The sequence below is a fragment of the Ischnura elegans genome, chromosome X (assembly GCF_921293095.1).
Source record: "Ischnura elegans chromosome X, ioIscEleg1.1, whole genome shotgun sequence".
NCBI classification, from domain to species: Eukaryota; Metazoa; Arthropoda; class Insecta; order Odonata; family Coenagrionidae; genus Ischnura; species Ischnura elegans.
In genome coordinates this window covers 48455783-48527871 of record NC_060259.1, presented here as the reverse complement: position 1 = coordinate 48527871, position 72089 = coordinate 48455783, and the positions used below count along the sequence as shown (strand labels likewise).

At 36.2% G+C, this 72089-nt stretch overlaps 2 protein-coding genes across 2 annotated transcripts; both read right to left on the bottom strand.

Annotated features, from left to right (window-relative positions):
- Positions 1-15369: 15369 nt before the first annotated feature.
- LOC124171153 (piggyBac transposable element-derived protein 3-like) lies at positions 15370-16917 on the bottom strand. Its single transcript, XM_046550291.1, has one exon. The coding sequence runs from the start codon at positions 16915-16917 to the stop codon at positions 15370-15372; it is 1548 nt and encodes a 515-aa protein (XP_046406247.1).
- A 30469-nt stretch (positions 16918-47386) lies between these two features.
- Positions 47387-54234, bottom strand: LOC124171677 (aquaporin AQPAe.a-like). The gene is made up of 6 exons (XM_046550911.1): positions 54080-54234; positions 52499-52748; positions 51275-51418; positions 49724-49957; positions 49296-49376; positions 47387-48044 (listed from the first exon to the last, which is right to left on the bottom strand). Exons 2-6 carry the CDS (start codon positions 52718-52720, stop codon positions 47922-47924), a joined length of 804 nt encoding a protein of 267 aa, XP_046406867.1. The 5' UTR covers positions 52721-52748; positions 54080-54234; the 3' UTR covers positions 47387-47921.
- Positions 54235-72089: the final 17855 nt, after the last annotated feature.

Genomic DNA, 72089 nt, shown 5'->3' with positions numbered 1-72089 from the left:
GAATCAATAAAAATTAAGTCATATGCAAAGAATGATGGATAATATAAGTACTTTCAGTTGGAGTTTGGTTTTCCAATAATATCCTGAGATGGAAGTTTATCTTACCGAAAATCAGCAGTACTCAGCCAAAATGCCCTGGTTACTACTCCCTGAATATCATCTCTTTGATTTTGTTTTGATGCAACTGTTGCCCATTTTCATCTGAAACTAACCCTCAATTTTGACCCCCTCGCTGCACCAGTCAATTTTTAAAGTTCAATGTATTTTATTTATTTGTATTAATAATACTCATACAATAGTGCAGAGACTAATAAAATATCCCTCAGAAGGCCGTAAAATTCACCATTTTTAACCATTTATCTTAATTTTTTTCTGGCGAAGGGCCCTCGCACCTCCCGCTCACCCTGGCAGGTGTGCCACACCCCCACACGGCCCAGAAATATTTGTGCCTGAAACCACCCATATCCGTAATTACTGGCTGCGCCTCTGAATCTAGTTACTTTTGATGGTTCATTTTAAAATGTGAGACCTCATTACACTAACTGGAGTACAGTATCGGAAAATTAGGAAAGCCAGAAATTAATATTATTAAAAAAATAACAATTCCAACGATACAAATTGCCATTTGAATATACTGCTTAGTCTTTCTAATTCTTTTCCAATGAAATCTTGATCTTCCCTTTGTGTAGCTTTCTTGCCTTGCCCACAAAAAACCTGTTTCTTATTTTTTGGAAAGTAACCCTTTTCTATGTCACTCTCGTCATAGGAAACAGCGCCCTCTCCCAACTTAATGTTTTCCGTTTTGTTTTGCATTCCTCTCCCTTTTAGTCCCTGTTGAGCCCCACTTACCGCGTGGATTGCCTTTTTTTAATACCAAAATCTTTCTCGATCACCGATGCTCTGCAATCCCTCAATGGGACAGCCAAACCCTCCAAGCCATTCATTCTCTCTCTGCCATTTTTTTCACACCAAGTTTGTTATATATTTGTCAGCCCTTTCTTAACCTCGCCCTCGTCTTTAAACTCTCCGCCCCCCTTTTCTTGGAATTAAACCTCTTATTTTTTGGTACATCCTAGCCACTGGATTGTCTAGTTCATAGGCCGAGGTCTCTTGCCTGTGCTGTTGGATCTAAACATTTCAACATTTTTCTAGTGCTCTGTAAACGTTGGAAACGTATTTTTTTAACGCCTACGAGACGCCAAATCAGGGACAAGTCTGAGTTGGCATAACTTTTTATTTTCTACCATCTGCCAATTAATGTTATCAATGATTTGCGCCGTCCTAACATCACACGAAGAATGAATTTTGCTGTTTTCGGGGGGTTAGAAGGGAAGAAGCGTGGCGAGAGGGGACGGTAGCCGCCGGCCGCTTTTCTATCCGCAACCCTGCATGGGTTTGCAATATTTTTTTTGCGGACGCGCACTCAAGTGTTGCATTTTGTGGCTTAACGTTCGCCAGATACGCCAAATGGACGAAAGTCTTGTCCTATTGAATGCTAACTCGGCAAACTCGATAAGGAATGACCATGAAATATTTTAAATTTTCGCCATCATTTGCCCTAAATCTCATTTGAGAGAGGGTCAGGGGTTAATGTGGAGTATTCATATTTTTAAGGCCTTATTTTTTAACAGTTTCACAATACAACTTTCATTGAGCGAAAGGGATTTTTAAAAATCGATTTAACCGATCCGCTGTCTTATGCGATATTGTTAATGAAAACTGCAAAAAAAAAATTGCAGCGTAAAAATCATGGCAATGATAATCATTAGGCCTAAATATGCCATCGCGTTACAATTTTGAGTTATTCATTCATTTGTTGTTACAAAAAGTTTTGAACTAATGTTTATTAGGTATTTATTGCATTTGGCGCAGGATGTAAAAGTCCAAAACCAAATTTAGTCGAAGATAGCATGTTGCTCATTACGGTATTGAGTTTCAGCATTAATAAAAGATTTTTTAAAGTATGCAACATAAATTTTTAAGTCTAAACTTTAAACTACAACCGACCCGTTGAAGAGCATTTCCGCAGATACTTCCTCTGAGTGGCTGTAATGTCATCTATCAATTATTCCCTTGAGGTAAAGCACTCATATTCCCCCGCTGATGGGGAATTAATTCCCGGAGAGTAAAATAAAGTGATAAGTTTTTAGAATGTTAAAAGAAACTTCCAACAAATGCAAAACATTTTCATGCTTAGGAGTTTCCCCGCGCTCATTTAATTTAGGAGTGGCCAGAAAAAACCACATTCTCGACGTTAATAAAAAGCACGAGTAAGAAGGAGAAAGTTTGATTTTATCATATGCAAAAAATAGGATATTATTTTGAATGATTACTTTCCTATTGTCGTTCGCAAAGTTTTGCATTTAATACGCACTCTATTCCTGAAAAAAAAAACTCAAGAACGAAATCTCCTGCTATCATTAATTTCTCCACTTTCACACGAAATATTAAGTGTGGAAGTAACTAACGGATTACATTTCATTACCTTATTTAATAGATTTTAGTTTCACAAAGTGACTCATCATCATGTCTTCCGACAAGATATAACCGGCGATATTTTCGTTGAATTTTGCTAATATTCCAAAGCCATATTGCGGAAGGCTGCAGTACTTCGTCAAAGAATACTTTGTTTTTATTTCTGATTATTGTTTATGCTTTGCGAAAGAATGTGATGCGAGTAATGCCATTGATATTTTATATTTACTCTTGGAACAATGTACCTCCATAAAATGTGCTGAAGATATACTTTAATTTATAAATATAGATATCTCCTTTATTTGACGTATTCGTAAGAAATGAGATTGAATTTATTCATGTCCTTAACCCTTTTGTCTCCCCAGTAAGAGCGATGAATTAATTTCATCGCTCTTACTTAAATATTAAGTTTGCAGAAAATTCAATTCTATTCAAATATGAGTGAACAAATTAAAGCAAGTCCCATATCTTCTTCTTAAAATTAGAACCAGAGTTTCCTGCGTACCAATCGAAATGGCAAGACATTTCAATTAATTTTATATTTCCCTTTTCCAATTCTCCTCTCAAATACAAGTCAGCCGTACCCAGGCATCACACTTTGTACAATACACATGTATTACAGCTGTATTACGTGGTATACAGCCCCCTTAATTCGGCTATAATGTATGTGTCTTACACCAAGTGCTCTATCTGGGTAAGAACGCTGGTAAAAAATCGCGTGGATTTTTTACCAGCGTTCTGCTTTTTACGCTACAGAGACAACGCAGAGAAGTAAGAAAATCTATGAAGTACATTATTTTAGGTGATGCATTCAATATTTAAAATAATGTGTTAATATTTTTTGAATATGAGTTAAATCATTTATTTCTGTTTGAATTTAGAAAACCCGTTTTCGCAAGAAAAATTCCTTATGTAATTCATCTTATTTAATGCTTTACGTGGCACTTAAATTGTTGGTATCATATTAATCTATATAATATTTAATATCAATTTTATTCCACAGCAGCAGCAGACCCGCGAAGCTAAGAATTTTTAAACTCTTTCATGAGTATATCATGTAAATGTTCACATTAAAATGCAGGAATTTTTTATTGTCATTTTCAGTCGGTGTCTGGAGGAATAGGGGTATCTTATCACATGCGGAGATGTTAATTTTCTCCACCCCGCAACAGGAGGAGGATCACAGGAGGATCCTGAGAAATTGTAGTATAAATGATATGCATTGTAGATGATAGTAATTTCATGAATTTCTTTTGCAATGATTTAAGACTTATTGTGTTGCAGATTTGATCAACATAGCAGTGATGGCAATTAAGAATAATTTGTGTTATTTATTTTTTTATATTGATGTGAGGAAAAGGTTTTAGATGATAAATTAAGGAATTAATTTCGATTTTGGTTTTTTATTTTTATATTTAGAAGTAATATATTAAGGTAAAAATGGTTAACTACGTCTTTTCATTTGATACATGTTTTTGTTTCCTGTTCACCCACTACGTAGAAATCTAAAATGCGGGTGCCATTACAATAAATATCGATGCATATGGGTCTAAAAATCCACATAAGCATAAAAGATGAAAACTGTAACAATTATTGGTTTTCTTATTTAGTGTGCTAAAAATAATTGTTTCTTTGGCGTGGTTCCGTAACAATTTATGCAAATCAATTTGATGTCTTACTTTCTTAAACTTTGTTAAATATCCTCGGAAGAGTGTTTTGATAATGAAATCACTTTTGTCCTACCAAAATACTTAATTATATCAACTGTCGACTGAGAAATTCTTTTGCTTTGAATTCGCATTGTTGCCGGAAACTGGGTCGGTAGATATCTTACCGAAATTTGTTCAATAAATTTTGCGATGAATTAATTATTTAGGAAATTTAAGTCTGGGATGATTTCAGGTGTGGCCGTGATTACGTGACCTCAAGTACGACTCATTGGCAGTAAGTGCTACCAGAGGGTGGGTTTCAGTTCCAAAATTCGGATAACCAAGCATCTAATTTAATCCGTAAAACTGACAATCCTTCCTATATTTAGAACTGAGTGTTAGAAATTTACTCTGTCTGACGGAAAAATTAAATATAAAATGAACCATTAAATAAACATCCGCAATATCAAATCCGCAAATGAATTACGTTACTTCTTTATGAATCATTAAATAATTCTACGTTTTATATTTAGAATAAATTTTGGAGAGCTCAACGCTTGGTCAAATATTTTGAAGCTCGTTATTTTTTTCGGGAGCATAACATATTTCATTAATTTAGTTTTGCACGTTCCATATGATTGTCATGTCAAGCTGAACTTTAAATTTAATTTACTGAATAAAAGTGAAGTTTTTACACGATATAATATCTAATATGTCGCGTAAATGAATTAAAATTATTATAATTAAGTATTATTGATTTTTCTTATGCTACGAATATCTGTTGGTATATTCCAAGTATTGGGATACGCTTCAGGGGCGCCGACTTATAAAAAATATTGGGGGGGCCATATCGCGGGACTTGCCCCGGGAAATTTTCTGAATTTAGATGAAAAATAGTGAGTTTGAAAGTTTTTTTAAAGCCATTAAGAGGGGTCATATGATCAACAATAGAACCCTGAAAACTCGACTCTCTATAACTCGAGACTTCGGAAACTCTACAAGCCTGACACATTTTTTGGGTTTGAAAAAAGAAATGAAATATTAACAGCACAGCATTTTCTTAAAAAGCAATTTTCATTTACAGTTATAATTACGCTCAGAGAGTATTAAAGAGCAGTGAATATATATAGCTCTGAACAAACTAAAATTATATTTATATAAATCCTAAGCTTTCATAAAAAAAATAAAGCATAAAATATTGCTATTGCTCAGCAATAGCACTTTGATTAATAAGTGTTGTAGTTATTTAAATTTACCTTGAAGAAGACACCGAGTTCATTTAATTAAAACAATATCTCAACGTCAATCCTTGAATACAGATAGGAAAGTTTATTAAGTATGCCTAATACTTTCAGTCAACAAGGATGTAAAAAGCGGGTTTTAATTGGGTCTTACACGGTAAAAATACTGAAGTACTTGAAAATAAATAATACAGTGCTATAGCACGAAATATAGATATAATCATAATATATAAATAGATAACTGACATATCACTAACATTTTGAAATTGAAAATGTAACATTCTATATGTATTTATCTGTTTTATAAAGATTTTTAATATTTCTATAAATACCATTGTTAGTGCAAGAGTGTCTTTGGAGTGGTGCAAATGTCCACCGTCTGACCGGATTACTGTATATAAAGTCGTTGATGACTGGACGGATATCCAATTCATCCAAAATATCACGGTGGGCATGGAGAACAGCCAAGTTATTCAATCGTTTCTGTCCCATTGTTGATTGAAGATATGATTTTATACGTCTAAGAGCGCTAAATGACCGTTCTGCTGTCGCTGTTGTTATTAGAAATACTTGGAGAAACTTAATGCACTTCACTACTTCGCATAACATTTCTCCAACTGCAGGCTCTTGTGTAATGTATTTTCTTACATCACGCATGTTTTTTAAGACCAGCTATTTTTTATTAGCGATATCGGCTAACACATTCTCGCAATGTCGAGGCCATTTTAAAAAATCTCAGTTGAGTTTACAAAATTTGTTTCCCCTCTGTAGATGTGATTAAAATGTAAAATTGGAAGTTGTAGACAGTCTCCGCGTTCTTACGTGTATGAGGGATATTATGGCTTTTTGCTTAATATTTCATGTGAAAGTGGAGAAATTAAAGATATCAGGAGATTTCGTTTTTTTAGTTTATTTTTTCAGGAAAAGAGTGCATATTAAATGCAAAACTTTGCGAACGACAACATGCAAAGAAATCATACAAAATAATACCCTATTTTTTGTATATGATAAAATCAAACTTTCTCCTTCTCACCGGTGCTTTTTATTAACGTCAAAAATTTGCTGTTTTCTGGCCACTCCTAAATTTAACGAGCACGGAGACACTCCTACAAATGCCAATTTTTTACATTTGGTGGAAGTTTTTTTTAACATTCTGAAAACTTATCATTTGATTTTTCTCTCAGGGAATTATTCCCTAACAGCGGGGGAATATGAGGGCTTTGCCTTGTGGAAATCATTGATAGTTGACATTACAGCCACTCAGTGGAACTCTGCGAAAAGGCTCTTCAACAGGTCGGTTGTAGTCTGCAGTTTTGACTTATAAATTTATGTTGCACATTTAAAAAATCTTTTATTAATGCTGAAACTCAATACGGTAATGAATAACATGTTATCCTTGACTAAAAATTGGTTTTGGACTGGTACATTCTGCGCGAAAAGCCATAAATGAACCAATAACCATAATATCCATAAATAAATGATTAACTCAAAATTATTACGCAATGCATATAGAAGCCTGCAGATTATTACTACCATGATGCTTACGCTGCAATTTTTTTTGCAGTTTCCATTAACAATGCCGCATAAGACAGGGAATCGGAAAAATCAATTTTTTAAAAATCATTTGGATGAATGAAAGTTTTGTTGTTGTGTAACTGATCAAAAATAAGGCCTTAAAAATGTGAAACCTCTACGTGAACCTCTGACCGTTTCTTTCAAATGCGATATGGGGCAAAGGATGGCGAAAATATAAAATATTTTATAGTCATTCCTCATAGAGTGTGCCGAGTTACTACTCATAACGAAAAACTTTCGTGCATTTTGACGTATCTGCGAACATTAAGCTACAAAATGCCACACTTGAGTGCGCGTCCGCGAAAAAAATATTGCAAACCCCACGCAGGGTCGCGGATAGAAGAGCGGCCAGCTGCTCCCGTCCCCTCTCACCACACTCCTCCCCTTCTAACCCCACAAAAAAAGCAAAATTCATTCTTCTTGTGATCCTAGGACGGCGCTTATCATCGATAACATTGATTGGCAGTTGGTAGAAAATAAAAAGGAATGCGCATTCAGACTTGTCCCTGTTTTGGAGTCTCGTATGCGTTAAAAATAGACGTTTCCAACATTTACAGAGTACTAGAAAAAATGTTGTACTGTTCGCAATATTTTTAGATCCAAGAACGCAGGCAAAGGACCTCGGCCTATGAACTGGCCACTCCAGTGGCTGGAATCTACTGCGTAATGGTAGGTTTAATTCCAAAAAAAGGGGGGCGGAGAGTTTAAAGACGAGGGCGAGGTTCAGAAAGGGCAGGCAAATATATAACGAACTAGGGATGAAAAAAATGGCAGAGAGAGCATGAATGGTTTAGGGGGTTTTGCTGACCCGTTGAGGGATTGCAGAGTGTCGGTGGTCAAGGAAGATTTTGATTAAAAAGGGAATACACGCGGTAAGTGGGGCTCAACAGGGACTAAAAGGGAGAGGAATGCAAAACAAAACGGAAAACATTAAGTTGGGAGAGGGCGCTGTTTCCTATGACGAGAGTGACATAGAAAAGGGTTACTTTCCAAAAAATAAGAAACAGGTTTTTTGTGGGCAAGGCAAGAAAGCTACACTAAGGGAAGATCAAGATTTCATTGGAAAAGAATTAGAAAGACTAAGCAGAATATTCAAATGGCAATTTGTATCGTTGGAATTGTTATTTTTTTAATAATATTAATTTCTGGCTTTCCTAATTTTCCGATACTGTACTCCAGTTAGTGTAATGAGGTCTCACATTTTAAAATGAACCATCAAAAGTAACTAGATTCAGAGGCGCAGCCAGTAATTACGGATATGGGTGGTTTCAGGCACAAATATTTCTGGGCCGTGTGGGGGTGTGGTACACCTGCCAGGGTGAGCGGGAGGTGCGAGGGCCCTTCACCAGAAAAAAATTAAGATAAATGGTTAAAAATGGTGAGTTTTACGGCCTTCTAATGGATATTTTATTAGTCTTTACACTATTCTATAAGTATTATAAATCCAAATAAATAAAATACATTAAAGTTAAAAAATTGTCTGAAGCAGAAGGGGGGGGGGATCTGACTAGATTTACAATACAAACCGTTCTCAGAGTAAAGATGTTCGAAATAAAAATAAAAGTACTGAATTAATCGCAAAAGTTTTATATTTACGGAATTGATGATAAAATAATAAAAAATTGATTTCAAAGGAGCATAATATTTTTTGTGGTCCAAAGTCATTAAATCCGGCTCAATTCCAACTACAAAACGATGCCGATATTCTGTAATCATCTTTCAATCCACATCCAATGAAGACTTTCATGGAAAAGGGTGATATTTTAATTCTAGATAGGGAATTTCGGTATGCCGTGTCATCATTAGAAAATTATCTAAAATTCATTGTGGTGATGCCAGCGTTGAGAGGCAAGAGAGCTCAATTGATAACTGCGGAATCGAATCAGTCGAGTTTCGTGACTAAATAAAGATGGGTTGTGGATGGGTGGTACACTTCTTAGATTACAGGCTGGGTAATAAAATGTTGCCAAAAACAGGAACATCATGCAGGATAGCATCTTTTCTTAATAACAGTTTAGGAAAACGGCTCGATTGTGATATTGATATCAGTGAGCAGCTTATAAATGCAAAAAAAGCAAGAGAATGCTGCGAAAATTCCTTTGAGAGCAGAATTTGAAAACAAGCGCTGGAAACGGAGTAAGAGAGAGTTTAAGGAGATGTCAGCTTCTGGCATTTTAGACTTTCAAGAATATTTTCGACGTGATTTGGAAAATTTTTACTTGGAGTTATCAGGTAAGGTAGAGCTTATCATATTTAGCTGAGATTCTAGATAAAAACATTGAGCTGAAAGTAAGTTATTTTTTAGAGAATGAGAGGATATAGAGTGTCAGTGGCATCCAGACATAAAAAGGGGAAATATAATTGCTATATAAAATATTAATCAGAAGGGACCGGACCAGACAGTATATTACGATATTGGTTGTGATTGTACGATCGGTAATCGAACAGTGGGGTGTTGCGCTCATATAGTAGCAATAATTTAGTGGCGGTATAATGACAAAATTGCGAGACTGGCCGAGATTTTATCTAGAACATTTTTTAAGGAAAATATTATAACATTCATCAATGTCGGTTGAAACGGTTAAATCATATGCTGAAGACTATCTGCGACACACTAAATAGTAAACAGCAAATAGAATGTCATCAATAATTGTATAAGAAGACAAAGGCCGAAGACTTTTCTGCACGCAGAAAATATACCTTTAATACATACACAAAATATATTTTGCATCATTATTGCATTAAAAAATAAGGGTTGAGGCCATCTAAAGTAACCAGCGTTGGTATCTGTGGAAGGTAGTTCAGCGTGGCTTCCGCTAGCCCAAGAGGAGTTATCCAATTAGGAAAGCCAGAAATTAATATTATTAAAAAAATAACAATTCCAACGATACAAATTGCTATTTGAATATTCTGCTTAGTCTTTCTAATTCTTTTCCAATGAAATCTTGATCTTCCCTTTGTGTAGCTTTGTGTAGATCCAAGAACGCAGGCAAAGGACCTCGGCCTATGAACTGGCCACTCCATTGGCTGGAATCTTTTGCATAATGGTAGGTTTCATTCCAAAAAAGGGGGGCGGAGAGTTTAAAGACGAGGGCGAGGTTCAGAAAGGGCAGGCAAATATTCAAGTCAAAATGCAAGGAAGTATAAAGTTAATCACGTTTGGAAAAGTAGGCGAAGGAATGGTTTTCCGGGAATGGTTACAACTAACTCACCCAGTGCTGGTCAAAATAACCGGCGAGAGCGGAGAGAATAAACATTACTGCAATATGAAACCATTTTCTGTGATTAATAGTTGTTTTTCGAAATATTTTAACGGAAAAATCCAAAGAAAAAACTCAACTAAAATAGGATTGTACCTACTCTTATTATAACATAACAAAATACACGGCGATGCACGGAAATACAGATATTTAATACGGGGAAAGTTAATCTTTTCTCCAAGAAATTAGGTTTTTACCGAGGTCAAAAGACTGGGTCCGAGGTCAAAGACCTAACGTGGTAAAAAATTTAGATTTTCAATTAAGCATAAAAATTGCTTGCAGCAAAAAACGGTGGTTCAATGCCTGTTATTCGACTATTAATGACCATTTAAAAAACCATTTAAAAATATACCCCACCGATTTATAAGCGTAATGTCTTATTAGTTAACCGAAGATGCAATTAATTGAACATCACCATACATTTAACGTGCGGCTAGCAAATCATCGTTGTAAATAATGAATGAGATCCACTGAGAAAAAACTTTTTGAAAATTCATAAAGAGCTACAGTAATCAGCTGATTCTTGATCGGAAAGAAAGATATAGGCAGCGGCAGCAAATAAAAAGAAAGATTAATGTCTTTTTTTTATTCAAAATGGTATTACACGCATTTATAGATGATTATTTTTCAGGTCTCCATATCAAGTAATTTAGTTGAGATTGAACTCCCTTGGTTTCTTATCTAACCTCTTCCCGAAGTCGACGTGATTGCATATATAAAGCTGGCTGGCATTTTACCTTGTAGTCTGTATTGATTCAAAGCTCAACCCCAGATGAATCATCGAGCTGTAGCATCCTAAAATCTCTTCGCTGCACCTTAAGCCTGTCGGCCATTGTTTTTATCATTTCTCTAAGATCATAGTTATTCCGGAATGATAAACTAAATTTGTAGCATTTAGAAACACGTAATCCTGCAATACCTTCCTTGAATGCGAAGATAATCCGCGTGGCTTAATAACGCATTCGTCAACCTGAGTTTTGTACCTGTTATGATAATAATAAATTTTTTACTCTAAATGTCTCAAGAAAACAATTTTTTGGCAAAAATGAAAGGTCTTTTAGCAGCTGTAGGGATTGACACCAGAGCACAGACACTACCAACCTTAAATTTAAAAGCACTGACTTTTAGCAGAATTTGCCAATTTTTATGCCTTATAAGTATGTCATTAAATGCAACACATGGAAATAGCATAATAATAGAAGAGTTTAAAGATAATTTAAGTGAAAGAATATAGCTTTTAGGAAAAAAAACAAAATATAAATTTTTTTACGCAAAAATATGAACTTTAATTCATTCATGGCTGAATTCGTATTTACATGGTTCCAAAAGATATTCGTGGCATGAATACAATTGAAAGATCTGCATCTGAAATATTTAACATTAAACGCATATTTCAATGAGGTGCTTAATATATCGCACGCCATTGACATTATTCCATTTACCCAGAGATTACCTTTGACATAGATCGAACCAATTAAATTGACCTACTTTCTTCTGAATTATGAATGAAGTCATTATACAGCTTGGATTATATGAATGACATTAAAAAAAACAAATATCTGCCATTAAAAAATTCACAATATTTATGCAACATACCGGAGATTATTTCGTGTAAAAACTTAATCTTTATTTAAGAAATGAAATTATAAGTTCGGCTTCACATGGCAATAATGTGAATCGTGCAAAATGAAATTAAAGAATCCTTAATACTCCCGATAGCGATAACTTACTTTTAAAAGTCTGAGCCAAGCGTTAAGATCTCCAAAACCTAATCCTAAGATGAAAAATTCAATCATTTAAGTAAATTGATGCTTGGATATCTGAGATTTGGAACTCCAACCCATTTAGTCCACCTACTGCCATTAAGTCCTACTGCAGGTCACGTTGTGACGGCAATATCTGAAATCATCCCAGATTTAAATTTCTTAAATATTTTTTTATTCATAAAAACATTGATTACATTTCGGTAAGGTTTCTACCGACCCAGGGGTCGGCAACAATGCGAATTCAAAGCAAAAGAGACCTTCAGTCGATAGTCGATATAATTAAGAAGTTTGGTGGGAGAAAGTTGGTTTAATTATTGTAACACTCTTCCGAAAAAATTTAATAAAATAACTGTCCAAAAATTTTCCATATTGACGTAAACAAAGCCTTTAAATTGATTTACATAAATTTTTACTGAATCGCGTCAAAGAAACAATTATTTTTAGTATATCAATTATGACAACCATTAATTATGGCATTTTTTAACTTTTCTGCTGATTTTTGGATCTGTAAACCGATATGAATCGATATTTACTGTTCAAGACTATCCACACTTCAAGATTTCCATGTAGTGCGTGAATAGGAAAAAAAGGATGTATACATTGAAAAGTCGTAGTTAGCTCTTTTTCACCTTCAGTTATTACTTCTAAATATAAAAATGAAAGACCAAGTCAAAATTCGTTTCTTATTTTAGCACCAAAAACCTATTCCTCACACCAATATAATAAACATATAACACAAATTATTCTAAATTAATATTACCGCTAAGTGGTACGAATCTACAACCCGGTAATTTTTAAATAGTTGTAAAGAAATTTATGACCCTAACATCATCTACAATGCGTCTTTCTTCTAATATTATAGATCCATCGCTATCACTATTACTAGGACGAATACCATTTCCTCTTCAGTTGAACCAAAGATTAAATTCCATCCCCGTCCACTTGTAAGAGATAAACCCTCTCCGATCGGATACAAGATGATCATTATATCCATCTCCTCGCACTTGATGCAGTTATGTTTCCGTTTACTCTCCTAGGCCATCACAACTGCTTGCATCATAGGTTCATAAATCGGGAAATGGAAAGTAAAAGTGAAAACAGGGGCAAGTACACAGTAAATGCACACTAATTAATAATAGCCAAATCTAACATAAATCGAAACAGAATTATCAATTTGTAAGTAAAATCTCCCTCTGAGTGCCCACATCTTCACCCGCAAACGCAATATTTTCAGTGAGCAACAAAATTTGCCCAAAAACTTTTGAAAGTGACTGTTGCTATATGCGGTGTAACATCCTAGATATATCTCACTTTTAGCGAAACGTAACGGCCTCTAGGGCCAGCCTATGCACCGCTAAGTGATCAAATCGAGACCCTCAAAATGACAGTAGTGACAATTGAAAGGTCATTTTTTCCCTCCCCTGGCCAATTTCAAATCGGCTACTTTCAAATCTCACGACAATTTAAAGAACATTAAAATTTTGAACGAAGCCTCTTCTAGCCTTCGCGTACTTTGCGTTATTAAAAAAAAACCTGCGCCTCCACCTCTAGAATTCGGTGGGAACGGAAAAGTACTAGAAGAGGGAATGGATGTGTGTGTTGTATATTGTTTATCCTCCTTTGTAGAGGCCTTAAAGTGCTGTTTACGGGGAAGTTGGAAATAAAATATTTAAAAATTTCGCCATCCTTTGCCCTTAATCCCATTTGAGGGAGGGTCAGGGGTTCATGTACAGTTTTAACACTTTTCAGGCTTTTTTTGACCAGTTACACCACAACACAACTTTCGTTGAGCCAAGAGGATTTAAAAAAAACATATTTTTACCGATCCGCTGTCTTATGCGGTATTGTTAATGGAAACTGCAAAAACATTTGCAGCGTAAGCCTCATGGGAATGATTATCTGTAGGCTTAAATATGCCATCGCGTTACAATTAAGAGTTATTCATTCATTTATGGTTACAAATATTTTGAGCTAATTAATGTTAGATATTCATTTCATTTCGCGCAGGATGTAAAACCAAAAATGATTTCTACACTTATAAACCATGCACTGTTTGCCTTTTGCTAACGGTCATAGCTTCTTCACCACAGTTGGTAACTAAAGCTGCACGAAAATTAATTATTGAATTCTTTAAGCGTGCCTCTTCAAAGAATACAAAATGTATGCATTACCGTAAGCATTATACTTTTGGAATAGGGGTAGTTTGTTACCCTGATTTGTATGCATGATAGCGGGACGAGTAATGGCCCATTCTGTTATAACGTAGAAAATGAAAAAGTTTCTTCCGTCATATCAAATTCATTATTTAATATTAAATTCTCTGGCGTATGGAGGTTGGTATCATCTAATGCATGATTTTGTCTTCTCTTGAGAACTTGAATCCGACAGCGAAATTCGAATTCACCATGCATTGTAAAAACAACTTCCCAACAACCCAAGCAACAAATATCCTTCATAAAATTTTACAATATATTTTAATTAAATGCGTAATGAAATAACGTTCCTCACTCGGGGAATACAATTGTTGTCACTCTTTTATTCAGACTATCACTTCTTGAAGGCTTTTGTTTTTAAGATTTTGAATGATAAAAACCCTCAGAAATTGGATAGAGACAACTCAAATATCATGTTTTTGCCCTGAGGTAACCTCAATAACATATGTTTACATTTTCGGAAAGATATAAATGGTAGTTTGATATGATCATGAACTATTCCGGCTATTATCGTGTATAAATAGCCGTATGTTTAGTATAAATAGAAATAAAGTATAAAAATTGAAAGAAAGATGGGATTTGTCAATTTGCAGTAAAATGTGTCATGGAATAAAGAAATAATTTGCAATCAATGCCTTTGTAATCAGTTAAACTCAGCCAAAAGATATTGCAAAATAAATAAAAAGAAGAAAATGGATTTCATTAACCCATATTATCCCGGAACACATTTTTACCTATTTGGTAACTGATTTTTTGGTATGCTGCTCTATTTGTACTACTTGCTATGGGAAAAATAGTTAAAAAAATCAGAACGTCGTACTTTTGCTGGGAGAGCCCGTGTCTTTAAACACACGGTGGGATAAAGCCCAGATCAGACTTGCCTGCGATCAATGTGAGGGCAGAGTGCAAAATAAAAAAAAACGTGAGTTTTCTACACAATTTTATTACACAAACAACTAATAAGACATTGTGTTTCACCCTTATTATATGAGCCTATTTCTTTTTAAGCATCATAATTTGAAGTCATACATTTTCATGCTCAATAAAAACTTACACATTGCACATTAGAATGCATTTCTATATTTTACAGTAGTACAAATTACAAAATTTTCCATTTATATTTCGAAAATTTTTTTGTGGCATACCACTAATTGGACTGATATTTTACATGGTACTCCTTGAAGCAACAATCAGGGTGTACGCCCACATTGAACTTTTTCACAAATGAACTTTGAGCTTTTACCGCAGTGACCACACCGCCGATGGGTCTTAATTTTACTAATCCAGCGATTATAACCATCAAACCTTCCATCTGTTATAGCTTGTCTCATTGTTCTTGGTGCTACTAATTTAGGCTGAGTATCACTTGACAGTAGCCCGATAACGACCTCTCTCAAAAAATCAATTTGATTGCTTTTCCGATTGTTTATTCGGAAAATATGCCACAAATTAATAATGCTGCTGTTCAGACAAAATCTAAATAAAGGCCAGTACCACTTGTTTGACCTTATTTTCACACGATACACTGCGCGCTGCTGATCAAATAAATCTACACCTCCAATGCCATGGTTATACATTTTCACAATTTGTGGCTGGCATAATTTCATATGTTTTTTATACTTTGAATTCCAACGGGTGCAGGAGCTAAGGCCGAATACAGTTTTTGAATCCATGTCTGTGGCAGTAGTAACTTGTGCATTATCATGCCAGCGAATGAGTGAAATGGGACTGTTCTTATCAGTGATTGCGGAGAATGCACCATGTTCCTCCTTGCTCACATCTACTACAGGGGCTCCTTCAATGCGGTCTTTTCTTATTGTTCCAATGCAGTTTATATTACTTTCTTTCAGTTTTTCTAGCAATGAAAGTGAGGTAAAAAAGTTGTCTACAAATAGCTTTGAACCAGGAGGAAGGAAATCTACACACATGGATTCTGTCACTTGGGCACCGAGAGAGATGCCTTTGGGTCTGTCTGTTTTTCCTGTGTCAACACTAAATTTAAGAAGGTATCCTTTTGAAGTCGTAACACACCATATTTTGCAACCAAAACGGATGGGCTTTCCTCTAATTAATTGCTTCATTGAATGACGCCCAAAGTATGGCTCCATACCCTCATCCAGAGAAAACTCACTACCGAAGCATTCTATGATCTCGGTAAATTTTTTATTCATGTGATCTGCTACAGGTCTAGCTTTGTAAATCCTATCAGTGCTATCTATCTGGGTGTTATCATTAAAATGAAGGCATTTGTGAATCAAATCAAATTTATTGCGGCTCATTGATCCAGCAACTAGAGAATGGAAAGTATCTCGTTTGGTTTCCCAATACATACGTCTGAATGGAACACAACAGTAGCCAGAAAGTAATAACACACCAAGGTATTTGTACAAATCGTCCACAGAAAATTCAGCATTTGATAAACCTTTCTGAACAGCATACTTGTTTGTTTCTATACATATCATATTCACAAAATTTTCGTCCCAAACCCTCTTGAACATTTCCAAAGGACTTTTATCTAATAACTCTGGTTTTGGCTGCATTCGAACAGGCTCTGAAGGTGGCATGTTATTTGTTTTCAGAGTTAATTTATTCCATGATCTATCTTTCTTACGGTAACTACCTACCTCTAAATAGCTAAATTCTTTATGAGTGTTGGTGGCCGAGCAAACATTGATTGAACTCTTAGCTACTTTCCTTCTCTTGCTATGACAATTTTGCCCATTCTTTTCATTAGACATATCAAAATCAGATCCAACCTCATTATTGTTTGAGCCTATTGAGGAACAGTCATCAGAAAAAAGTGGTAAATCAATTTTACCGTGATTAGTGTCAAGACGTACCTCACCTCATTGGGCTAGGACACCTTTGCCTAAATCCTTATGCACTCTGGAGTCTCAAATTCCTCAGGTGCATCATATTCATCAGAGCAGTCACCATCTCTTGCTGGAAGAATAACCACATCTACAGTGTTTGCTCCATCAATTTCTCGCCCTCGTTCATCATTGTCATCCAAGTTGTAGAGTTCAAATAAGATGTCTTCTGTGTTGAGTTCTGACGTAAAAGAGATCGAACATTTTGATTCTAAGTTCTAAACACAGCTTGAGATGGCATCATGACACCTAAAAACTATTTCAATGAGGAAGTGAATAAATATTTGCAATTCTTACCGTTTTTTGATGTTTGTCGACACTGCGAAGGTGTACTCAGGATCCACTGTGTTGCACAGCCAACAAATGGATGAGCTAAAATAATTTAAACTTAGGAAATTTTTTGGGCAACTACGAAGCACAGAACTTACGAACACTTGGTCTACAGCTGCCAAGCTTGCAAAATGCAATGGCAGGTACCCTTGGGTCGGTCATTTATATATATAGTGTCCAGCCATGAGGAGCAAGAGTTACATTTTAGCGAGAATCTCAAACTAAGTACGTGGATTATATTTTAGCTCTTCAACCTCATAATTATCTCAGGCATCGAGTTACAATGATTTTGAAATACATTGTGAGCAAAGAATAACTCATCTGAGACGTTTACAGACAGCTAAACAATGTAAGGCAATACCATAATTGGTTTAGGGAAGAGTAGCGGTTTATCCCACCGTGTGTTTAAACACACGCAAAGTTTGCGCTTTCATTGAAGTGTTTCAATTATCTTCACGGGAAATACTTTACTAACATCATATTTCCTCAACATTCGAATGTATAAAGGCAGGAAAAGTTTTATGCTCGCATCTGGTGTTCTCAAGAAGATGAAGGTTAAACAGTTTGCCTTTCAATTTACACATGCAGGGGTAATATTTTTTTTCAATGGTGGCCAACCTGGGGATAGTAGGCTGTACTACAAGATGTAATGAGCCTTCAGAAGTTTCAAAGAATGAGTCAAAGTAATTAGAAAATGGTTGCCTCTCATGAGTGGCTAGAAATTATTTTTTTAATTTCCGCATACTCAGCGTGTGTTTAAACACACGCTGGTAAAATATGGGTTAATGCTAAACTCTGCCAGAAAAGTGTGTGTATCGAGCATAAATCCATGATTAACGTGAAAATATCAAAGAGCCTGTTATAACTAACTATACTATATAACTAACCTGCATTCAACTATTTTTCTTAGCGAAGGCATTGCAATCCATTACTTATAATATTTCTCTGTTTCAAATTTTAAATCAACGAATTTTATGCTGATGTAGATTACATGCTTTTATTTTTCAATGCACTGGTGGTGATCCTGGTGATTGGTCACCCCTTGACAAACACGCTAGAGGTGGCTCTCATGCAGTTATGGAAATGTAGAAGAATAAATGAATTGGTGCAGGTCGGTGAAAACTCACACTCTGCCAAACACCTTTGCGAAACCTCGTCACCAGAATTCCGGATACACTCGTACGCGTGGACAAGCTAAGAAATGGGGCTGGAGGAGAAAAAGGGAATTTCGCGTTCCCCCCTTCCCTCACCAAATTCTGGCGTAGCCAATTCAGTGGAGGCAATCAGCGTAAATTTTATCACTTTTCGTAAAATCCTTATTTCTCATCGTAGAACCTCGATCAAAAGAGGTATTTTATCGCTCAACGGCAATGAGTATGATAGGAGTATTTATTTACCTCCCACTATTAGAATTAGTAAAGTAAAAAATGTACTAAGACAGATCATATCGGCAGTGGTCACCTCACGCTGTGGCGACCGTCTCCCTACCCAGATTATCTCTGAGAGCCCGAGGAAGGGTTCGAAAAAGGGTCGCCCTTCGGTATCTGGGTGGTTCTTGGCCCCACGAAACTACCACTAATCGAATATTTTACTTTGTATAAGTATTGAATAAAGAATAATTTGCCAGACGAACGTACTTTTTAAGTTTATTGAGCAAAATATAAATTAACAAAAAGGTTATATTTAAGTTTTTACGATACTTGGAAAAAACAATGTGAATGTTGTAAGTGTTTATCAAATAACAATATAGGTGGATATGACGCTTCTTTTTGATGCGTAGATTTCCGCGGCGTTGTCTAGATTGTGTCTCCATGTTTCTGGGTTTCACCGCTTGGATTTTCTTTGTGACGACAGTTTCTCCGGTATTCCAACCGGCGTATTCAGATCGATCTCGGGATTCAATTTTGGTGACCTATATAGTTCATTTTTGGAGCCAATTTTTCATGCTGGATGCTGATTGGTCCATCTTCTTTTCTCTCGTATGACCCTCTTCCACTAGCTGTGGAGAGGGTAGCCGTCTTCTCTATTCATGTTTTCCGGTGTCTTGAATATTTCGATAGCCTCCTTTATTAGCCTGGGAAAATATCTATTTTCTTTTGTAACAACTGTTGCTTCGTCAAACAATATCTGGTGTCCGGGTTCGCTCTATGCATGCCCCGCAATGGCGGAGAGCTGAATATGCTTATTTTTTGTGGCTCTTCTGTGTTCCTGGATGCGCACTTTCATTGATCTACATGTCTCTCCTATGTAGTCTTTGCCGCATGACATGGCACCTTATAGACACCTTCTTGAATGTCGTGCGGCAAAACGTCTTTTGGACCCGGTAGCACATCGCCAGCCTTGGTGACACAAGTGAATCTTGTCACGACGTAGTGCTGTCGTAGAATCCTAGCAATCTTCTCTGAGGTGCCAGACACAAACGGAATTACTGCGTGTGCCCTTGTTTCCGTCTGATCCTCCTTCTCATTGGTGATTTGATTAGATGTTAAAACGTTTTCGTTTAAATCCTTCTTTCTTCGATGCTGAAGAGGAACATCCGCCTATCCTGACATCATCCATGACGCAGTTATGATAGTCTCCCCAAACCAACGACTTCCGCGCCTTTTGGCAATAAATAGGTGCAGACGGACTAAAGAGTCATTCCATTGCCCGTCTTCTTGGTGATTCGTCACAGGAACACTTTCTTGAGTACTCCTAAAATTTATATAGGTTTTTGACCGCGGTCGGTTTGCGGTGAATATGTTTATGGTCACAGCAATCTTGACCCACAAGCAGAACGGCAACTTGTGGGAGGAGAAGGAGCTAATGACCATGTTGGAACCGATCGGAGAATGGGTGTATCTCTTGAAAGACGGCCACGAGTGGGAGGTGATGCCTGGTCCAATTAACGAGGCAGCAGCTCCCTTCCTGGTGATGGCCCTGATGGATCTCTTACCCGATGCGGAATTCTCCATTTTCACCACACCGACACAGGATGAGCCTGAAAAATTGGAGTAGAAGAAAGACGTATTGTAGAAGAAAATATGTTCAAGATTTTTTTTGTAATTCTGAATAAATTTATGTTTTTTTATTGGTATAGTAATTGATGCGAGGAATATGTTTGGTGTAATTTTAAAGAACAAGGCTTCATTTTTTTAAATTTTCTTATTCAGAAGTTAGATTTAGAGGTTAAAAAATGGCAAACCACGATGTTTCAAAAGATATGTTATTTTTGGTTTCTGTTAATTTGTTGCATGGAAATCTGGAAGTGCGGATGCTTTTACAAAAAATGGCGATGCATATGGGTCGACAGATACAAATGAGCGAAAATTATGAAAACTGCTAAGTCCAATTATTGGTTTTCTTAATTGCATAAAATTATAATTTCATACTCGAGGAATAGTGAAAATTTATTTAAATCGATGTAACAGGTTACTTTTTAGTCAATGGGGAAAAAATTTGGCCATCCGTTTCTCATATTTACTTAAACGAGTTTTAACACACTGAAAGCACTTGCTATTTCTAAACCTCCTTATTTATACCGAATGTTGACTTCAGTTCTTTTTTTGCTTTAAATTTACCACTATGAGCCGAAACATGCGTAGGTAGAAACATGCTAACTCACGAAAATTGATTCAGTGTTTTTACGATGAATTTATAAACGAGACACTACATTTTGGGATTTTTTCAGGTATCACCGTGGACTCCAGCACGACTCAACGGCAGTAGATTGAAGCAGAAGGTGGGTGTCTGTTCCATCATTTCCAACTCATCATCTTAACAACTGGTTTTGGAGAGTTCAACGCTCAGTGTTTTCAAAGTAACCTATTTCAAATTTCTCTGTCTTATGCCTTGTTTACCCATATTATTGTGAACAAATTTTTCCAGAATTTAATGTATTACCTTCAAACTACTTAAGCTTCTCAAGCTATTTGGAGTCAAATGGAAATATCTATCACAGTTATCCCACGTTGTGTGACTCATGATGTATATCATAAAAAAACTTTATCAATAAATATTTCAGATTAAGCTCGTTTAGTTCTTATAAATTCACCAATCTACGTTGGTATTTTTACATTGCAATTGACATTCATTTTCTTATTTCAAAATACGTAATTTGTGTTACGTAACATGTTTCGCTTTCTTCTTCGAATAGGGTACATTTTATTTCTGGAACTAATAAGCACTCAGCTATGGAATGTTCATTCCTACTTCATATTAACTATTTAGATGAGGAGTGTAATAAAATTCAGTTGTCCTCAAACGCCACAGCACATTTGCTACAAAAAGAAGGCCACAATTTTTCAGTTGACAGGTAACCTGATGCGAGGAACTCATTGAGATTTATTGCAATATAGCCATAGATATAATAAATCAAATGAGTAATAAGTGATAATATAGTTATTAAATTGGAAGGGTATAAGTATCGTAAAAAATTAAAAAGAACGACAGTGAAGTTTTGGTCCTAAATATCAAGTTATGCATATGAATACAAAGTTCACTTTTATATTTGGCTTACAATTTTCGCTAAGAAAACTTACTAGCGTCAAAGGTCGTAAACTACAATCATTTGTGATAATAGAGCTCTTAGTGCCAATGTTTGCTAATAAAATTGTGATAAATTTTGTAAAATTAATTTCATCAACTAAAACAATCACTAAAATGAGAATGAGTTCTGTAATGCAAGTTATGGGTCTGTTGTGTTGAAAATGACGCACATGTTCTCCCTCCAAAAAGTTTCACAAAATTAAATTTTGCTTATTTTAGGTAGTTACCTAATCTCTGGATCATAATGTCCATAGAAAATCTATACATTATGGACGTAGAGTAGTAAAGTGTTCACTAGAGCAATAAATTTTCGCATTTTCAGTCAAAGCACAAATAATAACTTTTATGTCTTTTCATATGGAATAAAATGGATGATTGTATTTTTTGAAATTGGGGCACAAATCAGTTTCGGTACTTCTTCCTAACCCAGCGAATACCTTTGTCGTAATTAAATTCCTTAGGTTTTTTTCTTGACTAGGTTTAATTTAGAATCAAGTGTTAGGAAGCTTGCAAAAACGTAATAGGTAGCATTATCATTGCGTTGCAGTTGACATTAAAATATTGTGTGCACCGAATGGATAAAAATGAAGAAAATAATTAACACTTGCGGTATTATACCACTTCTTCCGTAGGCGGATCCAGGGGGGGGGGGTCACGGGGGCACGTGCCAATATGCAAGATTTTTAATACAGTCCCATTATCATTTCGTTCGTTTTGTATAACGAGGTATCCTTGTGCCCCCCCCCCTGAACAAAATCCCGGATACAGCCTTGCTTGTGCCCCTCCCAGAAAGAAATCCTGGATCCACCCCTGACTTCTTCCAATGAATCTGAGAACCAAGTGGAATTATTACTGTTGATTAAAAATAAATGAAAATCAGTTGACGCACGCATCAAGATTATCTGACACGTGTGGCTGTGCAAACAGCTTGAAAAAATCCATAACCGCCTCTAAATAAGCTTTTCTACGAACTTCTACGCCGTAAACCATATTTGTCATGTTATCTCTGCTGTTTCCTATAGCAATAACATTTTAAATTACCAAACACAACGATAATACACCAGTTCTTAAAAATCCACGTGCATCACCCTTGTCTTAATGCCCTGTTTATTTTGAATTGAGAGTGACCTTGGACGATTGGCTTTCCTTCATTTCAACTCGTGCAGGTTTGTTGTAGATAAGCAAAAATAGAGCTTTTTAAATCATAAAATTTTTCATTGGCTCAAAGAAAAATTTTCAAGCAACATTGAGGAAAGGAACAATCATTTCTATTCTTATTTATATTCCGATAGAGTATCGTGTACTACTGACCAGATAAAAGTTTTCCTCTTAAAACAAAGGAGAGAGTTTTATCATCCTCAGGGACACAAAGAATCTCGCAAGACATGTGTACATATATATGTACGTTTGCGTGTGTATATAACGGCCGTTGAAGTCCAATTAATGTAAAATTTTAACGAAAAACCATCATCTTGTCATCTGGAAACTGTCATTTATAAACATGTTTTAGCAAAAATAATGAGAAAAAAAGGTTACGCTATTCTCGTAAGGAAATTTCCGCCAAGCATAAAATGTAATTCAATACCTAATATCTACGATAAATAAATTTCTATTTGTATTACCAATAATTATATACAAAATAATGAAGGGAACGATTTAATCTTAATTTTTTCGTGATGTAGTTTTTCTATTACGTTTCATGACTTCCAAACTGCCTTAATTTTTAAATTCACAGCGTCTTTTTCCCCAATGAGCTCATTAACTAGACAAGTATCGAAAATGAATGAGAGCATGACCATTTTAGGAAATGCAAATGCAGGTATATTCAATACACTCGCATGATCTCTATGAAATTGCTTCACATTAATGTATTTCGATTAGGGATTGATGGATCCAGGATTTTTTTCGGATCCGATTCGGATCGGATCCTTGATTTTCGGAGCCGGATCTTTGGGATGGGATATTTTCGGATCCAAATGCATTTTCAAATACCTGCTATTAAACGAAGTAATTATTGAAGTTTAATCTGGCTACGTACAATCGAAGGAATGCTTTTTAGATATTCATACAAATTTTAATAATGTTATAAATTAAGAATCATTTTTATAGGTTTTCTGGTTGTTTTTTAAACATCTTTACATGCTCAGGACCTAAACAGTTACGCTTGGGTTTGGAAAAGAAAATAAGAAAAATCTTCGGATGAAATAATATAGAATAACCAGTGGTGTAGGACAAGAATCGCATGCGACGGCACATTCGAAGAGAGACTCGGAACTCTTTCCACCCTTGTGGGACGTTGCATTCACTGAAGCTATTATTTAAAATTTCGGATCCAGATCCAATATCTTCCGCGACTTTGGATCAATGTATCCAATGAAGGGTAATATCCGCGGTATCCGATCTGACCTTCCCTAATTTCGATTGCTTTGTAATCTTTAGGATTAATACTATTCCACGATGCTCTAGTAGAGGGAAACGATTTCTTTCACACAAAGTAATGAAATGCTTAAAGATGCGAAAATACAATCGTTGATAATCTTTATTAATTGCCACGACTTGTGGAAACGAGTGATAGTATTAATACGGCGATTTTCCCATTTGAAACCAACGTAAACCTAGTGGAAAGTATTATTTGCTCCCTATAATGCTTATCATAAATTACGTTCATACCCATTATTTGTAGAAGTATGATTTTTAGATTATAATATATTACCTGTAACAACTTGCTATCATAACTATTATTTTTCAAAGTTTAATTTTTTCCTAACAAAATATTGCCTGTATCAAGAGATTGTAGCAAGAAGAGAGATTAAAATTCCCTTGATGCATAGATAATAACCTTTAACATATGCCTCTAGTTAAAACTATCCGTCACCACTCTCACAGATTTGAATTTCTTACTTAAAATGATTCGGTAGTACTCATAACTCTATCTTTTTTCAATGGTATAGAATAATTTTTGTGAGCAACAATAAAAAACTGTATCTGTGATGGCTTCACGTCGAATTATCCATTACCAAAAAAATTTCGATGGACTTTTATGAATCAATTTCTCTTTTTTGAAGTTTTAAGAATACTCCGCGCCGCTGAGGAGTCGGATTCAGTGTTGCCATGCGTAGCCCTACGGGTTGAACACAAATCGCTATCAAGTATAAGCTACCTAGCTGGCTCATAGCATACTAAATTAGTAGGTCACTTAATAGAATCCATTAATACCATTTCCTTAGTAAGCGACTTAAAAGTCTGAGTATCCAACTAAGTCAGTCGCCCTACTAGCGTGTTTTACCAGAATTCTATGAATTCGGCCGTGACTACTTAACTTATTTTGTACGTTCTACGCCAATTACAGGAATTGGCCGATATAGTACGATAAATAGGAAAATATTCCATGAAAACCCTACGCGAAACAGGCCTACCTATTTCAAACAGATGCTATCCGCAGTTAGGATGCTCATGCTTGTAGCTGGCTGGCAACGGCCGGAAAAAAACATATAAAATCGAAAAAATTAAACATACTTAAAACCAGGAAAACATTGTTTCTCTCACATTCAAAAGATTCAAGCACGCATTATTCATATACTTAATTTATTACCTGAAAAGAAATAATTCAAATATTCTTTCATTCTTGTACTTGACGAATGCAGCGTCAAAATCTGTATTCATGCGATTTTTTCTACTAGCCTGCATTATGAACGACTTGCAACTGAGTACAGATAAATGTAAAAAATTCGTACATCACTAAGATTAGGAGTGAGAATACTCTAGACCCACGCTAAGAAGAATTTCAGGAAATTCCTTCAAATTGTTCACTAAAGTTTGAATAATATGACAAGTTTCGCAAACTTAAGATCTGTTAGAGAAAAACATTACTTCCTTCAAACGGTATGGAGAAAATAATCTAAGCAGAAAAAATGCGCTGATGGGCACGTTGCATGTGAGCAGAAAATTTACGGGCGTTCGGGACTTACAGATACATATTCCGCTATTTCCCTTGTTAAAATACATGCATAACGTGAATGTTTTCTCATGTTGTAAGCTTGAGAAAACAGATTTTGATGCAAATTTTCTTTATACGTTGATTATGTAGTGATCCTCTCACTTCATAACCGTAAGTGATGCTATAATCGGCTGCATAATTGGACATAATCAGCGGGATGCGATGGGAATCATATTTTAATGAAAGGCATCTATAATGTAATCGTAAATATTGTCATTTTGTATAGTAAACCAGATATTGCGGCAACGATTTTTCTCTGGTGCAACTTTTACTTTACGGTATGCATGCAAAAAGATGTCCAGACCTCGGCTTCATTGATAACTCCAGCACATTTACCCATTACCTTCACACTCACCCTTCAGGGGCAGCGTGATTTGAACCACCGCCACCCAAGACTCACTGTTAAAAATATGATATAATGTATGCAATGAAGATTACATCCCTTAATTACCTCTTCTTGGCCCAGAGGAGGAGAGGGTTGGAGCGTGGCCTCACCTGGGATAGGTAAAATAAAGCAATAGTCAAGCGTTATTTGGTGGAAGTTTACGCTTCGTAACAAGCTGTCTATTGAGCTATTTGTGAATTGTGGCCTTTATGTTTATACCTAGAGCAATTATGCTGCTATGAGGTGACTTTAGATTGAAAGGACCTCAATAGGTTATTCTATCTGAATTCCTACTTCTGAAGGGTAAGTGTGGAACTAATTTGGGAGTTTTTTGTTTAACACCATATTATCGACGTGAATTTTCAGTATTTTATTGACTGAAAAAGCTAACTGCTACAGAATAAAAAACAACCCATTTGTACGAACCCTTCATGCAAGAAGCTAAAGACCTATAAAGGTCTGTAGAAAATTACTTTGTGCATTGATATTTCACCTTCCTTCTTCATTTTACGTGATTTCATTGATTAATATTTGATCTTCTAATATATATGCATTTTTAATATTCCATTAATCAATGGCTTTCTTAATTATCCCATCGTATTTATACCTCAGTTAGTATTTTATAAATATTTTCGCTGCTTTCAAAATTTTATGGATGCTCAAAGGTTTGGAAAAACTGAAATACATGAATACAGATATTCTATAAATACTTAACATAAAGTGGCAAACATATAATGAATTCTATTTTGTATTACTATTTTGATTATCATTGTGTCATTACTAGTTATAAAGAATAAATCAGCAATGACAGTGTGTGAAACTGAAAACCATGCTAGCGTATCAGTTCGAATGGTGAAAATGATACCAATGAAGGAAGTGGGTGTAGTAAAAATATCGGATACATTAGAGAAACAGGAAGACAATACGTAGGTGATCCTTCTTTGTGAAACTAGTCGAACCATATTCAAAATATATTGCGGGAAGAGTAAGGCTTACAACCGGCTGGTAGGGTAAAGGATGTATGCGAGTATTTTATAAAATTTTTCTATTTTTGCATGACATGATTTTTCACCATACAAATGAAGGAGCTGAACCAGCTTGGGAATTCTAAAGCGGATTTGGTATAAGAATAATGTTTTATTGGGGTGTTAATATTGTGCCAACCTTAAGCAAGGCTAAAGTAAGTTTGATTTGCATAATTTTAGGTCATGTAAATTTGGAAGGCGATGACACATTTCTGCGATGAGTCGCAACCAATTGCGGGAACTATTGACTATAATTAAGTTTGATGACAAGTCTATTAGGGAAAGATGGAGGGAAAAAGATGAATTTGCGCTTATTCATTCGGAATTTGAAACGGTCAATGCACTATTGGCTAAATATTACAATTATAGACATAAGATAGTGGTTGATTAAATATCGTTGCTTAGGATCAAATATTCATTCAAAGAAGTCATGAAAGAAAAGCTAGGGAAGTATTGCAGTCTTATAAAAATGCTTACCGAATGTGACGAGCGGTATGTTTTCAACATGGAATATTATGCAGGAAAAATTAATGAATCATCTACAAGCAGAGGTTCAAAAGAAATATGAAACGTCTGGTGGTCCCAATAAAGAATTCCGGGCGAATGTGTCAATTGGCAGATACTATACATCTATGGAACTTGCAGAAGAACTTTATGATGATTAACTGTGGTGGGAACTATGTAGAGTAGTACAAAACATAGTCCTGAAGAGCTGAAAGTAGCAGGTGGTGATGAAAGTTTTTAAAGTTTATTTGCATTTGCAGACCTCAGCTCTGGAAGTCCAATTGTCACTTTTATTTCATGGAGTAGCCTAAGAAAAATCTCCTTTTTTATTCCGCACAAACGTTCGGACAGAAATGGCACCAATTGTTTAAAAATGTAAGCTGACGTATACTTGTCAATGAACAACACGAGGGGAGGAGTTCATATTATTTATCAGAAGGTACGAAAATATTAAGCATAAATATCTACGAAAGGGAGGCCGATGCCTGTTTTCTTTACACTAATCGATATTACTGCACTGAAATGATTTTCTCTTAGCACCCAAAATTTTCCTCAGTGGAATTTAAAAAGAAGCAATAAGCGGCATCTATATTTACATGTACTAGGCCTTGAACTCCTGCGCCACAAATCAAACTTTGCTCCTAAACAATGAGGATAGGAAATAATCTAATCAGGTAAAATGCGCTGATGGGCACGTTGCATGTGAGCAGAAAATTTACGGGCGTTCGGGCGTTACAGATACATATTCCGCTATTTTCCTTGTTACAATACATGTATAACGTGAATGTTGTCTCATGTTGTAAGCTTGAGAAAACAGATTTTGATGTAAATTTTCTTTATACGTTGATTATGTAGTGATCCTCTCACTTCATAACCGTAAGTGATGCTATAATCAGCAGCATAATTGGACATAATCAGCGGGATGCGATGGGAATCATATTTTAATGAAAGGCATCTATAATGTGATCGTAAATATTGTCATTTTGTATAGTAAACCAGATATTGCATCCCTATCTATCACGCTGGTGCTGTCAATGCCTCGCGCGCATCAATAAAAATAAAATCATATGCAAAGAAACTGAAAAAAACTGATATTTCATCAACCACTATCTTAGGTCTATAATTGTAATTTTTAGCCAATAATGCATTGACCGTTTGAAATGCCGAACAAATAAGCGTATTTTCATCTTTTCCCTACAACATTCCATTGTAGACTTGTCATCAAACGTAATTATAGTCTATAGTTCCCGCATTTGGTTGCGACTCATAGATTTGAAACCACAATAACAAACATTACTTGATATGTGGGGCTCTACTGATACCTTAAATAAGATCCGCAAGTGCCTTTTAAAAAGCCTTTTACGAATTACTAAGCCTTTAACCTTATTGCGCATGTTATTACTGTTCTTTCCTGTTAGCGATAGCATTTAAAATTACCGGACGCACCTTTTCTCGCCGTACAACCGTAAACCGTATCACCGCAAACGCATCTTTTCCCAGAAAGTAATGCGAATAACTCTCGTCTCTATTCCCTGTTTATTTTGAGTTGAGAGTGACCTTATAATGGGTGACATCCGAGTTTTCTTCTTTTCAACTTTCTTTCTTCTTATTTATTTTATTTATTTATTTCCAACATCCCGGTAAACAGCACTTTAAGGACTGTACAACGGAGGATAAACCATATACAACACAAACATCCATTCCCTCTTCTAGTACTTTTCCGTTCTCACCAAATTCTAGAGATGGTGACGCATGGCGAATTTTTAACAACGCAAAGTACGATAAGGCTAAAAGAGGCTTCGTTCTTAAGATAAATTTCTTTAAATGGTCGTGAGATTTGCATGTGGCCGATTTGAAAGTGGCCAAGGGAGGGAAAAATGACCTTTCAATTGTCACTACTGTCATTTTGAGGGTGTCCATGTGATCCCTTAGCGGCGCATAGGCTGGATCTAGAGGTCATTACGTTTCTCTAAGAGTGAGATATATCAAGGATGTTACACCGCATATAGCTAGAGTCACTTTTAAGAGTTTAAGGGCAAATTTTGTTGCTCCGCTTCTGCTTCTCGAGACATTTTAGTTTCCCTTACTCTCTTTATTTTCCTTGGTTACTCACCGAAAATATTGCGTTTGCGGGTGAAGATATGGGCACCCAGAGGGAGATTTTACTTACAAATTGATCATTCTGTTTCGATTTATGTTAGATTTAACGATTATTTTCTGTGCATTTTATGTGTTCCTGCCCCTGTTTTCACCTTTGCTTTTTATTGGTCGATTTATGAAACCTACGATGCAAGCAGTTGTGATGGCCTACTGGAGTAAACGTGCGACAGACATGGTGGTGATTGTGAGATCGAAGCACAGGCGTGGTAAACATGGTAAATATTTTTTTCGAGTCATTCACTCGTTTGTATTTTTCATAGATTTCAAATCATTTAAAATTCGCTGCAACAGATTGGCATACTTTTTTAACGATATTGAGTCATATAAAAGTTAGGAATTGGGAATAGGTAGACGTATAATTTCGATGAATGGCTAGTACATTTTGAAGTATACGGATTTGCAAAAGAGGGTGACCGTAACCCGACGGTGACGACGCACCTTTTCTCGCCGTAAACTGTATCACCGCAAACGCATCTTTTCCCAAGAGTAATGCGAATCACTCTCGTCTCTATGCCCTGTTTATTTTGAGTTGAGAGAGACCTTGGATGGGTAACATTCGAGTTTTCTTCTTTTCAACTCTTTCTATTTATATGTTTTATTTATTTATTCCGAACATCCCCGTAAACAGCACTTTAAGGCCTTTACAACGGAGGATAAAGAATAAACAACACACACATACATTCCCTCTTCTAGTACTTTTCCGTTCCCACTAAATTCTAGAGTTGGAGACACATGGGGATTTTTTATTAACGCAAATTACGCGAAGGCTAGAAGAGGCTATGTTCTAAAGATAAATTCCTGTAAATTGTCTTGAGATTTACAAGTGGCCGATTTGAAAGTGGCCAAGGGAGGGAAAAATGACCTTTCGATTGTCACTACTGTCATTTTGTGGGTCTCGATGTGATCCATTAGCGGTGCATAGGCTGGCCCTAGAGGCCGTTGCGTTTCGCTAAGACTGAGATATATCTTGGATGCTACATCGCATACAGCTACAGTCACTTTCAAAAGTTTTAGTGTAAATTTTATTTCTCCACTTCTGCTTCTCGAGAAATTTTAGTTCCCCTTACTCTTTTTGTATTCCTTGGTTACTCACCGAAAATACAGCGTTTACAGGTATGGGCACTCTGATGAAGGTATTATTTATAAATTGGTCGTTCTGTTTCGATTTTTGTTAGACTTCACTATTATTTCGTGTGCATTTTCTGTGTGCATGCCCATTTTTTCACTTTTGCTTTCTATTGCCCGATTTATGAACCTATGATGCAAGCAGTTGTGATGGCCTAGTAAAGTAAACGGAAACATAACTGCATCAAGTGCTAGGAGATGGATATAATGACCATTTTGCATCCGCTCGGAGAGTGGGTTTATCTCTTGCAAGAGGACGGGCGTGAAATTTGATGCTTGGTGCAATTGAAGAGGAAATGGCATTCGTCCTAGTAATAATTGTGATGGATCTATAATATTACAAGAAACACGCATTGTAGATGATGTTAGGGTCATGAATTTCTTTACAACTATTTAAAAATTACCGGGTTGTAGATTTGTGGGTTGTAGATATCATTGTAGATGATGTTAGGGTCATGAATTTCTTTACAACTATTTAAAAATTACCGGGTTGTAGATTTGTAGTACTTAGCAGTACTATCAATTTAGAATAATTTGTGTTATATTTTTATTATGTTGATGTGAGGAATAGGTTTTCGGTACTAACATAAGGAACGAATTTTGACATGGTCTTTCATTTTTTATACTTAGAAGTAATAACTGAAGGTAAAAAAGGGCTAACTACGAATTTTCAATGTATAGGTACATCTTTTTGTTTCCCATTCACCCACTAAATGGAAATCTTGAAGTATGGATGCATTAACAGTAAATATCGATACATACCGGTTTACAGATCCAATAATAAGCAGAAAAGTGGAAAACTGCTACAATTTTGGATTTCTTATTTCATGAGCTAAAAATAATTCTGTCTTTGACGCGGTTCAGTAAAAATGTATGTAAATCAATTTTAAGGCTGTGTTTACGTCGTTTGGACAGAAATTTTGTTAAATTTTCTAGGAAGAGTGTTACGATAATGAAGTCAATTTTCTCCCAACAAACTTCTTAATTATATCGACTATCGACGGAATCGATCTTTTGTTTTGAATTCGCATTATTGCCGGAACCTGGGACAGTAGAAATCTTACCGAAATGTAATGAATGTTTCTATGAATAATAAATTATTTAAGAAATGCTATTCTGAGATGATTTCAGGTATGGCCGTGACAATATGACCTCCAGTAGGACTTAAAGGCAGTAACTGCTACCAGAGGATGGGTTAAAGTTCCAAAACTCAGATATCCAAGAATCAATTTACTCCAAGACACTGGAAAACCTTCCTGTATTTTTGTTACGTTTTGTTTGTATACAAGAAAGATCTGAGTGTTAGAATTATGAAATTCCCTCTATCTGAGGACAAAAATAATTATCAAATAAACCATTTAATAATCATCCGTAATATCATTTCTGTAAATTAATTACATTTATTCTCGTTGAATCTTTAAATTATAAAAGTTTTCGTCATAGGAATAGGTTTTGGAGATCTCAACGCATGGCTCAGACTTTTAAAACTAAGTTATCTCTGTCTGGAGTGTTAATAATTTCTTTAATTCAATTTTGCACGATTCATATTATTGTCATATGCAGCCGAGCTTATAATTTCATTTCTTAAATATAGGTTAAGTTTTTACACGAAATAATCTCCAGTATGTTGCTTATATATATTGTGAATTATTTAATGACACATATTTATTTTTTGTAATGTCATTCAAATGATCCAAGCTGTATAATGACCTCATTCATAATTCACAAGAAAGTAAGTCAATTTAATTGGTTCGAACTATGTCAAAGGTAATCTCAGGGTAAATGTAATAATGTCAATGGCGTGCGGTATATTAAGCACCTCATTGAAATATGTGTTTAACGTTAAATATTTCAGATGCATATCCATCAATTGTATTTATGCCACTAGTATGCTTTTTCCATGTGTCGCATTAAATGACATATTTATAAGGCATAAAAATTGGTAATTTTTGCTATTATCAGTGCTTTAAAAATTTAAGGTTGGTTGTGTCTACTGTGGAGTCAATCACTACAGCTGCTAAAAGACCTTTAATTTTTGCCACAAAAATTGTTTGCTTGAGATATTTAGAGCAATAAATGTTGTTGTTTTGTACCAAAAGTTTCACCGGAAACAAGTCGCTCATCTTCTTTAATGATCTGTCCCGCGTCACGATGCCTGCTTTTCTCAGCACACGGGAAATTCTCTCAGATGTTCCCGCGACGTATGGGATGGTGGCATTGGCCACTGGCTTGTTTTTATCCCTTCTCTCCGTGCAGTCTTGTGGTGGGCGTTTATTCGGAATTCTTGCGTGGCGATGGATGATACCGACTTCAATATGGAGCATTTTGAAGAAGACGCCTTGGCCTCGAGCAAGCTTCGACCATCTTGTTGGATTATATATTTTGACGATACATTTGTCATATGGCCACTTGGAAAAGACACGCTACAAGAATTCGCCGATCATCTCAACATCATCCAACCATCCGTCCAATTCACCATGGAGATAGAAATGAATGGAGAACTACCCTTTTTAGACGTACTGGTGCAGAGAGGCATGAACGGATCCCTGAGACACGCGGTCTACAGAAAAGTAAAACACACGGACCGTTACCTCCACGCGCACTCCCACCATCATCCGCAACAAAAAGCATCGGTCATGAAAACACTCCATCATAGGGCCAGAGTGGTTTCTGACGATTGCGCTCTGAAGAAAGAAGATGATCGCGTGAAAGAAACCTTCAGACAGAACGAACATTCGGAAGCCTTCATCCATCGCCACGCAAGAATTCCGAATAAACGCCCACCACAAGACTCAACGTAGAAGGCGTTTATAGAATCCCGCGCTCATGCGGAAATCTTACGTTTGGCAGACAGGGTGCTCCGTGACTTCCCGTATTAAAGAACACAAACGAGCGATATAACATCGTGACACGGAGAAGTCGGCGATAGCGGAGCATGCTTACTCGGAAGATGGGCATCGAATTTTAATCGACGAGACGCAGGTATTAGCCCAAGAGAAATTCTATTATGGACGACTAATTCGGGAGGGTATTGAGATTGAAAAATGCCCCCGATATCTCTACAGAGTTGACGGCGTTAAACACAGCCAGACGTGGAAAACCGTTTTCCGGAAGAGAAAACGGCGAATATGTTACCAACAAGGTTATTCGCTAGATAAGAAGAAGAGTCCGCTCGCCGCTCAAGGACAGGGGTGAGAGTTCAGCTGACGTCAGCTCCACCCTCCTCCCCCACTACTCTGGTGGATGGGGGAGGTTGGACGAGTATAATTATTGACAACCAATTCCGTAATTTCATTCATCGCCTGATGATCAGAATTTACTTTAGTATTGAATTCGTGTTTATGGCAATAAAATCAATTCTGCTGCGTCATTTCGCAATTTTCGTGCATCAAAATGAAATGGTTTTGAGAGCAATATTATTCAATCCTGGAATGTCTTTTCGACTTTTAACTTACTTCGTACTGCAATCGATTTTATAGCAATAATATTCAATTGTGTAGTCTCGTATCTCATTTTTCTTAGTTTGTACTAAAATCATGTTTATAGCTATAGAATTCAATTATGGAGTGTTATTTCGCTTATTCCTTACTTTGTACTCAAATCCCGTTTATAGAATAAAAATTCAATTCTAGTGCATCATTTTGCATTTTTCTTACTTCACAATGACGTTATTGTAGCAATAAAATTCTATTTTTTAAGGTCATTTAAAATTTTTCTTGCATCATAATAAAATTGTGCTTAAAGCACAAAAATTCATTCAACTTCTTACTAAAATCGTGTTTATAGCAATAAAATTAAGTTCTTGAGTGTCATCCTCATTTTTCTATCATCACACTAAAATCGAGTTTATAGCAATTAAATTCAATCCTTGAGTGTCATTTCGCATTTTTTCTTACTTCGTACTAAAATTGTGTTTATAGGATTAAAATTAAATTCTCGAAATTCATCTCCAACATTTCGTACTTCGTATTGAAATCATGATTCTAGCAATAAAATTCTTTTCTGGATTGTCATTTTGCATCTTTTTTAATTCCTACTGAAATCATGTTTGTAACAACAAAATTCGAATTTGGAGTGTCAGTTCACATTTCTTTCAATTCGTCTTGAAATAGGGTTTTTTAGCAAAGAAATTCAATTCTGTATGGTCTATTAGCATATTTCTTTTTCATACTGATATCTTGTTTATAGCAATAAAATTCAAGTTTAGTGAGACATTTCGCAATTTTCTTAATTCGTACTAAAATCGTAATTATATGAATGAAATTCATTTCTCGATTGTAGTTCACTTTTTTTTAATTCGTCCTGAAATCGTGTTTATAACAGTTAAAGTCAACTCTAGAGCGTCGTTCCGCATTTTTTTTAATCGGTGTGAAATTGTGTTATTGCGAATAAAATTTATTTCTGGAGTGTAGTTAGCTTTTTTCTCACTTCCTTGTGAAATCGTGTTTTTAGATATGGAATCATTCCTGGAGTGCCATTTTGCGTTTTTCTTACATCTTAATGAAATCGTGTTTAAAGAAATTAAATTAAGTTCTTGAGTGTCATTCGACATTTTCTTTCTTCATACTAAAATCGTGTATTTACCAATAAAATTCAATTCTAGTGCATCATTTTTCATTTTTCTTGCTTCGCATTGAAATCGTACTAATACCATAAAAATTCAATGTGTTAAAGCCATTGCAAATTTGCCTTACATCGTACTGAAATCTTGTAGAAAGTACTAAAATTCATTCCTTGAGTGACATTTATCATTTTTCTTACTTCCTACTGAAATGGTGTTTATCACAATAATATTAAATTCATCAGGGCCATTTCGCATTTTTCTTTATTTATACTGGAATAGTGTTTAAAGCAGTAAAATATAATCTTGGAATGTCATTTCGATTTTTCATACTTCGTACGAAAAAAGTGTTAATAAACATTGAAATTCAATTCTTAGGTGTCATTTCGCATTTATCTTACTTCGTCGTGAAATTTTGTTTATAGCAATAAAAGTCAATTCTGCAAGTCATTTCGCATTTTTCTTAAATCGTACTGAGATGGTGATTATAGCCTTAAAATTCAATTCTGGAGATTCATTTGGAGCTTTTCGCTAATCGTACTGAAATCATGTTTCAAGCAAAAACAATCATTTCTAGAGCGTTATATCACCTTTTTCCTAATTCGTACTGAAATTGTGTTTATAGCAATAAAAATAATTTCTGGAGTGTCATTTCAGCTTTTTCTTACATCGATCTGAGATCGTGAATTAAGGCATTAAAATTCAATTCTCGACATTCATTTAGAGCTATTCGCACTTAGTATTGATATCATGTTTCTAGCAAAAAAAAATATATCTGGAGTGTCATTTCGAATCTTTCCTAAAGCGTACTAAAATCATGTTTATAACAACAAAATTCAAATTTAGATTTGCATTTGCCATTTTTTTCACTTCGTCCTGTTAAACGGGTTGATAGAAATAAAATTCAATTCGGCAGTGTAATTTCGCGTTTTTCTTTCTTCGTACTGAAATCATGTTTATAGCAATAAAATTCAATTCTAATGTAACATTTCGTTTTTTTCTTAATTCGTACTGATATCGTTATTATAGCAATAAAATTCATTTCTGGAGTGTAGTTCGCTTTTTTCATACTTCGTAGTGAAATAGTTTTATAGCAATAAAACAAAATTCTAGTGCGTCATTCCACTTTTTTTAATCATACTGTAATCGTGATTGCAGAAATATAATTAATTCATTTCTAATGTGCACTTCGCTTTTTTCTTACCTCGTACTGAAATCGTGTTTATAGCAATTAAATTCAATCCTGGAGTGTGATTTTGCATTTCTCCCAGTTAGTACTGAATTCATTTTTTTGGCCATAAATTTCAATTCTGATGCATCACTTCGCATTTTCTTACTTCGGACTGAAATGCTGTACACAGCATTATTATTCAATCCAGGACTTTCATTTTGACATTTTCTTACTATGTACTGAAATCGTGTTTATAGCAATAAAATAAAATTTTGTAGTGCAATTTCGAATGTTTCTTACTTCGTACTGAGAAAGTGGTTATAGCAATATAATTAAATTCTGGAGATTCATTTACAGCATTTCGTACTTCGTATTGAAATCATGTTTATAGCAATAAAATTAAATTCTGGAGTGCCATATCCCTTTTTCCATACTATATAATACAACCGTGTATATAGCGATAAAATTCAATTCTGGAGTGTCATTTCGCATTTTTCCATTCTTCGTGCTGTATGCGTGTTTATAGCATAAAATTTCAATTCTAGTGCGTAATTTAGCATTTTTCTTACTTCGGACTGGATTCATGTTTATAGCAATTATATTATATTCTGGAGTGACATTTTACGTTTTTACTTATCTCGTACTGAAATCTTGTTTATAGCAATTAAATTCAATTCTGGAAGGTCTTTTCGCATTTTTCTTACTTCGTACTGCAATCGTATTCATAAGAATAAAATTCAATTCTGGATGTCATTTCGCACGATTCTTACTTTCTACTTTAATCGTATTTATAACAATAAAATTTAATTCTTGGCGGTCATTTCAATTTTTTCTTGCTTCGAATTGAAATCGAGTTTCAATCAAATATAAGTACGTAATTTCTAGTACGTAATTTTATTCTTACTTCTTACTGCAATCCTGTTTATGGATATACAGTTAATTTTTTGAGTGTGTTTCGCTTTTTTCACTTCGTCCTGAAATCGGACGTCCAATATTTCCAATTCATTTTATAATAAAGTCCAATATTTATCAATTCTGGAAGGTCATTCAAAATTCAAATATTTCTTGCTTTGAAATATTATCGTGTTTATAGCAATAATAATCAATGACATTGCGTCATTGTGTTTTTTTCTTACTTCGTACTGAAATCGTGTTTATAACAATTAAATTCAATTCTGGAGTGTCATTTCGCTTTTTTCTTACTTCCTATTGAAATCGTGTTGATAGCAATCAAATTCAATTGTAGAGTTCCATTTCGCATTTTTCTTACTTCGGAATGAATTTGTGTTTATGGCAATGAAATTCAATTCTGGACTGTCATTTCGTATTTTTCTTACTTCATACTGATATCGTATTTATAACAATAGAATTCATTTCCAGAGTGTGAATTCCGATTTTTCTTACTTCGAACTGAAATCGTTTATGAACCATTAAAATTCAATTCTGGATGTCATTTCGCATTTTTCTTACTTCGTAATGAGCAATTGCATATATTATACAATTCTGGAAGGTCATTACAAATTTTCCTTCCTTACCACAAAAATCGTGTTCATGGCAATAAAATTTAATCATGGAAATCATTTCGCATTTTTCTTACTTCACACGGAAATCGTATTGATAGCAGTAAAATTCGATTCGGCTGTGTCATTTCGAATTTTTCTTACTTAATAATGAAATGGTGATGAATACAAAAAAATTCATTCTGAATGTCATTTCGCATTTTTCTTACTTCGTACTGAAATCGTGTTTATTGCGATAAAATTCCTTTCTGGAGTGTCATTCGCCTTTTTTCTTGCTTCGAACTTAGATCGTAATTATATCAACGAAATTTAATTTTGGAGTATCATATCGAAATTTTCTTACTTCGTACTGAAATCGTGTTTTTAGCAAAAATTTCAATAATAGTGCTTCATTTCGTTTTGTCCTCACTTCGTACTGAAATCTTTTAATAGCAACTATTTTCAATTCTGGAGTGTCATATTGATTTATTCTCCTACGAACTGAAATCGTCTTTATAGCAATAACTTCAATTGTAGTGCGTCACATGTTTCTTTCCTGTGCTGAAATCGTGTTCATAGCAATAAAATTCAATTCTTGAAGGTCATCTCAAATATTTCTTACATCCAACTGAAATCGTGTTTAAAGCAATCACATTCATTGTTGGAGTGCCATTTCGCATTTTTGTTTCTTCTTACTGAAATCGTTTGTACAGCAAAGAAATTAATATCTTGAGTGTCATTTCCTATTTTTCTTTCTTCATACTAATTTCCTATTTTTAGTAATAGAATTCGATCATGGAGGGCCATTTCGCATTTTTCATACTTCTTACGTAAATCGTGTTTACATCGATGAAGTTCATTCCTGAATGTAATTTCGTATATTTCTTACTTCGTACTTAATTCGTGTTTATAGCAATAAAATTGAATTCAAGTCGTCAATTCGCATTTTCCTTACTTCGGACTGAAACCATGTTTATAGTAATAAAATTCAATCCTGAATAACATGTTAGTATTTTTCTTACTTCGTACTGAAATCGTGTTTATGGTAATAAAATTCAATTCTGGAGTGTTATTTCGCACATTTCGTATTTCGTACTGATGTCGTATTTATAACAATAGAATTCATTTCTGCAATGTCATTTTCCATTTTTCTTACTTCATCCTGAAAACATGTTTCTAGTATTAAAATTCAATTCTGGATGTCATTTCGCATTTTTCTTACTTCGTATTGAGCACGTGTTTATAGCATTAATATTGAATTCAGGAGAATCTTTTTAGAAATTTTCGTACTTCGAATTGACATCATGTTTCCAGCAATGAAATTCAATTCTGGAGCGTCATTTCGCATTTTTCTTAATTCGTACTGAAATCTAGTTGAGAGCAATTAAATTTAAATCCGCAGTGTCATTTTGCCTTTTACTTATATTGCAATGAATTCGTGTTTAAAGTAATAAAATTCAATTCTGGATTGATATTTCGCATTTTTTTAACCTCGTACTGAAATTGTGTACATAGCAAAAAATTCAATTTGGGAGAGTCGTTTCGCGTTTTTCTTACATCGTACTGAAGTTGTGTTCATAGCAAAAAATTCAATTCAGGAATGTCATATCAAATTTCTCAAACTTCCTTCTGAAATCGTGTTTACCGCAAAAGAATGCAATTCTTAAGTGATATTTCGCATTCCTTCTACTTCGTACTGAAATCGTGTTTATAGAAATAAAATTCAATTCTGAAGTGTCATTTCGCATTTTACTTGCTTCGCACTCAAATGGTGTTTATATCATTAAGTTTTAACTGTGGAATTTAATTTTGCGTTTATCTTACTTCATACTGATAATATGTTTATAGGAATAAAATTCTATTCTGGAGTGTCATTTCGCATTTTTATTACTTCGTACGGAAATCCTGTTTATAGCAATAAGAATATCTAGAGTGACATTTCACATGTTTCTTTTCTGTACTGAGATCGCGTTTATAGAAATAAAATTCAATTCTGAAATGTTATTTCGTATTGTGATAGTTTCGTAGTGATATTTTGTGTATAGTAATAAAATTCAATTCTGGAGGGTATTTAAGCATTTTTTTACTTCGTACTTGGATTGTGCTAATAGCAATAAAATTCAATTTTGGTGGGTCATATTGCATTTTCCTTTCTTCCTACTGAAATCGGGCTTACAGCAATAATATTCAATTCTGGAGTGCCATTTTACCTTTTTAGTTACTTCGTACTCAAATCGTGTTTATAGCAATTATATTTAATATTTGGGTGTCGTTTCGCATTTTTCTTACTTTGTACTTAAATCGTGTTTATAATATTAAAATTCAATTATATAGTGTCATTTCGGAATTTCCATACTTCGTATTGAAATTGTGTTTATAGCAATATCATTCAACTTTGTAGTGTTATTTCGAATTTTTCTAAATTCATACTAAAATCGTGCTTATTGCATTCCAATTCAATATTGGAGTGTCATTTCGCATTTTTCTTATTTCGTACTTAGATCGTTTTAATAACAATAAAATTCATTTCGGGATTGTATTTCGCAATCTCTTACTTCGTAGTGAAATCGTGTTATAAAATTAAAATTCAATTCTTTAATGTCATTTTTTTTCTTACTTTGTACTAATATTGTATTTAGAGCAATAAATTCAATTTTGGATGGTAATTTCGCATTTTTCTAAATTCTTCCTGAAATCGTGTTTGAGAAATAAAATTCAATCCTGGAGTGTAATTTCGCCTTATTACTTATTTCGTACTGAAATCTTGTTTATAGCGATAAAATTCTTTTTTCGAATGTCATTTCGCAATTTTAATACTTCGTACTGATATCGTGTTATAGATGTAAAATTTAATTCTGGAGTGATATTTCACATTTTTATTACCTCGTACTTAAGTCGTGTTTTTAGCAATTAAATTCAATTCTTATGCGTCTTTTCGCATTTTCTACGTCGGACAGAAATCGTGCTTGTAGAAATAAAATTCAATCTTGGAGTGCCATTCCACCTTTTTACTTATTTTGTTCTGAAATCGTGTTTATAGCAGTATAATTTCATTCTGTAAAGTTATTTTGCATTTTTCTTACTTCGGACTGAAATTGTGCTTGTAGTAATCAAAATCAATCCTGGAGTGACATTTTGCCTTTTTACTTATTTCGTTCTGAAATCGTGTTAATAGCAATATAATTTAATTCTTGAAGGTCAATTCGCATTTTTCCAACTCCGTAATGAAATCCTGTATATAGCAATAAAATTTCATTCTGGAGTGCCATTTCGCTTTTTTCTTACTTGGCACTGAAATCGTGTTTATATAAATAAAATTCAATTTTGTAGTGTCATTTCGCTTTTTTCTTACTTCGAAATGATATCGTGATTGGAGCAATAAAATTTAATATTTGAGTGCCATTCCGCATTTTCCTTACTTCGTACTGAAATCGTGTTTATAGCAATAAAATTCAATTCTGGAGTTTTATTTCGCGTTTTTTTATTTTTGCTGAAATTGTGTTTTTAGCAACAAAATTCAGTTCTGGTGTGCAATTTTGCATTTTTCTTACATAGTTCTGAATTCGTGCTTATATTATATATTTTCAATTCTTTTTAGTCATTTGCATTTTTTTCCTTCGGACGAAACTCATGTTTGTAGAAATAAAATTCAATCCTGGAGTTTTATTTCGCCTTTATGCTTATTTCGTACTGAAATCGTGTTTATAGCTTAAAAATTGAATTCTGGAGTAGCATTTCGCCTTTTTACTTATTTCGTACTGAAATCGTGTTTATAGGAATAAAATTTAATTCCGGAAGGTCATTTTGCATTTTTCCATATTCGTACTGAAATCGTGTTTACAGCAATAATATATAATATTGGAGTGCCATTTCCCTTTTTTCTTACTTCGTACTGAAATAGTGTTTATGGCAATAAAATTCAATTCTGTAGTGTCATTTCGCTTTTTTCTTACTCCGTACTGTTGCTATTGTACGGCTTACAATTCCATTCATAGCAGGAGTGTTAGAATGTATTGCTAGGATACCGAGGAAGCATGACGTGGTCACAAGGTTCAATTGCAAAACATTGTAAGTAAGTACCTTGACCAAAAGATCGTATCCCGCAGGCGCTATGCGAAGGCGTGTACACAGCGCCATACTCCTGCGGAAAATCATATGTTGGGCAAACATGCCGAGGAATGGCGACAAGGATGAAGGAGCATGTGAGAGCCACTAATGAAAAACAACTGCACTTGTTTGCCATTGTAGAGCATGTTTGGAGTGAGGCGGGCCATAAAATTGATTTCGAAAAAAGCGGAGATAGTGGCAAAAGAGATTCGCTTCTACCCAAGGCAAATCAGGGAAGCAATTGAAATTCACAAAACACAAAATATAAACAGGGACAACGGCTACCCAATCAGCAACGTGTGGAAGATAGTGCTGACCAATCAGCGCACAGAGGGAGATCGGCCAGTGGTATATAGGACGGCAAAAAATGAGAACTTCTCACCTTCGACCTGAAGACGAAAGCAGGATGGCTTTCGAAACTGTTGTCGACCATAAACGACAGACGCGCCTGGATAACCCGAAAATTAGCAGTCATCGTGAACAACGCCGCGGAAACCTACGCACGAATTGACATCTCTTTCTAAAATTATTTATTTGGATTTATTTTCTTTCTATGCTTATTCACACATTAATTACTTTGTTATATCAAAGTGGAAAAGTTCTTCTGTCATTATTTATTGACAAAATTAGTGCATGAAAACTTTATTCACTCATTTTAGGCTAATTTCGTTACTAACGGTTGTATTATTTATTTAAAGCAAATAATTTGTTCGTCTAGTTTGGCATAGCAATACTCTTTACTGACAAGTGCGCGATAACTTCCATTCCTTCGATCGTTTACAATACCAACGAGAAGACCACCAAACTGAGGACTACGAGTGCACTCAAATGTGCGACGAGCTACCTTACCTGATAACCAAACTGATGACCAGCGAGAGACAAATAATAGTAACTGTCGTATCTGTATGGCACATTTATAGAGTGACTTAAAATGGAGAAAATAGGCGTGTTCTAGCACGTCAAAAAGAAAAGCAGCGAGCACGACGCAATGAAATTGTACGATTCCGCAGGCACTGTGCTCATGTGATCCTGGAACGAGAAGCTTTCAACTGCGATCCGGAAGTAGATTTATGTGCCGAAAAATCAGTGAAAATTGGGGAAATATAGACTATTTTGCAATACCCTTACGCTTAAAAAAAACAGCAGTGAATCTATGTTGTGCTGATGGAAAAGTGAAATCGCCACAATTGTTGCCTCCACCATATCCATTACGATCATTTGGTTCTCGTATCGGAAATGATTCAAAACACTTTTTAGCTAACAATCAACATTTTGACAGTTGTTTACAAATGAATTCATTTGATGAAACACATTTTGTGCAGGAAAATTTCATGTCCACTTAACTCATTATAACATAATTTTGTCACATAATGATGAAATTCTAATTTGTATTCATTTCAGAAATAATGTTACACTTCTTATATAATTGCAGGTACAAGGACAAGGGCAGCATCATTAATACATAGTAATGTAGTTATCATGCCGTAAACAATTCCAGTAACATCTTTCCTGCAAACATCATGTTTGTAACATGTTTCACTTATCTGAGATAGAGTTGGCCTTTAAATTGTAAATAAAGGTGGAAAAGCAGAAGAACTCTCGTCAAATACACCTCCATAAAAGCAGAAGCTCTAATATTGTCTTTAATGGTTTCGCTTTCCTTTCAGCACTTCCAAGCGCTCACGACATACACTTGTGGATTTGAAATTATGGTTCACGGTATTCCCCGCCGTACGGTATTACCCCGGTCTCACCTATGTGTACCTTGCGGAATTCCCAACAACAACTCACCCTGTATGGTTGACGGTAAGTGTTCCAAGCGATACTCAAGAGACCTTTATTGCTAACAAATGCTAATGCGAAGTGTTTCAATATAGTTGGGTCGCTATGTAAGCAGCAACGGAGCACTTCGGCGTATATTTTCCTTTGCGGTCCATAAAAGACACCCTACAGTAGTCCATTTGGCACATTATCTAGAAAATTGACAGCGTGTGCATTTCAATCAAGAGAACGCGGCGGTCAGAGCGGAACGTTCACTATCGACCATATTCACAAGTTTCTTCTCAGTTTGTCAAACAGATGTTTACGCTCGCAATTTGTTGCATGCGGATATGCCACGCTATTACACGTGGAACGCATCATCGACGTCATTTCAGCGTCGGAAACAAGGAACACCAGTTGAAAATGTAGCTACTTGCTTGAGACTCTCTTGGTCGTATTTACACAGTACATCAAAGTAACGACGAATGTTACTATCTTCGATTGTTGTTGATGAATGTTCGCGGTCTGACATCGTTTCAACAACTGAGAACCATCCATGGACATCTCTGCGAGACTTACCGTGAGGCGTGTTAACTATTACTGTTGCTCGAGAATGATTCTCATTGGGATGATACGCTCAAGGATTCCATCATATCTTAATAGCCGCATTAAAATCTAACCTTTGTGCTATTATCATATCGACATGTTTCCCCTGGAATCGGAAAGATTTGACGGTTAAACGTAGGGATGACATGTCAGAGGATTTTCTGCATCGCGTACTCTGCCAAACATTCATTCCTGCACTATAAACGACGTTATGAATTGACAATGAGACATTAATCATGATAGAAGACATGTGTGTAATAATAGAAAATAAATAATTGTCATGTTTGGGCATAACAGCACCCAATCGTCCAATGCGCGATGCATTTAACAACGAGTTACTAACAGTAAAACAGTATATCACTGAAGCATTGGCCAGAACAGTTCGGAAAAATATTCCACAATTTAATCAACAGGAAAGGATTGCGAACGATACGTTAATAGAAGCTGTGACTACTGGATCCTTTGAGAGGAACTTACTTGACGCTCCCGCTGGGACTGGAAAAACGTAACTAACTTCATTGCTATTGGCGAGGATCAGATCTCAAAATGAAGTTGCCCTAGCTTGTAGCATCAACTGGAATAGCAGCAATTTTGTTAGAAGGTGGATGAACTTCACATTCTGCCTTGAAATTACCATTAAGCATGCAAATCAGCGAAATACCAGCTTGAAACATAGCCTAAAATAGTGCAGTGATGGAAGTTCTACAGGTATACCAATAGATCGTTTTGGACGAATGAACGATGGTCCATATGGGGTCACTGGAGGCAGTAGACAGACGTTGAAAGATCGTCTGGACGACCAAAACGTTTTTCGTGGTGCTATGATTTTGTTGTCAGGTGATTTCACTAAACCCTTCCAGTTATTCTCCGCTCAACTTTTGATGACGACATAAACGTCTGCCTAAAATCATCAAATTTGTGGTGGTTCGTAAAGTAACTAGATTTGACAACTAACATGCGAGTGTTTCTGCAACAAGATCACTCTACAATAGCGTTTTGAAGGAGTTATAAGTCATTGGAAATGGTAATGTTGCAGATGACACCTTGACCGGATTCATCACATTACAAAAAGAGTTCTATAACTTCACAGACTACAAAGAGGACATCATTCAGCATTTGTTTCCAAAAATATCGCTACAGTTCAAAGCCATAAATGGTTGAGAGAACGAGCGATATTGGTGTCGAAAAACAAAGATATTGATGTTCTTAATTAGATCACTCAGAATTTTCTTCCAGGAGAATTATTTTCCTTCAAATCAGGTGACACAGTCATAAATCAGGATGGTTTAGTCAAGTATTGCACAGATTTTTTTAATTCACCATAATTGCGTGCACTACCACCGCACAATTTACAGACAGTTGTAATCATGAAGCGGAAATTTAATCAACCTTAACCTCAATTTAATGCTTTACGTCATTGAGGCAACGATCATCAAGGTAAAATACAAAGGAGAGGATGTTTTGATCCCGTATATACCGATGATTCCAGCGGATTTACCATTCGATTTTAAGGTTTTACAATATATGGTGCGTCTGACTTTTGCGATGACCATGAATTGCCAGCCCAGTCAATATATAGAAGTTCATGGAATCAATTTGGATTTTCCCTGTTTCACACATGGACAATAATACGTCACGTGTTCACGCGTCGGAAAACAGTCATCTTTGTACACTTACGCAACGCAAAAAATGAAAAAACTATAGGTTTTCAGAAGGAATATTCTAGCCTTATGTAGTTAGTACCTTACAGTATAGTATGGCGTTAAATAGTAATGTCAATTATTTCTTATTTTCCCTAAGATCATACATACGTAGTTGTATTACTTACGCAAACGATTTCTTGTGTAACCTTTTGGATAGGTTACAAAGATTTCGTTGATGTGAATGATGGAAGTAAGTAAGTCCAACTATTTGTGATATGTATTTCGAAAATCCAAATCGAGTGGCACAACCAATGAAGACATTCCTACCTCTGCGAACCTCTAACTACGCCACGCTATATATATTTTAGGATGGAATTAGAAGTCATTAACTCAGTTACTTATTTGTTATTTATATCATCCCATCAAATGTGTGAAACATTAGTCTAACATGTACTACTTCTGATCCTGATTCAATATATGTGAGGAAGGGAATTTCTTAGTCATAAATATGAAAATGGTAAATTTTTGGGACAGTTGATCAATTTCCTCTGATGGTTACGACACAGTAAATTGTCGTTACAGTCCAGGAAATTATTACAGTGGTACCCGTGCAGTATAAAATAGGTGTAATACTCAAAGTTAAGTTTTCCAAACATGAAGCAAATAATTGGTGGGAAATCGGGTTCTCTTCCAAATAGTATGATGGCCTCTTTCCTTGAAGTTTTCAATTGAAAAATATAAAATAGAGATGCTTAAATGTACGCTATTACCCCGCTCTCCCCTACACGATGACAATGTAATCTGCAGTAATGCAGCTGGTCAAATTTATTAGGGAAAGTGGAAGCCTGTGAATGCTACTAAAGTCAATACTTTATAATTGAAGTAATACTTTAATAATTAATAAATAGAAAAAGGGGGAAATCAAAGGAGAAAATATTGTGTTAAAAAGATTTATTACAATATATATTCAAAGTATTCGACACAAGGACTAGCAGTTGAGAACTTTTAAACAAGTATTATCATGCCACTTCTATTGCTCTTGCTCTTCTACTCCTACATATTTAAAGTTACGAAATATCTCATTCGCTTCTCACAATTTTAAAAATCGCCACTTTGTTAACATCCCAATTGAAAAACCATTTCATTTCCGAGGTTAAAACAATTTGCAAAAGTTACCATGAACAAATAAATTTTAAAAAGCTATTTACTACATCCTTGAAAAATTATTTTTCCAATGATCACATTCTCATGTTAAAAACCATAAAATGAAATATTCCAAACACAAAATTTTTCAATTAAGATAAATCTAAAAGTATTACTTCCATTGTCAGCGAAGGGTGGAAGTAATGAAACAATAGTAAAATTATCACCGAAATTATGCTCTCAAGGGCATCTTCATCCCTTTCGTGGGACAGCTTTGTCATCATTCGGTATTTGAGTGCTGATATCATGCGCCGGCTGAGTAGTCGAGTTACTGGTGAACCATTTCGATGTTATGCTGTGTAATCTCTGCCAATTTCTTCGTTGATTTCAGCATATACTTGTAAATAATGGCGGAGAGCGCTGCACCAATGATCGGTCCAATCCAGTACACCTATAATTACAAGCAAATATTGGGTTAAGCGATAATGAGAAATCTTCCACAAACGGCAAATGAGCATGGAAGAATAGCATCATATAATTGATTTCTGTCCAAAAGAAGGTCATGACATGGACATACGTAACCACAGATGGACAAGAAAGATTCTTTTCCTTTCCCAGTGAATAGACTTCTTAAATTATTCTCTGGATCGCCACCGGGTTAGGAACTGCACAACTGCCGAAGTTTTATCTCCGACGCGGCCATCTCAACGACGCCAGTCATGCAGTTCCTGACCCGGAGGTGATCCCGAGAACACTTTACGAAGAAACAGATTTATAGTTTTGCGAGGGAAAATAGAATCCTTCATAATTTCTCAAAGAATGGTGACCACAAAACAATTCATTAGCAGGTAATATTATGCTTTTAACGAGCTCAAAATGCGACCAACTCAACACTAAGAATAATTATAGGAAGTACAGCAACATCTCCTTTCATCCAGGAAATAGATGCGTTCATTTACTAACCAAGCATGTAATGAAGACAGATACACAATAAGGGAGTAGTCAAGACAACGATTTTGATGGACCAATTGAGAATCTTTTCTTCGTACTAACCAATCAATCCATACATCAGGAAGTAACACTTTCGCAATGAACTTGACATAGGAAAGTGAAATAAATAATTTTTTTGCGGCTGTCAAAGAGACCATCTGACCACGCCCAAAAGTCCATTGCAATGGTGTATTTACTTGAGAAAATCTGGTCACGATAAAATAAAAAAAAATATTGAAATTAAATATGTTATGGCGTCACCTTCTCTAGAGGTAGCGGTATTGCGGCCAATTTCATATCTAAATTAAGGAGCGAATTGTAGGTATAGTATAGAGACAGTTAAACCAGAGTTGGTTGAAACGATTAAATGAGATGCTGAAAATAATGTGCGACACACTAAATAGTAAATAGCAAAACGAATTTCAGCAATTATTATGTAACAATACAAAGGCCTAGGACATTTACGCATTCATCAAAACTACGGTTAATACAGATACAAAAAATGTTTTTCAGCATTGCTGCATTAAGAAATGAGGGTTGAGGTCATCTGAAGAAACCATCGTGGGAATCTGTAGAAGTTAGTTCAGCGTGGCTTCTGCTAGCCAAAGAGTAGTCATCATACGAAATTCAGGATACGAGAAGTATAAAGTTAATCATGTTCGAAAAATGAGGCAAAGGGATGGTTTTCAGGGAATGGGTACAACTAACTCACCCAGTGATGGTCCCAATTACCGGCGAGAGCGGCGGGACCGAGGCTACGAGCGGGATTCATGCCACTGCCAGTGTACGGCACCTGGAAAAGAAAATCCTGATTGAGCAACTGTCAAAGCAATGGTGTAAGAATGCAACGTTAGAGATCATTTCTGCATGCAGGAATTATTCAGTTCGTTCGAAAAACTTCTTGCTGTACACTAAGATGTGTTCAGAGAAATTCATTGTCATTTTAAATGGCTCTTCAATCTTTCTTTTCTCACGACTAAAGATAATTAATAACTTGCTATATAAATGTATTAAATAAACAATACTCGTTGGACCCATCATAGTCCTTTTTTTAAGTATTGAATTGAAATCATTGGCAAGTTATTCCTCATACAATTTTCTAGTTTTTTCCACTCTGGTGAAGCCTTTTCCTCTACTTACAGCAAGCAAGTGGCAGGTGCCAACCGCCAGACCTATGACTAGGGGTCCAGGGGATGCTGCAACAGTTGAGCAACCGCTGGTTTCCTCGGAGCTCAAGTCACAGACTGCGTGCACCACAAACACCAAGACAGCAGTAATGAGAGCCTCGATGACAAGACCCTGTCCTGCAGTCACGGACCGACCCAAAGACACACTGCCAAGTCCCAAGGCTGCTATTTCACTCGGAGTTATCGCCTGAAAGTCAAGAATCCTTGATTAAAAGTAGATAGTTTTTGGGGCTACCGTTAAGTAGGCGGCGAAGGTCTGCAGTATCACGCGCTATATTATTGCATAGTAATTATAAATCATTACCAATTGAATAGGGCAGCAGTTTAATATTGTGATGAAAACAAGTTATTTTGCATTTGCATTATTAAATTGAATTGAAAAGGCCAGTTTTTCTAATGAAAATTGTGACATGGCTTACGCGATTATGGTCATCACTAAGTACGTAATTTAGGTTTCCTCTGATCTGCGATTGCGAGTAAGAAACCTTATCAAATATAATTAAGTAAGGGAGAAATGAAGATAGCAGTAATTCCAAAATTGAAAAGTGATAGCCATCTAAATTAGAGTAATACGATTGATTCGCGGCTGCTGACATTGGCTAGCGACTGCTGTCTTCATTATAAATAGCCCAGAAAAGACAGATCAACAGACTGGACTAAGTTATCGTGAATATGTGCTGAATATTTACTTTTTCAGCCGAAAGGCGAGCCGTAATTTACCGTAATTCCACGTAAGCAGTATTTTTTCGAGCAGCAAGCTTTTTTTAAAAATGCATGTGGTGGCGTGTTCTCCAAGAATTAAGTACTTTTAAAAAGCAATCCAAACAATCCAAGGAATGCAGCCAGAAAGGAATTTTCTATTGGTCTAACTATGACTACGGGTGGCAATTAACGATTACATAAGCACACTCCGAATTCCCATTGATAGAGCAAGTGATTCTAAATAACCTGGTAATAAGTTGAAATGCATAGTCTCAAGAATCGGTACAACAATAAAAAAGAAATTGATAACGATCGACTGAGAACTGCTAGACACAAAAAGAGGCCTCTTTGAATAGATCGCATTAAAAATTTATGCATAGTGCTGATTGGTAATAAGGGTTAAATAAAAATCTATTTGGTCTAGGGTTGAATTTCCCCTTCCTTTCTTCTAAAATATGTCTTTCATGTACACCGTTTACTTCATATTACAGCATAGAATAAGAAAATATTCAGAAGAGAATTGAATGGTTTCAGGCGTAACTTCGTTAAAGCGATTCGTTATGAAAAATTAAATGGAAGCTTTGTGCTATTTAATGCGAAAGCACAAAATTTCTTCTTTTTCATTTTTCAGAAGATAATTGGGATTGAAATTTTTACGTAGGATATCTATCGATGAAGAATCTGTTAACAATATCCAATACTCAACTTTTTCCTCTAACTCGACTATATAGCAGCTGATGGGACTTCGTTATGCGCTTTCGTTATATTGGGCTTGCCAAGAGAGGTTGCATATATTACTCACCTTCAGAATACCAGCACCGGCGAGCGCACCAACGCACTGCGCCAGGATGTAAAGTAAGGCACGGAGAATAGTCACTTGGCCGGAGACGAGCAGCCCCACTGTGACAGCGGGGTTTATATGACCACCGCTTACGTGCCCCGTCACCTGATAAGAATTGAGAAAAGTTAAAATACATATGTGGTGGTGCGTTGCGTTTGCTGGACGAGCTGTCAAAGCAAACCGCAGAAGTTGCGAATACTTCATAACTTTCAAGTTACATTTAGGTTCCACTCGGCTGTGCAAAAACTTAGGCTTCATGCAGTAATGAATTTAACATTCATAAGTATAGTTTTGCGGTAACAAAAGCAGGTTTTTGTAAATATTTTGCATAAAAAATACAAACATCAAAAATAAAATACACTTGGTTCCTTGCGCCAAAGCAACCCCTTCCGTCTTCCGTTAAAACTCATCAACGTTCCAATACAAACTTATGATTCACAAAAAAAAATGTTCTTACTAAGCTCCTTAACCAGGAAATCCACTTGCATTAGTATGAAAGCGATAAGTCAGTTTGTTTCAGAATGGCATCATTCATGGATAGATAATCTTCACTTTCAAAGTCAATTAGAATTTAAAATAGAGATTCTTTCCAGTCTTTCTACTTATCCCGCCTGCAATTATGCAATCCAAGAAACTATGAAGCTAAATTTTACTTCAATTATTTTAGTCTATGTTGTGAAAACATTTATATTTTTTCTAAGTAAGAGAAGATATAAAGCAATGAATATGAACAAAGAAAACTACCTAATTCATTAGGAAATTCAAAATACCACCAAAAAGGATGCTCGACTGTTAAATTTGTTGTCGTCTAACGCACATTTCAAGCGGCCGCCAAAAGTCTCCTCTCGCGTCACTGATTGACCAATTCAATAGAGTTTCACGGGGAAATAAGATACAATTAGGGGTAGTCACCGAAATTTAAATGCATGTTAATATGATCTATCAAATTCAAAACTATTCTATGCCACTCCTCGTAATTACTAACTTTATACCGAACAAAATTAGAAGAAAGTGGATCAAAATGAACTCATCACCGCGCCGCGGACATCTTTCAAAACAGTTTAAAAACGACAGAAGTAGCCACAGGAAACAGCCTTCTACGAGATGGAATTGAGTCTCCTATGCAGCACCCTGGAGCAAATTCCTCGAACACATAAACCTGAACGAATCAATCTGAGTACCCACCTGAACCATTGTAGCGACGGTAAGTCCGAAGCAGAGAGCGATGTGGAGAACTGAGGGGGCGTAATCTTCACTCCATCCGCTGGACGTCGAACCACACGCCACGAGCACCAGGAAAAAGGTGCCGAGGCATTCTGCAACCAGGGCTCGCCATATGGAGCGGTTGGACACATCCGAAACGCCAACGAAGTTTTTCAAAAGGGAGCTGCTACCCGTAGTACTCATTATATAGCGGGTGAACCACAAGTAAATACTGTAAATAAATGGAAGATGGTGCGTATAAAACATTTACATAGAATGTGCCAGATAATGGCGTACTACGTTGAAACTTGGGCCGTACAATATTAAATTCAAGCGTATTCATAAGGTTTTTCTTTACATTCCTATATGTTGAGTCGATTCCATGAAGACACGCCAGAGACAGCGAATGAATAGTAAATATAGTACGTCAATAGCAGTTTAATGAGACTTAAAAAGGCCTTCACCAAGCAACAAGATAAAATACAATGCTTTATCCTCTAATGCACATGAAGGGAGAGAATCAACCCAAACGCCATTAATGAACACACCATTTCAAGGAGAGAATTAACATGGCACATTTTTTTGATAGCTGTAAGTCGATCCACCATCATGGAAATGCCACCATGCCAACATGAAACGTTCTCATGCTCCTAGCTTTAAATAGTGTTCTTTGAATTAAAATAAATTTATCTCCATATACGACATGGATAGACATGAAGTCTAATAGACTCACTCGTAGAAATAAAAATGTGACTTAAAAATGCATCTACGGAAATTATGCAGCTTTACTTTTAAGTAGAGGGAAAATTAGAAGTCTACGAAGTACCCTCGCGTTTAGCCTAGTCCGAAACTCTGAAAGTCTCTATTCATTGCGAATTATCATGCAAAATAAATAATTTGCAGTGCATAACGGAAAAAATTCCTGAATAAACCGTCAAGCGTATGATCATTCAATGAAAATTTAAACGAGTACTATTTTTGCTTGTATGATCCCGTGACCGATGACAGTATGAATGATTTAATTCACACGATCTTTCACCTTGTGCAGCGTCCTTAACGTACAGTTCAGAAGCACTCAATCCACTGGGATATCAAAGCTTCCAAGATCTATCAAATAATTTCACCACCACGTGTAAAATACGGAGGTGGAAACTCGCGTCTTCAGCTTCGAAACCGAAACCCTCCAGGATTACTGACTTGGGATTTATATCGCAAAAATAATCTACAATGCTACAAGTCTCTCATACATGAAGCACCTTTAGGAAATATCACTACAAAATGATAAAGAGGATCGTCCCAGCGTTGCAAAGACACCGATTGCCAAATGCCCCCTAATATATAGTACGTAAAACATGAAACACTGAAAGCATCCCAATAATTTTAACTGTAAAAATAATAAGATGAACTCAAAATCGCCACTCGTCATTCAAAGTTTCCCGATGGTGCACATACGGAAAACACCATTATTGACAAACTATGAGCTCTTAAAGAAAATAAGGCGATTACGGTCGCCTTCATGGGAATACCAGTTGGGTATAATATGCAGATAAAAATATTTGTTACCTTAAAATCTTCGAAATATGGTGTCCTTAAGATTGCCTCCGCAGTCGGAAGAGCCAGACCTATAGACCTATCACGATATCGAAAGTTGAACCTGCACCGCTGCAATGACACCTCTACCCTCAGTTCTTGACGTGTGGTTGTAGGACTAAGGAAAGCCTTGAAGGCCCTACCGACTTATATACACCGTAGTGAGGTGGGTAGGGAGGTGGTAGGGGGTAAGCCTTCCGTTCAGAGAGGGGTAAATTTTTGGCTGGGCGAAAAGGACTACTACCGGAATGAGTGAGGAATATGGACGCATTAGAATAATGTCTTCCCAAAATAGCGCAACATTCACGTGTCCCTACTATCGTTGTTGACTTTCCCTACTGCACGTTCCGCCTCGTTGAGTCTGCAGGAGGGCTTCAAGTCGAACAAACTGTAATTTTTATTATCTCGCGCTATTCCGTCTTCTATTCATTTCCTTCCTTGTGGTCTTTATCGTACAACCTAAGCGGCTATGACAGTGTTGATGATGGGTTACAAGGAACATAACATTTTCTTACTTTTTCAATAGGCAGGGTTACACTAAATATGAACGTTGACTTATGAACGCGATGACGAAGAACAAAAGTGACCACATCACGCAAATTGTAAGATTACGTAAACGAATATCTAAAGTTTAACTTTGGTTTAAATTTTAATGGCAGTTCCATTCCGTCAAAATCATTCACGCAAAAAAATTTGCACTCATTATCATCATTATTCAGCAATCCAAAGATAGGTTTGACGTAGCTCTTCATTCCTCTATACTTTTGCTAGCGTTATAACCTGTCCTATGAAACTCGTTCAGAGCAATCTCTTGCCTTTCTTCCCTTCCAATTATCCTTATGTGTTTATTTCATCGGATACTCATTCTTCAAAATGTTGTCAACTAAGTTGTCCTGTCTTCTCATTAAATTTTATAGAAGAATTCTCTTTCCTCGCAGTATTCATGGCACTTTCTCATTATTTACACTGTCGATCCATTTTATCTTCATCATTCTTCGGTAGCATCACATTTCTTGTAATAATTGAAACAGCTGTATCAATTTTCCCCATTTTTAAATCTTTATTTATCTTAATTAATACCAAAATTTTTAAAACAACATCGCAAGTTTTAAAGGAGTAGCATGCCACGAAAAAAGACCAGTCGAGTTTTGATGAGCCCTATTGAGACATGGGGTACTATGGTGACAATGTTCAGTCCCAATCGGCGAAATACAATCAGAAAGATATTCTGCTAACTGATTTTACAGGCATCGGTGATCGAGTTACAGGTAGAATAATATTGGGAAACATTGATTCTACGTCGTTCGTAAACCAGTTGTAGCTTTTATGCAAGGACAAACACATCCACATACCTTCAGCTCTCGCGGAGTTTAGAAAAACCCGAACAACTGCATTCCACCCTCAAACATTCTCATTCAGAAAAATAGATGCCCGACCGCAATGCAAATGAAGGAATTTTAATCATAAACACCTTGCTCGACACGTTTAGCTCCTATATGCTTTCCGCCTGTTCCGTAAAATTAGCTTTTATTGATTTTAGGTATTTTTAATCACGCATAAGTGGTAAAATTGACTTTATACTTTTGCTGCATTAATTATAATCCCCAATTAATATTTAAAGGCATTAATTCGCGGTCACTGCCTATGGAAAAGTAGTGGACTCTTTTTTTTTCATGAAATCACACGTAGAAATCGAACTGTAATAAAAAATTACAAATTACGCTTACTTTTCTGTGATGATTTTTTAGAGTCGAGGGCGAATCGTGATTCATAGCGCACACGGTCGACCAGACCCCGGGTACTGTTTGGCGGACCTCGGGTACACGACTGGTGTTGGGCTCTCAATGTTGGTATAACTTGTTAACAATCACCATCACAGTCGCTCGTTTACTCCACTAGGCCATCGCAACTGCTTGCAGAGGAAGTTTTATAATATCGTAAATATAAACCTACACTGAAAACTGTGGAAAGTACGCAGTAAATGCACACAAAATGATCGTTTAATTCGACGTAAATAGAAACAGACGGATCATTTTGCAAGTAACATCTCTCTCTGAGTGAATAAATACTCATGCGCAAACGAAATATTTTCGGTGATTAGCCAAGGAAAATGGAAAGAGTATGGCAAACTAAAATGCCTCGACAAGCAGAAGTGGCGCCACGAACTTTGTCATAAAACTTTTGAAAGTGACAGTACAATGTATTTTATACATGCATTCCCAATATACTGTAGGAAAGTAAAAAATGTTATTATCTTAGCATTTATGTTTAGTAACACTGAACTGCGACAATCGCTCCAGAAACAAGTAAAATTACTCGCCAAATTCTGCATATATGGTTATTTTACTCACCACAAAGTTTTAAGATGGCTAGTACGATATTCGGAGGGGAAATTCTTCGAATAACGCAGTGTGAGTTACGATCGTTTTCTAAGTATTTGGCTGTGTGTCCTTATCGGCGTCATAAACCGCTCCGTACCGAGCGGATAGTCGACCATTCGGAAGTCGTTTGTCTAAAGTCAGAAACCTAACTCATTTACGGCCAAAGTTGCGAAAAAGCGACATTATTGAGAAATGCAAAAAAAAATGTTTCAATTGAATTTTATTCATACAGAATTCGCTTTTTTCAAGAAACGTAAGTTTAAACTGATTTTTAATTTACTGACACTTCATAAGCATTTTGATATTTTAAAAAATACACAACATGTGTCAATTATCAAGTCACCTGTTACGCAAGAAAGATAATTTTTCCTAAGGGGAACTATTCCCTTTATTAAGTTTTTCATTCGTCCATATGGACTTAAAATTTTCAATAAATAGATTTTACAGCTTATATATCGTCAGGAAGACAATATTAAGTGAAAATCGGACCGGGAACATAATGTTGCGTTTTCGCAACTTCGGCCGAATTAGGTACCTATATATAGTTATGCAACCCGCTTTACCTTATATTGCCGTCTCGTAGGAATATGCCGTTTTTACTGTCAGATATAATTCTACGCCTTTTTATGCCACGTACATGACAAATGTCGTTATATTTGATAGTTAAAATTCTAATATATTATGTTTCCAATGAGATATATTATTTGACCTGAATCCAATATAAAATAGAGATGCATTACGGTTTGAAAGAAATGAGTCAAAGCGAATATTTTCTCAGAGTATAACGTATTTTCCAGTTTTTAATTGAAATTTGTATCACTAGAGATTGAATTATGACAAATGACGACTATGAATACATATATATACATGAAAGCATTTCGGGTGCAATGGAACACAAAACTTTGTACATTCATTCCGAATTAATCCTTCCTTACTTCATGAATCAGCAATATCAACGACTTCCACGACAAGATATCGGTCGAAGGAAGACGATAAGGCGTTTATTTGGTTCAGAAATCATTGAGCCAAAATATATTTTGATTCATAAAAATAATGTACACTTTTCTGACAATGCCTATCTGGGCAAAAATGACAGATTTGTAATTTATGACCTCTTTTTGTCGACTTGAATTAAAAATTATTACAATTCGGAATATTTGCGCATCATTTGTGAATTGACGAGCAAACGGTACCTTACTTTGGTCACAACAGTGCAAACATGTTCCTTAAAAACAAGCCTTTTAGATTTCGCTTTAAACTTTGGTACTTATGTTCTTCAGACGGCTTTAAGGTTCAACCAGGCGATAGAAAATTACTTTCATCGAAATTACTTCGATCGGAAGTTAGGCTTGGAAGCAAGTGTCTTTCTGCGATTTCACAAGGCTATCACTGAACCCTTTAATCATCGTATGTTTTTCGATAATTACTTTTCTTCCTGTAGACTTTTTACTGTATTGAACTAAAAAGAATTTTTTGTCACTGACTAATTGTTGTTTTGAAAGAAAAAGTATTTTTTACACTGGAACCATCCCTGAAAATAGAACGGAGTAGTGTCCGATAGAATATAGTAAAACTATCGGCATATAACCGAGAGGAACATGAAAACAAGCATTTGATGAAGCTCTAAGTCGTAGTATTGTTCGATGGAATGATATCTCGGTTGTTACTGCAGACAATACAAGTTCTGCGCTTACATTGGGCACAGGGAAACGTTTCAGCAAAAAAAAGAAAATACTGTTCCATAGCCTCGAGTTATTGGGGAGTAAAGTAAGTTCATGGGAGGTGTGGGCCTAATGATAATGTAAATGCAAATTACCTTACTTGAATTCATGGGCAGATCGGCGATCGCCGAGGGCCCGGAGCATAGGGGGCCCTCACAGCGCTCGCGTCCATCGTGAAGCATTTATGATTACTCGAATCGGAGTTATTTTTTCATTATAAAATTCTGCTCTTTCATTATTTGCTTTATTTACAGCATTCACAGTCATTAAAAAGTCATACTCAGCGTAAAAAGATTACATGAAAAATAAATATAATAGAAGAGTCGGAAGGTAAAAGAGAACCTCATGCTTTTTTAAAGGGCTATTCGAGAAGGCTATTTCAGATTTTTTAGATATCATTGCAGTTTCATGTAACAAATTCAATAAATAGATAATAGAATAACAATGCAGTATTTAATTTTAAAAGATATGAAATTCCCACTATTCATAGTATTTTTTTACAATATTGCTTTATTTATTAAGTTTCATCTGGTTTTAAAGCCAGAATAGGCTCAAAATTCATTTCCGGGCATGTAATTTCCTAAAATTATCCGGGAGAGGACCCACGAATCCCCAGGCAAGGAGGGCCCGATAGTGAACCACAGCCGAGGGCCCCAATCACCCCGGACCGCCCCTGGGAGAAAACATCGCGGAGAAGGTAAGGGAGCGTCCATTAATTACGTGAGGGGAAAATTGCTATTTTGAGATCCCCCTTAGTGAGATATCGTGAGATTTGGCTCGATCCCCTCCCTCTAATCTAACGTTAGTTTGATCAAAATGCGTATTTACAGCGTAAATACGTTCATCGACGCTTCATTGCGTTCGCTTTATTATTGATTGTTAGCTTATATTTATTTAAGATTAGGCAAGACTAGTATTTAAGAATGTTTTTTTCGGGGAAAAAATTACACGATACTTGCTAGGAAGCCCCCTACCCCCCACTTAAGATTGGTGAGATTCGGCTTAACCCCCGCCCCCTAAATGCCTCACGTAATTAATGGAAGCATTTCTTTCCAGCTACTCTTCCCTCAATGTAAAAGCCTCCGGCTTGTTTCGGTGATTCATATAACTGTGACAACGTTGCTTGGCTAGGCGAGTGTGTGAGGTGCGTTTTGGGGAGAATGATCGGCGGCAAACTTTGCTGGCGCAGGATTCTCCTCCCCTCTTTTTGCGCTGTCATTGGACAACTCTCGCCGGCCAGACTCGTAAACTTTGGCGCGTGCTTTCTGCGAAAATGAAGGAGTGGAGTCGAGTGGCACCGTAGCGAATGTGCGTATAGTGGCCGGCGGGCTGAGGGGGTGGCGTGGAAGGAAGAGGCAAGGGAGACAGCGCCTTGGAAGGGGAAGTGGAGGGACACGCTCCTCGCCCGAAGCAGGGTCTCGCAAAAGAATCTGGCGCAGTGCAGCGCGAGAGGGAGGGTAGGTAGCGGAGGGAGGGGCGAATGGAAAGAACGGAGGGGAAGAAAGCGAGGCAGAGAGAGCCGAAATGGCAGGGGAACCAAACTACAAGAAGAAGAAATGAGGGCTCAGGGGTGCCCTTCGAGGATAAAACGCACCGGGGCCGGAACCCAGTAATTCAACTGATACGTCCGATCACTCGGGGAGGGCGAGGACAGGAAGGGAAAAGGAAAGAGGCGCCGCCGCGATAGGAGCCCGACGACGCCTCTGGGGTAGGGAAAGGGTTGGAAGGGATAGGACGGGGTAAAACACCTTAACGCTATAGATACGAAAAGGGCCCACTAGCTAGCGAAACCAGGCGAAGCCATTACTGTGCCAGCGATTTTGGAGGACTATCCTATAAGGAAGAATAATCCAACGATCAAATCGCTAGATGGAACCAAACTACATCTACATTTGCATAATACTCTTTGATCCACTTCTAGGGCGTTTGATCAATCACCAACATGTAGCATGCAAGAGCCGCCACATGCACACCGTAAGGTCATAGAAACATAAGACATGATAGCAAAAAATACCTGCATATTCATGCAATTACAAATCTTGCCAATAGTTTGTAATTTCTATATTTATATATCCATAGTAGGTTACAACAATGGAAGAAAAACAAAAAAACACGCAATGAGTCGTAATAGCGAGCAACGGCATTAATTTTATCAACTAAGACACAGTTGCTATCTTTAATAGTGCGAGGAAAGAATGACATTTTAAATTTCTCTGTTTTGCAGTCTTTTTTTTCTTTTCTTCTCGTGATGACATCTACCATAGTACAACGGAAAATGTAGGATATGCCTCACGTCGTCTGAGAAGAAGGACTCTTCCCTAAATTTAGCTTATACTTCGATAAAGGTTCCTGAAAAGATTCCCATTCTAGCTCGCATAATGTATTGGAAACTCTGCACTTCTTATCGTAACAACTGATCACAAATCTGACCGCCCTGCGCTGTACTTAATTTATTTCAGCTTTCGGCCCTACTTTGTAAGGCTCCCACACGTTAGCAGCACATTCTAAGTCATCTCACGTGTATCTAAATCTATATAATACCCCACGAGCCACCTCAATGTGTTTAGCAAGGGGAGATCAGTCACCACCATGCAAAAGGATTCCCAAAAACGCACCACTCAGACATAATAATGTCACGCAAACTAACAAATTATACTCCCACATTCATGCGAAGGCAAAAATTACCAACTACTAATAAAGGAAATCTGTCAATATGGCAACAACTTACACAAAAAGTTGAAATTCCGTAGTAGCTATTGTGAGCGAAAATGGATAAATGGGCTCAAGGACACACCGAAAAACAGCTGGGCCTAGTGCAGTCAACAAACAAGATATTTCGCCGAGGCCAGGACACTAAAAAGCACAAGACCGAGGCACGAAGCACACACACACACACAAGGCTTGTAGGAATCATCCATTGCCATGACCTACCCTTAAAACCAAGGAAGTATTTCAGGCCGTTTGCCGTTGCTGTTCGATAAGACGGAGCTAAAAGGCAATTAGTGGTGTGTCACCCCTCACCCAGTAGCGGGAGTGCAGGGAGACATGCCTTTTTGTAGGTGTAGACCTAACCCCATCTCGGTTTGTTTACAGGGCTCTGGTTTGGGTGTTGAGCCACTGAACAAGTTCTTATCTGTAAAAAAATTTACCTCCTGTTTATAGCTCAACTATAATCCGACGTTATTTGGATCATTGGAAAGTGCATCTTTCAAATAATATTCTAAGAAAGCTTTAATAATATCTAGCTAATTTTACTGACCGGCGCACAGTGGGCGGAAATCGGAAAAAGCCGGACAAAATTACAAAATGGCTTTTTTTTGTTATAAACTTGAAACTTCGCGGGTATACTCAAAAAGGATTGAAATTTATGGATATGTACTTCATTTGACATAGATCTCACGCGTTACTGAGATACAGAGGCTCAAACGTGATCAAATTTCCATAAAAACGCCCGTATTCAATTTTCTCTGAAAATATTCCAAAGTATGTAAATAGTGAAGTTATGGGTGGATTCTTGCGGAATAAAAAGCCACATAATTCGTTGGCATAGGGTTTTTTCTTTAATTTTCCGTAATCTTAAAGTATTACATCGATAAATTCTTACCGTACAGTTACAAATTGATCACGTTTGAGCCTCTGTATCTCAGTAGCGCGTGAGATCTATGTCAAATGAAGTACATATCCATAAATTTCAATCAATTTTGAGTATACCCGCGAAGTTTCAAGTTTATAACTAAAAAAAAGCCATTTTGTAATTTTGTCCGGCTTTTTCCGATTTCCGCCCACTGTGCGGCGGCCATATTGCCAGTTTCAGGCATTTTTTCGAAAATATCTTACTCATTTTATCATAAACTTAAACTTCCCCCCAGTGGCGCAGCGAGGGGGGGGGGTTTGGGGGGTAAACCCCCCCCCCCCCAAGAGCTCAGAGAAATATTTAAGTTTAATCTATTTTACATAATTAGATTGATATTACCAATAGAGTAGTGTAAGGGTTAATAAAATATCCCTCAGAAAGCCGTAAAACACACGATTTTGAACCGCTTATCTTAAAATTCCGCAATTTATTAATCTCGTACCTACCGATTATCCTGGTGGGTAATCCATAACCCCACACACACCGGTATTAGTTGCACCTAAACCCCCCCCCAGCCTTAATTCCTAGCTGCGCCCCTGCTTCCCCCTACATATATATGCGTCACATAATTTTGCTTTGCTTGCAAGCTTGTAGAAGAATATGTGTTCCTTACGATAGGTTCGAAGTTATCATAACTCCCAGGTGCTTCACTTCATCTCTTGCCTTTATGTTTATACCATCTAAAGCATAAACGCTTTGGCTATAGTTGGACAAACTCCGCAATAAATGTACCGCCGTGCATGAACCCACCTCAAGGAATGAAGTGACAAGAGCGGATAGCAAGGGGCATATAGATTCACTCGTTCGGCAAATCGCCGCTACCCTTCCACCCGCGAAAATCGCCTTTTTAAAAATATACTTTTTCCAAACTTTTTCAGTGCAAAAAGACCATGGCAAAAAGCCATACGTTTTCGCTGGGACTGCAGTCATATATTTCGGGGCTGGGGGCAAGCCAGATCTGATATGGTTTTAATGTATTTCTTCAATTTTACTTACATTGCTAGGTATTAATACGGGGGAAAAATATCCCAGCAAAAGTTGTGCCGCCTATCTATCGCTCCACGAGATTGTGGGTTTCCTTTCCAGTGGGTTGTTGTTCTTTGGTCAGTGAGAGAAATTCAAACTAGGCAAACCATTTCATTTCCTCGTCCAAAAACGCGACTGACCGCGGAGTCTCCCTCAACCCAGAGCATGACTCGTGATTAACTCCGTAGAATGAGACGCATTTGACGGCATCATGTGCGCACATTCGGAACGCTCCTATGTATTTTCCTTTGCATATCTCAACGAAACGAAAAAAATCACTACAGGCGATAGCAAGCTTTCTCTTGAGGTAAACAAGACAGTCAACAAGCAGAAGAGATAGGCCACGTATTTGAATGCAGTTGACTTTGAAGACATTTTAGCTTTTCTTGAAGGACTGAATAGCACATGGCCATAACGTGTATTTATTTGCATTGAGAAGGATATTATAGAATTGATTTGAGATACCTTTGTTAGTAGGCGAGAGGGGTAGAAGTAGTCGGCTTGTTGGAGGCAGGCCTATTTGTAGCGGAAATATAGCGAAGGATGAATAAAAATAGAAGTACCGTGTACTACTGGGAAAAACGCTAAAGGGAGGATAATGAGGCATTAAAAAATCGGAGAACAGGGAGACCTAGGTGTTAAACCGGAGATGTTGATACTGATATATAATACATCGAAGAACTGTCGGGATTTTGAATTTAATAAAAGAAGAGATATTGTACAAAGTGAGGTGTGAATTCAGTGGAATATGTTTTTCTTTCCCTTTTTTGTCCACATTAATTTACATATTATGCTTGACTCTTAGGTATTGTCAAAAGTAATTTGATAGCAATAAATGCCAAGCATTTTTTTTAATTTTACAAGATTCGTTTTCAATGCAATTTAAAAGAAAATGATGTTTCAAGCAGCAGGAAATAAAAAAACGGGGCAGTCGTGGGTCTGGCCGACAGAAGTGAAAACTGAAATCATTATTGTCCATTTATTTTTTATAAAGATTTAATATTATTAAAGAACTAATTTTTCCAGTAATACTCTTTTTTCAACAAAAATTTAAATTATTTTTTTCAGAAAACTGTTAATTATTAAATAAATATTAAAAATAGGATGCATATGAATAGAAAGTAACATCATTTATATTTGAAAATATAATATGCTTTTTTTTCTTTACCGTACAAGAGTTTTACATCTATAATTTATGTTACAATGTAATATGCTTTTATTGCACCATTTTACAATATTTTAAAAACTAGTTTACATTACACATTTTATACTTCTGAAAAGTTTACTTTCATGCACAGTTTTGAACGACACTTTCACCATCTTGACGACCAGCACCATCATCATCAATTTGTAAAACTGATACAATAGGTTTACGGTAGTAAAATAAGAAATGAACAATTTTGATTCAAATCTTTTTAAATGTCTTGTAAAGACCGCATCTACTGTAGTTTTATATTTCGTTGTACTGAGATTGCGATCATTTGACATTTTTAAACCAAATTCATTATTTAAAAATTTAAATTTCCAAAATAAAATATATCTAAATGGGATAAAATTTATACAAAAATGTGTATTGCCATATCTTCAACTAAAGTTAAATTAAATTTTAAATTTAGCGCTCAGCGTTTGTGAATTTATAAACAGAAAAAAGGCGCGTATGCTCTGCATATGCATGCTTTTTCCCCGTCCCACAAAAGTGCTCAACGCCGCTAAAGAAGTTTTCACTTCAAAAATTCTTTGGAATTATTGTTAAGAATAACTTGGGATGTGATAATATCTTATACAATTATAAATATAACTTTTTTCTTTCAAGTTCTGATATGGGTCGGAATATGTAGTTACAAATAGTAATGTACTTTTACTTATTAAATAGTAATATTAGACGCAATTATATTTGCAATATACCTTCTTGTAAGGTCTGATATGGTCCGGAAAATGTACTTATCATACTAAAAAAAACTTTTACTATACCTAGTCAGCCTGCGTAGTTGAAATATACATTGTACAATTTTCCAAATTGTATGAGATTGAGAAAAAAATCCTGCCCGGCGAGGAATCGAACCCCGGTCTCTCGCGTGACAGGCGGTGATACTCACCACTATACTACCCAGAATATGATACTGAGAGTCCAATTTTAAGACTGAAATTTATATCTTGCTGTAGCGGTAGCGGTAACGCTCACGCGAATCCTATGCTTTTTCCCCATCTCACAAAAGTGCTTAACGCCGCTTAATAAGTTTTTACTTCAAAAATTGGGTTTTGGCCACTGGCTAGGAAAAAATAAAATGTTAATTTTTTTACGATTTATGGAATTTACCTCGCAAAAATGTGTGTAGTCATTTAAATTTATAGCAATCATGTGTATATGCAGTGAGGAAATATTTTCAGTCGCAATTGTCGCACTAAAACCTTTTTCAAGTGATGATTGCTCCGGTATTTAGAGTAATTCCTGATGCTAACTATCGCTCCTCGCCAATGCTATCTTGCTGAGTACGCCTAGTGAATATTTATCTCGTAAATTTTCAGAGACAAGAAAATAAGGAAGTGAAGATGGACTTAAAGCGAATTTTAGAACCAGTGCCAGAGTAGGTGCGAAGAAGGAGAGGAAAGGAGGGTTGGAGGGAGATAGCGGGAAAAAAGGAAGGCACATCAGCTAAGGATATCGAATGCGCCAACATTCTGCTGAGCAGTAAGAAAATTACGTTCGAGCCTGGGTGCGAGGCAGGCAAGTTCTCCGTCACGACCTTGGTAGCTGAAAAAAGACCATATTTGAAATTCCCTCGTCTCGTTCCAAGGATTATATACCGTTAGAAAGAGAATCATTCTCCTGCGATGTGATAGAGGCGGCACATAGCCTGTTGGGATACTTTTTCCCCCATATTGCATATTTGGAACAATTTTTGTTGCACATTTATGTCCTTATTACATATATGAAAATGACTGGCTCTTGCGTAAATTCAAGAGAAGTTCATTTGCCGACGAAGTCTTACGGACGCCAATGGACTACAGTGGATCAGTTTGTAATAATAAAATAAGAGAAAAGAGATGAACTGTAGAACTAAGAGATTTAGAATTTCGTTTTTTCCTCGATCTTTAGGAGACTTTAACGGCAGCGTTCGGACTTACTTATACGTTGGTTGACCTGTAGTGTAGCTTACTGACTTATGTTTTCCTTAATGCATGTTTCTGAAATTCCCTATAATTTATAACTGAATATTTTCCTTGTTCTAGCTTCAAAGGCATTTATAGTTCTACCTCCATAAGAGATTGGCAAGTTTTACCTTTGCCCGAATGAGAAAGTTTAACTTGTTGGTATGCGTAACATTTTTATGTCTGTGTGGTTTGCATGAGGATATGCTCTTGGGTGCTGCATGGAGGCGATTGATCACCGGTAGCATCCAAGGGTAAGGCGTGAACTAAAGTGGCCATACGACATAATAATAGGCCTTCACGTATTCTAATGGACATAAGAATAGGTAAAGTATCGTGCTACGAATCAAAGATTCCACGGATCAAGTCCCAGTGACGGATGACTTGATGCTGCAGACACGCACTTTAAACACTTTTCTGATCTTAAAACTTCGCAATACCTATCACAAGGTCCATATGATGTTGCTTGGCTATTGAATTCTTACGCGCTTATTTATTTGTTTCAATTCAACCACTATATTGCATAACCATTTGGGCAGTTGACTGTGGAGTGAATTTTGACTACCATTTCCGCGTCTTCCAACTCAGCTTCAAGGCCTCTAACATTAGCAGTATGCGCAATGTGTCACGGCCTACTAATCCTCCCTCATTTTAGGGGAAAATTCCTCGGAAGTTCTGCAGAGCTGAGCGAAGGCAGAACATCGAGCCGCCCAAACTCAGTAGTTCTCAATCGGGAATTTTTGGGCGTCTGCGTATGTATTTCATCAGAAACATTGAGCAAATGATTAAGTTAATAGAGGTTAGACTACCCCTTAAATTTTCCAACAAAATGAGCACTACGCATACATTTTTAAAATACTTCATCATTATCATGGGACTAATGTTATTTCAAATTCATAGAAATATTGGAATTTTCGCGTTTTCCGCTGTTTATTTAGTCCCTACTTTGAACTTTTCATTACTTCTAGCACTCAAAATCAGTTTAGGAATAGAATAGATCTCACAATTAATTATTCGAGGTAATTTTGCGTCAGACATGCGGTTAGACATTTACGTTAATTTGCATACTATTTTTTAAAATTTCCTGATCCGATATCGATTATTAGCGCTATAAGTTCAAAAGAATTACTAACCAAAATGTAACAAATAAAAAATAAGTTGTTGCTCATTACCTTTACCTATCAATGAAAAAATTTTGTCTTGTGATTACATGAATTACCATTTATTGCCACATCTTCATTTTCTAGCCGAACTTCCAATATTCTATATTCAATAAAGAGGAGCGATAAGGTTTTTTGACCATCCCATGAATTATAGTGTGTGGTCGAATTTTTCAATTGTCTTAGCAAAAAATATATTTCCAGTAAGCCACCTAATGCTTACAAAAATTTACTTCATATACATCAGACATTACCTTTTCACTTTCTCACGAAGGATTTACTCCCATGGTTGTTGCATAATTGAAATGTGCATCAAATATGGACTTCTGAAGCAGTCAGCGTATCAAAATAAAATTAAATGAGTTTAGTTGTGGATATTAAATACTTTGCGGAAAACGATTCGGACACAAAAACGGAGTAGATAGGTAATTGACTGCATGGTACAGCATCTGTGTCTCAGTGAAGAGGAGAATTGGGCATGAATTGATAAAGAAAGCTGGCATCAAAGATCAGAATTGAAAAAAAGAAAGATTCGTTAGAATTAGAAGAAATAAATTCGAGAATCAATTGATTGATTATACCTGAACGAGAAATTCACGAGGATAAATATATCAGTCCATGATATGTATCAACTAGTAGCTAGGAAAATATTAATAATGACTCGATTACCACGGAAACAAATTCTAGAAAAAAATCATTCTCTTCTATTAAACCAAAAATAGAGTCGAATTCCATTAAGTTCCTTTCCACTCATTCAAATTTCCGCAATCTTTCCAGTTTCCTAAATAACTTTCCAATAAGTGAAAATCATTGTACTTTTCTGATTCTCATTTTATGCCAGTTTATAGAATTAAAAAACATTTAACGCGTAGTTCCGATAAATCTATTTTAATAAAGATCTAACTTTTAATTAATGTTTTCCATCAAATATGCGTTCGTATGGATCATCTTTGTTATTAAAAATCAAGTTTCAAAGAAATTATGTAGTTCAAAAAACTGTATTTACACCTCTCATTTCACTATGAAAGAAATCGTTTGCTGACCAAATTATTCAATTTCTTTGGATAACTACACGAAAGAAAGGATTGAACCTTAAAATGGCCATTACATATTCCGTTACCTAATTCAATTTGGCTTCGCATTTCTCTTCAATTGCAGTATGACACCTAAGTTTTTCAATATAATCCTCGGGAAACTATTATTGAGCGTAGAATATTGAGCAAAGCATTGCAATACTGAACTGAAAACAGACAACCGATTTCTCAGAAGTGGCTCAAAAAATGCTTTCATTCTGCTGTGAGTAACTATATAGGAGTTTTCCCTTGAAGGGGAGAAGAAGCTTAAGCCGTGACACATCGCACATGCAGCTAATGGTTAGGGGCCTTGAATCGGGGTTGGAGGACGCGGAAATGGTAGTCAAAATTCACTCCACAGTCAACTGCTCAAATGGTTATGCATATATAGTAGTTGAATTTGAACAAATAAATAAGCGTGTAAGAATTCAAAGCCATGCAGCATCCTATGGACCTTATGATAGGCATTGCGAAGTTTTTAGATCAGAAAAATGTTTAAAGTGTGTGTGTGCGAGCAGCATCAAATCATCCGTCACTGGGACGTGATCCGTGGAATCTCTGATTCGTAGCATGATACTTTACCCTTTTACACCACCGGAACGTTTAGGTTCTAAGGCAGTCTCAATACCCAATATGTCGGCTGTGTCCACTGATGTCCCGCCGAGAGTAAACTTCATTCTAGGTGTGTCGTGGGCGATGCATACTTCGGAGAACATGGCGAAGAATTCGTAGCTGGATCTTTTGCGCCTTGTCATAATGCGACGGGCATGATTATTTCCCCGGTATAAGGGATATATTGCTTTTAAAACTCCCGGTTGTATGAGAGCATTACGAGGGAAAAATTTTGGAAGTCAAGTACTTTCTGAACTGGCCGCTCTCAGACGCCAAAGAGCTTTGCGTTAATTTTTTTCCGCCACTGTACATGTGCAATAAACTTGTCAACGCATTTGTGACTTTAGTCCAACCGCACTTTGACACTAAAACTAATTAAAAATAGTCGCCTAAGGGGGGTTTATGTATGGAGAATGAAGACTTAATATCAGATGAGTAGAAATATTCCATAGAGATGGGCGTTAATATGCTCACCGTAGAGTTGCCTAATGTCTTATCGCATATTTTATCATGCATTTGCAACCATGAATTCTATTTTTATAGAAAAAATATTTTGATATAGCATTTATGATTTGAAAGCTTAACTTTGGCACCGATTACTTGAAAAATGAGCAATGGACAGTAAGCGGAAAAAACGTAAATTTTAATTTGGTGAACAATAACTGATTCCTCCGGAAATAAGCTGATGATAGTGAACTTGCCCATTCGGCGAATCGCAATTTGATTTTCTTTCTTAGCCCTATCCTCGAGTTCTGTGAAAAATTTAACGATAGGAAAACGCGGTAGAGACGTCCTCTTTCAGCGAGAAGAGGATAAAGCGAAGGATAAGGAGGAATGGGGTGATCATGGGGGAGATGGGAGGGTTAGGTGAAGGGCCGCGATAGGGGCAAGTCAATGGCGGGGAAAGTGTCCCCCCTATCTGAAATGGGGATATCGTGAGGGCAATAAAGTCTTGATACTTGGTAATTTTGCATTACTTTCGGCGAGAATCTAATTTTTTATTTTTGATTCACAGCTTTCTCTGTTCACGTCATCAACGTTTATTGATTTGCGGTATCACATCCTCTCACTTACCGGTTGCATCTTGGGTACCGTAGGGAAGCGTCCTCGGTCCCCTCTTCTTCGCACTCTTCATCGATGACATTACCGATGGCATAATCTACATCAGGGGTTCCCAAAGTGGGCGCTACTGCCCCCTGGGAGGCGTTGCTGTAGTCTATGGGGGCGAAAAGTACCAAGGGGGCAGCAAGGGGGGCGCCGGAGGGTCCTGACAATGTGGCAAATGCGAAGATTCCGTAAACCTCCTTTTGTCTTCGTTATCAAGCTTCGTTTCTAAAGTTTACGTTTTTCCCGCATCTGGAAGTAATTTAAACCATGTTTTTTCTAACATTTTAAAGTAAGAACGGTTGAAAAATATTTCCAAGATTTCTTGCACAAAGGAAACGTTTGAAGGGGTTTAGTCCCATTTGGTCTATCGTTGGTACAACATCACGATACAGAGAACTTAGGCAGTAAAGTTCAGTGTGAATAAAACGGTTGTGAATGCGGAGAGGAATCAGGTCATCTAGATTCGGTAGTTTTACACCAAATATTTATCAGAATAATCATTTTCCAAAGTCGGTTCCAGCGATATTATCGAGGCTGTTGTGGTAAGTGATTTTTCATTCTTCAGATGATATCGTAATAATATTATTGGATAATATTTTGTATTATTTTATGACGGCGAAGCATATTACAAAATAAACAGCCAGTATACTGTTTGCGTTTTCATGAAATGGTACTAAATTATTCAAAACGAGGACCTTTTCTCTGATACTTCGTATATATAAGATTAAATTTCCCCTTTGCTGGTTGGATATCAATTCAATAAATTCCCAGTTTACTGATCTAAGTCACCCGGTCACAATTTTTCTGATGTTGCGCATTTCCTTGGAGCATAGCTTTTTCAAACAATGGGTAATATTCACAATAATTCTTTGAATAAAAAGAAAGCATTGGAAATAATTCAAGAAATCGAACCTGTCGACAAAAGAAATAGTGTCTTGATCAGCTTAGGAAAAAATATAAGCACCAGCGAAGATAATTATGAAATACGAGAGCTTTCAACGTTATTTAGCCATCATAATGGAATACTCAAAGCGAATCCAGCTCCTATAAAACCGAATCGCCATAGAATAACTCGCTCAGATACGAAGGTATTCAATGAGGCGAGAAATTTAAAAATTATTGTAGTGAATTGTAGAAGCATTCGTAAAAAAGCAGGCAGAGTTTTTAAGTATTTATTTTGCGCACGTTGAAGCACTTGCGCAGATATTATACTCGGAACCGTGAGTTGGTTAAGCGAAGAGACCATCATTCATAGAGCATATTCGAGAAACAATAGGAAAAGCGAATATAATGCAAATATTAAATAGCAGAACTCTGAGAGGATGCCCACCAAAAGTCAAAGAAATAGATGACTTTTTGTTAGTTTGATCGCCTTCACAAGTCCTTAAACATTGTTATTACACTAGTTAGTAAAATTAAAGCCCATGCTCTTAATGATCGACTCTTTCGAGAGTTGTGTGATGAGAACGACGAAGATTTAAAACGTTTGTTACTACACACGGAAGTTCGTTGGCTGTCAAAAGGCGATTGTATGAGGCGCTTCTATAAAATTTTTGACACTGTCGTGCAGTTTTTTGAGGAGAAAGATGATTTTCTCAGCAACAATCTTAGAGGGATTAGGAGTTACGTTACATTTTTGGCTGAACTTTTTGGAAAGTTTAATGAAATGAATTTTATTTTTTATATAATTTATGAATTTTGAAATATTGACTGGCCGAAACATACAGGGGAAATGCAAAATGCAACCCTCTGTTGATGATCCAATCTTGCTCATTTTAGAAAACCATATCTCCCGTGTTTCCCATCTTAATATATAATTTTGTGATACTCACTTCATCCGTATAATGTTTTTATCTCTCCCACATAGCTCACACAACGTTCAGCTAGTAGATAAAACATTCTTTGGCCCTCTGAAATGTTTGAGAAGGAAGCAACTGTCGGGAATGCAGCAAAGGGATAATAGACGCGGTCGCTAGGTCCATTAGCGTTTAGTGAGTCTGATTTCCTGCCTTCATTGGTTACAGATAAGTTGGATCCAAATCAAGGAGGATATGACATGGATAAAAAGAGGAAACAAGGTGAGAAAATGAACGTTGAAGGCGGAGAAGCCTTTTTACCC

Coding starts and splice junctions, on each gene's coding strand:
- LOC124171153 (XM_046550291.1), bottom strand. CDS start 16,917: ATGTCTAATGAAAAGAATGGGCAAAATTGTCATAGCAAGAGAAGGAAA.
- LOC124171677 (XM_046550911.1), bottom strand. CDS start 52,720: ATGAGTACTACGGGTAGCAGCTCCCTTTTGAAAAACTTCGTTGGCGTT. Junction 49,377..49,723: donor GCACCTGCCACTTGCTTGCT/GTAAGTAGAGGA, acceptor TTTCTTTTCCAG/GTGCCGTACACTGGCAGTGG. Junction 48,045..49,295: donor GTAATTGGGACCATCACTGG/GTGAGTTAGTTG, acceptor TTGTAATTATAG/GTGTACTGGATTGGACCGAT.